General features: G+C 44.7%; 1 protein-coding gene across 1 annotated transcript; it reads right to left on the minus strand.

The window, feature by feature from the left end:
- Positions 1 to 17,731: 17,731 nt before the first annotated feature.
- LOC311120192 (angiomotin-like 2a) lies at positions 17,732 to 42,612 on the minus strand. The gene is made up of 10 exons (XM_084194808.1): positions 42,436 to 42,612; positions 40,051 to 40,878; positions 39,712 to 39,886; positions 33,207 to 33,351; positions 32,520 to 32,612; positions 25,182 to 25,456; positions 22,716 to 22,993; positions 22,278 to 22,471; positions 19,218 to 19,445; positions 17,732 to 18,090 (listed from the first exon to the last, which is right to left on the minus strand). Exons 2-10 carry the CDS (start codon positions 40,797 to 40,799, stop codon positions 18,008 to 18,010), a joined length of 2,220 nt encoding a protein of 739 aa, XP_084050934.1. The 5' UTR covers positions 40,800 to 40,878; positions 42,436 to 42,612; the 3' UTR covers positions 17,732 to 18,007.
- Between the last annotated feature and the right edge of the window lie 29,477 nt (positions 42,613 to 72,089).

A 72,089-nucleotide genomic window follows, 5' to 3' on the forward strand; every position in this document is an offset into this window, starting at 1 on the left:
TGTGTAGGTCTAGAAGGTAAGAATAAACCCACAGAAAGACATTGGATGTAGCCCCTGAGCATGTGTATAAGCTATAAACCCTTTGAAATACATTGGGTATGATGAGTCTAGGGAGAACCAGCCTGTAGGCCCCAGGCTAAGGTGAGAATAAACCCACAGAAAGACATGGGGTATGAGATCTAAAAGTGCTTGAGAGCGAACAAGCCATATCCATTAGATATTCAGCCTAAAGGCATTAGATAGATAGACAGCCGTTTACTGGTAGCTTACACAAACGACTGGCAAGTGATTCTGATTTTGAATGCCTGTAGTTGCCAGTAGATGACCCAGGGACTATAGTAGTAAACCGTGGAGTGACCCAGACCCAGGTACTATAGTATTTAGCTAATGCAAATTTGAAGCAGGCTACTAGCTAACGTTTGCTAACTACCTAGCTATCCTCAATGACATTGAATGTGGGCTAACCAAGTTAGCTAGCTATAGCAAATCACAAGGCAAACTGACAAGATAGCTTGTAAATCAACTAGCTAGTTATTTATAGCCAGGCTGACTTGAAGTCGCATTTAGTTAGAGATCGTAGCGATCTCTAGAATCCACGTGCTGGCTACAGCTATAGCTTGTTCTTTGAATTTCATGGCACCTGCTATGATGTCCCACAATAAATAATGTTATCATACTAACAGTTATAGTTTCAGACATTTGTGTTTATAGGTGTAATCACACTTACAACATGCTTGGTATGAAGAAATTCAAACTACTAGCTAGCGTTGTAAGTGTGTTAGCTTCCAATACAACACAAATTCTCGATCGATCTGCGTCATAACAAAATCATACAAATCTTACACAAAATCATAACTACAAATCGATCACCAACTTATTTGAACTGTTGAATTATGGGCTGTTTCGAGTCCGAACAATTGATGCAGCAACACATGCCGGCATCTTCAGGTTCTTGCTGCTTTTTCTTCTTGCTTCATCAAACGATAGCAGGGGCAACTAGCTAGCCAGCTAACCAACCAGCTAGCCAGCTAACGAACCAGCTAGCCATCTCTGGTGAATCCTGAGACCACTCGTCTTGCTCACAAAAAATAGCTAAACAAAACTAGCAAAAAGTAGGTTATGTTGTGATCTACTTACAGTGCCTTGCAAAAGTATTCATCCCCCTTGGTGTTTTTCCTATTTTGTTGCATTACAACCTGTAATTGAAATGGATTTTTATTTGGATTTCATGTAATGGACATACACAAAATAGTCCAAATTGGTGAAGTGAAATGAAAAAAATAACTTGTTTCAAAAAATTCAAAAAATAATAATATCGGAAAAGTGGTGCGTGCATATGTATTCACCCCCTTTGCTATGAAGCCCCTAAATAAGATCTGGTGCAACCAATTACCTTTAGAAGTCACATAATTAGTTAAATAAAGTCCACCTGTGTGCAATCTATGTGTCACATGATCTGTCACATGATCTCAGTATATATACATCTGTTCTGAAAGGCCCCAGATCTGCAACACCACTAAGCAAGGGGCACCACCAAGCAAGCAGCACCATGAAGACCAAGGAGCTCTCCAAACAGGTCAGGGACAAAGTTGTGGAGAAGTACAGATCAGGGTTGGGTTATAAAAAAATATCCTAAACTTTGAACATCCCATGGAGCACCATTAAATCCATTATTAAAAAATGTAAAGAATATGGCACCACAACAAACCTGCCAAGAGAGGGCCGCCCACCAAAACTCACTGACCAGGCAAGGAGGGCATTAATCAGAGAGCCAACAAAGAGACCAAAGATAACCCTGAAGGAGCTGCAAAGCTCCACAGCGGAGATTGGAGTATCTGTCCATAGGACCACTTTAAGCCGTACACTCCACAGAGCTGGGCTTTACGGAAGAGTGGCCAGAAAAAAGCCATTACTTAAAGAAATAAATAAGCAAACACATTTGGTGTTCGCCAAAAGCCATGTGGGAAACTCCCCAAACATATGGAAGAAGGTACTCTGGTCAGATGAGACTAAAATTGAGCTTTTTGGCCATCAAGCAAAACGCTATGTCTGGCGCCAACCCAACACCTCTCATCACCCCGAGAACAGGGAAACCTGTTTCAGTCTTCCAGAGATTTGAGACTGGGACGGAGGTTCACCTTCCAACAGGACAATGACCCTAAGCATACTGCTAAAGCAACACTTGAGTGGTTTAAGGGGAAACATTTAAATGTATTGGAATCGCCTAGTTAAAGCCCAGACCTCAATCCAATTGAGAATCTGTGGTATGACTTAAAGATTGCTGTACACCAGCGGAACCCATCCAACTTGAAGGAGCTGGAGCAGTTTAGCCTTAAAGAATGGGCAAAAATCCCAGTGGCTAGATATGCCAAGCTTATAGAGACATACCCCAAGAGACTTGCAGCTCTAATTGCTGCAAAAGGTGGCTCTACAAAGTATTGACTTTGGGGGGGGGTGAATAGTTATTCAAGTTCAAGTTTTCTGTTTTTTTGTCTTATTTCTTGTTTGTTTCACAATAAAAAATATTTTGCATCTTCCAAGTGGTAGGTATGTTGTGTAAATCAAATGATACAAAACCCCCCAAAATCCATTTTAATTCCAGGTTGTAAGGCAACAAAATGGGAAAAATGCCAAGGGGGGTGAATACTTACGCAAGCCACTGTATATGATGTTGTCCCCACAGTGACCGTACGTACATACCCCAACCAGAAGCCATGGATTACAGGCAACATCCGCACTGAGCTAAAGGGTAGAGCTGCCGTTTTCAAAGAGCGGGACTCATGCCCTCCGACGAACCATGAATCAGGCAAAGCGTCAATACAGGACTAAGATTAAATCGTACTACACCGGCTCCAACGCTCGTTGGATGTGGCAGGGCTTGCAAACTATTACAGACTACAAAGGGAAGCACAGCCGCGAGCTGCCCAGTGACACGAGCCTACCAGACGAGCTAAATTACCTCTATGCTCGCTTCGAGGCAGGCAACTCTGAAGCACGCATGAGAGCATCAGCTGTTCCGGACAACTGTGTGATCACGCTCTCCATAGCCGATGTGAGTAAGACCTTTAAAAAGGTCAACATTCACAAGGTCACAGGGCCAGATGGATTACCAGGACGTGTACTCCGAGCATGCGCTAACCAACTGGCAAGTGTCTTCACTGACATTTTCAACCTGTCCCTGACTGAGTCTGTAATACCAACATGTTTCAAGCAGACCACCATAGTCCCTGTGCCCAAGAACACTAAGGTAACCTGACTAAATGATGACTGACCCGTAGCACTCACATCTGTAGCCATGAAGTGCTATGAAAGGCTAAGGACCCTGGGACTAAACACCTCCCTCTGCAACTGGATGCTGGACTTCCTGACGGGCCGCCCCCAGGTGGTAAGGGTAGGTAACAACACATCTGCCACGCTGGTCCTCAACACAGGGGCTCCTCAGGGGTGCGTGCTCAGTCCCCTCTTGTACTCCCTGTTCACCCATGACTGCATGGCCAGGCACGACTCCAACACCATCATTAAGTTTGCCGACAACACAACAGTGGTAGGCCTGATCACCGACAATGATGAGACAGCCAATAGAGAGGAGGTCAGAGACCTGGCCGTGTGGTGCCAGGATAACAACCTCTCCCTCAACGTGATCAAGATAAAGGAGATGATTGTGGACTACAGGAAAAAGAAGAGGACCGAGCACACCCCCTTTCTCATTGACGGGGCTGTAGTGGAGCAGGTTGAGAGCTTGAAGATCCTTGGTATCCACATCACCAACAAACTATCATGGTCCAAACACACCAAGACAGTCGTGAAGAGGGCACGACAAAGCCTATTCCCCCTCAGGGGACTGAAAAGATCTGGCATGGGTCCTCAGATCCTCAAAACGTTTTACAGCTGCACCATCAAGAGCATCCTGACTGGTTGCATCACCGCCTGGTATGGCAACTGCTCGGCCTCCGACCGCAAGGCACTACAGAGGGTAGTGCGTACGGCCCAGTGCCTCACTGGGGCCAAGCTTCCTACCATCCAGGACCTGTATACCAGGCGGTGTCAGAGGAAGGCCCTAAAAATTATCAAAGACTCCAGCCACACTATTCATAGACTGTTCTCTCTGCTATCGCACGGCAAGTGGTACCAACGCCAAGTCTAGGTCCAAAAGGCTTCTCAACAGCTTCTACCCCCAAGCCATAAGACTGCTGAACAGCTAATCAAATGGCTACCCGGACTATTTGCAGAAGTGGGATAGTTATACACCCAACCTTGATGAGACGGATGAAGCAGCTGGCTAGGAAGAACAGGCAAGGAGCTGAGCATTCTGCTCCAGGAGCTGAGCCATGGTAACCCTACCTACCCTAGTTTCAGCTAGCTGCGTGGCTAAATAGAGGTGAGAGACCCTGGAAGAAGTGGAAAACATATTCGGCCCAGAGAGTAGGCGGGTAGAAAACGGAGGTGGAGACCAAGAGTGGCTCAGATGAGGTGGTGGCCACATTGCTTGCCACTGTGATGCCACCACCTCAGTCCTTGCCCATCCCTGAGTCAACGGGAAACGCCAGGGGGATGATTAAGTCCCCATCATCAAGTTGGTCGTTTGGGCCCCTCCCCACTGTGACATGGGGCACTCGCGGACATGAAGGGCCGGAGGTCCTTATCGGTGAGAGTCAGCAATGTCTCGTTGGAGCATGAGTTCTGGTTGGCCGATATTCAAGATCCTAGGGTTGGATTTCCTTAGTCAAGTGGGAGCATGTCTAGATGTTGGAATGCGGAAACTCCAGATGAAAGACTCCGTGATGGAACGGCAGCTGCAGGTGACTCGGCAGGAATTGGTGACAGACAGCCCCACAGAGACCCTTCCCCCAGATGAGAAGGAGCAGCTGAAGCCCCCCCGAAGAGGTGAGTGTACCCCAGTAGGTGATCGGTGGCACAGTGGACGTACCTTCGGAAGCTACCCTGCAAGCTGTGCGGGAACTAGGGCAGAGGTGTTCGGAAGGGCTCGAGCCTGAGTAGCGGGAATAAGTTGGAAGCACTGCTTGCAGAGTTTGTGGATGTCTTTGCAGCACGAGACGAAGACTGCCAGAGAACCAGTCTGGTCCAGCACTCTATTGATACTGGCGATGCAGCACGTATCCGTTGGCCACTGGCGAAGGGAGAGATAGCGGACCAGAAGATCTGGGAGATGGTGGAGACAGGGTTCATCAAGCCATCTAACAGTCTTTGGGTACCCCAGTAGTCCTTGTCAAGAAGAAGGACGGTTCATGGCGCTTCTGTGCAGACTACAGGCAGCTGAACTATGTGACCAGGACAGACTCCTACCCCCTCCCGGGCATAGACGATGCACCAGACTACATCACAGGGCCACGGTGGTTATTGGCAAGTTGAGCTTGCCCCTGAAGTCGGGCTGACGACCGCGTTCTCGATTGGACAAGGACTGTGGCAGTTCACCGTGATGCCCTTCTTTGGTATCACATGTCCTGACATAAGTGCATGTGATACCAAAGAGCCTACTAGAGTTCAATTGTTAAGACAGTTAGAATATAAAACATTTCATATACAATAATTATATATTAGCTGGTTAGCGCTAAATAGGCTAATAACTCTAATGCCTTTTACAGCTAGCTAAGAAGCTAACTAAAATCTGTAGTGGTGGGGCGTGAGGCAGAGTTGAGTGAAGCAGCTTCAACTGTAAACTTGTTCCCGTACTTATAAATCAGAATCAGATATTACAGGTATCACGTTATTCACTTAGCCGACCACAGATGAGCTTTGTTTTTTCCCGCTTTTTATGGAAACCCAAAGGAGTCATACCTAACCGCCCAGTGACTTTCCAAACCCCCCCCCCCCCCCCCCCCCCCCCCCCTACATACAAACATACACACACTCCGCCGTGCGCTCTGTCTATGGTGCTGATATCAGCGCAGCGGAGATTCAGATTTCGCGCCAACCTGTCACTCAATCGTTTGAACTTTTTTGCTATTTTTATATAGGGACATAAAACTGAGGTAGCACAAGTTTCAACTGAGGGGCTAAGCCTCCTATTGCCCTTCATGGATCCGGGCCCACAAGCAGAGCTGTTTTATCAAGACACAAATATCCTGTGCTTTTTCATTTGACTCAGCATCATTTTTATAGATATAAAGAAATGTCAATAGAACAACCGGTAAAACCAAACAAAATGCAGCTAGTTTGCTGTCTTTCTAGCTTCAGTATAAAGTGATTATGTTAGCTATGTAGTTGGCAAGCTAGCAAGGGGGGAAGAGCCTCCATGGTCCCTACCCTAAACCCTAACCCTAACCATACCCTAACCTTAACCATAACCCTTACCTAACCTTAACGCTTACCTTAACCATTTTACATTTGAACTTGAATGGGGTAGGGACGTCCCAGGGATTCCGGATAGCACGGACCGAGCCTCCATAGCCAGGGTTGCTAGGTCCAGCAAAGAATTCACAGTACAATGACCACTCAAAACCCGGCCAACTGGAATTTATATATACAGTGCATTCGGAAAGTATTCAGACCCCTTTACTTTTTTTCACATTTTGTTACGTTACAGCCTTACTCTAAAATTGATTAACTTGTTTTTCCCCTCATCAAGCTACACACAATACCCCATAATGACAAAGCAAAAAACTGGTTTTTAGACATTTTAACAAATGTATAAAAAAAATACAAAACTGAAATAACACATTTACATAAGTATTCAGAGCCTTTACTCAGTACTTTGTTGAAGCACCTTTGGCAGCGATTACAGCCTCGAGTCTTCTTGGGTATGACGCTACAAGCTTGGCACACCTGTATTTGGGGAGTTTCTCCCATTCTTCTCTGCAGATCCTCTCAAGCTCTGTCAGGTTGGATGGGGAGCGTCACTGCACAGCTTTTTCAGGTCTCTCCAGAGTTGTTCGATCGGGTTCAAGTCCGGGCTCTGGCTGGGCCAATCAAGGACTTTCAGAGACTTGTCCCGAAGCCACTCCTGCGTTGTCTTGGCTGTGTGCTTAGGGTTGTTGTCCTGTTGGAAGGTGAACCTTCACCCCAGTCTGAGGTCCTGAGCGCTCTGGAGCAGGTTTTAATCAAGGATCTCTCTGTACTTTGCTCCGTTCATCTTTCCCTCGATCCTAAATAGTCTCCAATTCCCTGATGCTGAAAAACATCCCCACAGCATGATGCTGCCACCACCATGCTTAACCGTAGGGATGGTGCCAGATTTCCTCCAGGTGTGACGCTTGGCATTCAGGCCAAAGAGTTCAATCTTAGTTTCATCAGACCAGAGAATCTTGTTTCTAATGGTCTGAGTCCTTTAGGTGCCTTTTGGCAAACTCCAAGTGGGCTGTCATGTGCCTTTTACTGAGGAGTGGCTTCCGTCTGGCCACTCTACCATAAAGGCCTGATTGGTGGAGTGCTGCAGATATGGTTGTCCTTCTGGAAGGTTCTCCCATCTCCACAGAGGAACTCTGGATCTCTGTCAGAGTGACCATCAGGTTCTTGTTCACCTCCCTGACCAAGGCCCTTCTCCCCCGATTGCTCAGTTTGGCCGGGCGGCCAGCTCTAAGAAGAGTCTTGGTGGTTCCAAACTTATTCCATTTCAGAATGATGGAGGCCACTGTGTTCTTGGGGACCTTCAATGCTGCAGACATTTTTGGTACCCTTCACCAGATCTGTGCATCGACACAATCCTGTCTCTAAACTCAACGGACAATTCCTTCGATCTCATGGCTTGATTTTTTTCTCTAACATGCGCTGTCAACTGTGGGACCTTATATAGACAGGTGTGTGCCTTTCCAAATCATGTCCAATCAATTGAATTTACCACCGGTGGATTCCAATCAGGTTGTAGAAACATCTCAAGGATGATCAATGGAAACAGGATGCACCTGAGCTCAATTTCGAGTCTCATAGCAAAGGGTCTGAATACTTATGTAAATAAGATATTTCTGTTTTGTATTCTTTATAAATGTGCAAACATTTCTAAAAATCTGTTTTCGCTTTGTCATTATGGTGTTTTGTGTGTAGATTGATGAGGGAAAAAAAATAATTTAATCAATTTTAGAATAAGGCTGTAACGTAAAACAAAATGTGGAAAAAGTCAAGGGGTCTGAATACTTTCCGAGTGCACTGTACGTGCCATTTGCTATATATAGGAGCTAAATATTTGTATAATTTAATTATAGGTAGCGCTTTTTATTTTATTCCAGGCTTTATCTAAAAATTCCGGAAACGGAAATACACAATGGACAAAAAAACATTTCAGTTTCTCCTCATGGCTCAGCCACATAATATATGTATATGTATTTATATTTAAGTCATTTAGCAGACGCTCTTATCCAGAGTGACTTACAAATTGGTGCATTCAATACTTAATACACCTAAATTTGCTTTAATCTCTCATCTAACATTGTGGAACCTAAGATACGTTTTCACCAGCTTCAGTGCAGAAAAACTCTGTTCACAATAAGCGGTGCTAACTGGGATTGAAGCAGCTTATTTTGCACAGTTTAAAGAGAACAAAGAAAACTTCTTCATCTATTTCTGAATCTGACCTCTGACCTACTCTACTGAGTACACAGTCTCCATTAAATTGAGAGCTTAGCTTTTTTTGGTGGTTTTGCAGGGGGCTGTATTGCAGTATCACATTGCTCAGCTGTGTTTAACACTTTCATTCCATAGGTCATCAAAAAATGACTCATCCCTTGTAGTCATTCAAAGTTTGAACTGAGGCTTCAACTAAATCAACAGCCTTTGACAGGTCAAGTGATGAAGACTGTAGCATATCTGACAGAAATGTTGCTTCTCCAAAAAACGTTATGCCGTGGAACAAGGAACACAATGAATTGTAAATCTATCTGTGCAAGCAGACCTCGCGCCTCAACAGATCTGTCACCGTTGTGTTCTTGGACTATGTCTTGCAGGACTCGCTTAACGGCAGGCAATCTATCCATAATAGTATGTAGAGCCATATATCGACATGCCCAGCGAGTGTCACTTAGTCTCTGAAGCTCTCTAGGTGCACCTGGGTACATCTCTCTTTGTACGCTAAGCCATTTTTGATGCACATATGACCCAGATGTGAAGACATAGTCTTTCTAGTAACGAGAAGAACTGTCCTACCTCAGGGACAGCTTTGACTGTATCCACTAAAACTAAGTGTAGACAGTGTGCACTGCAGTGGAGGTAAAAGGCTTTGCTTGTTCTTTAATGCGTTGCCTGGACGCCTGAATGCTGCCACTCATAACTGAAGCACCGTCATATGCGTGGCCTACTAGGTTGTTTTTGTATTCAAGACCATGACTTTCTAGTATGTGTATGATTTAGTCATTAAGCCCTGCTGCATCTAGTCGATCAGCCGATTCAAAGTGGAGAAAGCTCTTATGGACAGCTCCACTGAAATAGTACCTGAGTACCAGAGATATCTGATCCTTTTTTTTTTTACTTTTTTTTTAAACTTTTTTTTTTCGTCTGCCATTATGCTAAAGACCTCACTGTCTTTCACTTCTTCTATCATCTCTGTTGGAACCATGTCTGCCAAACAACTCAGAACCTCATTCTGAATCCCTTTGCTTGTGTATTTTGCATTATGAATGGAAGTCAACCTTTTTTCCACAGTTGTGTCATGCTTAGCTATTGTTTCTAGGATTGCCAGGAAGTTCCCTTTATTATCAGACTCTGCAGACTCATCGTGTCCTCTTTGTGCAATGTTTTGTGTGGCTGTAAGTAGTAGTACTTCTCCTATTGTTTTAATATAGTCCCCATTTTCTTGAACCTGTTTGTTGTGTTCCTTGTTTAGGGCATTTACCAGTGTTGCATTACTTTTTACAGCTTTCTGATAGTCTCTCCATGTAATCATTGCTTGTTCGTGCCGCTCAGACCTTGCATGAATTGCAAATCCCCCCGTCTTTGTAAGTTGCCTTCTTCCAGTTGTTAAAACCCAATTTTGAATCAAATACAGGGTATATCTGGTGGTCTGTCTCCTCATGGCTCAGCTACATAATGCCAGGGTATATCTGGTGGTCTGTCTCCTCATGGCTCAGCCACATAATGCCAGGGTATATCTGGTGGTCTGTCTCCTCATGGCTCAGCTACATAATGCCAGGGTATATCTGGTGGTCTGTGTCCTCAGCTACATAATGCCAGGGTATATCTGGTGGTCTGTCTCCTCAGCCACATAATGCCAGGGTATATCTGGTGGTCTGTCTCCTCAGCCACATAATGCCAGGGTATATCTGGTGGTCTGTCTCCTCAGCCACATAATGCCAGGGTATATCTGGTGGTCTGTCTCCTCAGCCACATAATGCCAGGGTATATCTGGTGGTCTGTCTCCTCATGGCTCAGCTACATAATGCCAGGGTATACAGTGGGGAGAACAAGTATTTGATACACTGCCGATTTTGCAGGTTTTCCTATTTACAAAGCATGTAGAGGTCTGTAATTTTTATCATAGGTACACTTCAACTGTGAGAGACGGAATCTAAAACAAAAATCCAGAAAATCACATTGTATGATTTTTAAGTAATTAATTTGCATTTTATTGCATGACATAAGTATTTGATACATCAGAAAAGCAGAACTTAATATTTGGTACAGAAACCTTTGTTTGCAATTACAGGGATCATACGTTTCCTGTAGGTCTTGACCAGGTTTGCACACACTGCAGCAGGGATTTTGGCCCACTCCTCCATACAGAACTTCTCCAGATCCTTCAGGTTTCGGGGCTGTCGCTGGGCAATACGGACTTTCAGCTCCCTCCAACAATTTTTTATTGGGTTCAGGTCTGGAGACTGGCTAGGCCACTCCAGGACCTTGAGATGCTTCTTACGGAGCCACTCCTTAGTTGCCCTGGCTGTGATTGACCGTCATCTTGAACTTCGTCCATTTTCTAATAATTGCGCCAACAGTTATTGCCTTCTCACCAAGCTGCTTGCCTATTGTCCTGTAGCCCATCCCAGCCTTGTGCAGGTCTACAATTTTATCCCTGATGTCCTTACACAGCTCTCTGGTCTTGGCCATTGTGGAGAGGTTGGAGTCTGTTTGATTGAGTGTGTGGACAGGTGTCTTTTATACAGGTAACCTGTTCAAACAGGTGCAGTTAATACAGGTAATGAGTGGAGAACAGGAGGGCTTCTTAAAGAAAAACTAACAGGTCTGTGAGAGCCAGAATTCTTACTGGTTGGTAGGTGATCAAATACTTATGTCATGCAATAAAATGCAAATTAATTACTTAAAAATCATACAATGTGATTTTCTATGTAACCATAGTTACATAGTCTTTCCTCTTCCGTTTCACTACAATACCGACCTGTTTCAATACGCAGAGACAATGTCCCTGATCATACCATAGCCATCTCTTGCTTTTAGGTAGGTTATACATAATTGATCTCTCACACACAAATTCACCCTTAATCAAACAAAAGGTTCTCAATTTGGGTTTATGAAGAATCTCCTCCACCCATTTTCATATTGATTTGGTTTTCATACAACTGTTGGAAAACGTCTGACATTTCAGTTGCCCAGGCTCCCCCTTATGGATAGATACCATTGAAAAACTTTGCTGGCTATTCTGGCAGTTGGCATATACAACAGTCAATTCCAAAGTCTCACCATACACGCCTTCCATCTCACCTCACAGGGTTCCCAGCCCGTGTCCCCAGTTATTGCAAGTATAGGTGCAAACTTGTGGATACCTAGAAAAATAACGTACTGCTCTGTTATGGACATGTTTATTTTTTTAGATACCTCTTAGCACCCCACACTGCTGAATACTCCAGAACAGGATACACACACGTCTGATACAGTTTGTAAGACGTGGCATAACCAGTATCTTGAAGTGTTTGTGTTTTTCCTCTAACTCCCCCAAGAGCTCTACTCGTTGAGTCGGCCAAAATGACGTCAAATCACGTTATATCTACCGTAGCTTTGATTGGACTGATCATGTCAACTTTCAAAATCCTAGCTAGCAAGCTAGCAGTCATCATCATGAATCACGTCGACAATCTACTGGCAAATCCTTTTTAATCCTTGTCATATGAAGAGAGATTATAGATAAAATGTATCGGCCATTGGACATAAACATTATTGGTGAACACCAGCCTTGTCTATTGATAAAGACCAGCCTTGTCTATTGATAAAGACCAGCCTTTTCTATTGGTGAAGAAGTGACAAGAGAGACAGCAGCACAACTGAGAGCAAGACAGACTCTTTGTTTCATCATGTGCACCAGAGAAAATATATCGTCCTGACTGGGCGAGGGGTTATACTCAGTCAATGTGCGTGCGTGTGTGTGGAATGCGCCAATGGTGATTTGTGATGCAGGTTGCTTGCCAACAGTCAAGCAGGTGGCAGAGTTGTTTTTCTACTCTGAATAAAGCGGCCTTTTTCAATGCTGTATGGAAGATACTGTTCATGCCTGTCTAGAGGCTCTGATAAGAAGGGTTTGTACTAACTTGTAATACATGTCATGTCCCCCTCCCTTACCCCTGACAGAGGAGGTGTTATTCCAGGGTTTTTCTTTATTTTTTACTATTTTCTACATTGTAGAATAATAGTGAAGACATCAAAACGATGAAATAACACAAATGGAATCATGTAGTAACCACACATTTTTTAAACAAATGAAACTATATTTTATATTTGAGATTCTTCAAAGTAGCCACCCTTTGCCTTGATGACAGCTTTGCACACTCTTGGCATTTTCTCAACCAGCTTCATGAGGTAGTCACCTGGAATGCATTTCAATTAACAGGTGTGCCTTCTTAAAAGTTAATTTGTGGAATGTATTTCCTTCTTAATGCGTTTGAGCCAATCAATTGTGTTGTGACAAGGTAGGGGTGGTATACAAAAGATAGCCCTATTTGGTAAAAGACCAAGTCCATATTATGGCAAGAACAGCTCAAATAAACAAAGAGAAACGACAGTCCATCATTACTTTAAGACATGAAGGTCAGTCAATCCGGAAAATTTCAAGAACTTTGAAAGTTTCTTCAAGTGCAGTCGCAAAAACCATCAAGAGCTATGATGAAACTGGCTCTCATGAGGACCGCCACAGGAAAGGAAGACCCAGAGTTACCTCTGCTGCAGAGGATAAGTTCATTAGAGTTAACGGCACAGAGTTCAAGTAACAGACACATCTCAACATCAACTGTTGAGAGGAGACTGCATGAATCAGGCCTTCGTGGTCGAATTGCTGCAAAGAAACCACTACTAAAGAACACCAATAAGAAGAAGAGACTTGCTTTGGCCAAGAAACACGAGCAATGGACATTAGACCGGTGGAAATCTGTCCTTTGGTCTGGAGTCCAAATTGGAGATTTTTGGTTCCAACCGCCGTGTCTTTGTGAGACGCAGAGTAGGTGAACGGATGATCTCCGCATGTGTGGTTCCCACCGTGAAGCATGGAGGAGGGGGTGTGATGGTGTGGGGGTGCTTTGCTGGTGACACTGTCAGTGATTTATTTAGAATTCAAGGCACACTTAACCAGCATGGCTACCACAGCATTCTGCAGCGATACGCCATCCCATCTGGTTTGCGCTTAGTGGGACTATTATTTGTTTTTCAACAGGACAATGACCCAACACACCTCCAGGCTGTGTAAGGGCTATTTGACCAAGATGGAGAGTGATGGAGTGCTGCATCAGATGACCTGGCCTCCACAATCCCCCGACCTCAACCCAATTGAGATGGTTTGGGATGAGTTGGACCGCAGAGTGAAGGTAAAGCAGCCAACAAGTGCTCAGCATATGTGGGAACACCTTCAAGACTGTTGGAAAAGCATTCCAGGTGAAGCTGGTTGAGAGAATGCCAAGAGTGTGCAAAGCTGTCATCAAAGAAAAAGGGTGGCTATTTGTAGAATCTCAAATGTAAAAATAATTTTGATTTTTTTTAAACACTTTTTTGGTTACTACATGATTCTATATGTGTTATGTCATAGTTTTGATGTCTTCAATATTATTCTACAATGTAAAAAATAGCAAAAATAAAGAAAAACTCTTGAATGAGTAGGTGTGTTCAAACTTTTGACTGGTACTGTAGATGTACAAGTTGTTTGTATACAACCTGGGAAGACTCCATCTTGAGCTACATAATAATAATAATAATAATAACGTGATTTAATTGTTGCACTTTCATGACGTGCATTTGCAAGTACACAGTGTGTGGAAGTCCATTTCAACATTCTTCCATAGAAGAGAGAAACAACAACGTTTTAAAGATGATATATTAAAGATTTTTATTTCTATTAAATGAAACGTTAATGGCGTAGAAAAACGCCCCATTTCAGAAGGTCACAGTGACATCATCAACATAAAGGTTCAACCAGCGAGATCTTTGGCATTATGTTTCACATTACTAAATACTAAAAGGAAATAATATACAAAATATATTAACTTCTTCTCTCAGTTCAAAATAACAACCCTTTTATGGGAAAAAAAAGTCAAATTAATAGTGAAAAGGGTATTCATCAAAAAGCAAATGGATCTGACACAGAGGCATTGACCAGCAAATGCACTGTGAGAGAAAAAAACAGTAAGAAGAAAATAAAAGTAGCTTTTGAAGAAAGTGAAAGACTAGAGTTTGGATACAATACTGACTCCCTCCCACCGTCCAGTCAACAACAAATCATACAGACTCCTGCTCTGTCTGACACACAGAGAGAACTAACTGGTATCAACATGTTTCACCATCCCAACAGATGCAGACTGTAGTTTAAATTAGAGACACTTACAAACACCTAAAACACATTCAGACCTCAGAAATGTGAGATACTCGAGCAATGAGGTGAAAATAGCATACATCAATATAACCCCTCCTCTCTGTCTCTCTCTCTCTCTCTCTCTCTCTCTCTCTCTCTCTCTCTCTCTCTCTCTCTCTCTCTCTCTCTCTCTCTCTCTCTCTCTCTCTCTCTCTCTCTCTCTCTCTCTCTCTCTCTCTCTCTCTCTCTCTCTCTCTCTCTCTCTCTCTCTCTCTCTCTCTCTCTCTCTCTCTCTCTCTCTCTCTCTCTCTCTCTCTCTCTCTCTCTCTCTCTCTCTCTCTCTCTCTCTCTCTCTCTCTCTCTCTCTCTCTCTCACTGTTTCCAAGACATGTTGCTGTATATAACTAGTCATCGATTTAGAAGATGCTAGATCAGATGCTCCTGGTAGAAACCAGCTGCCATGGAGCCTTGGCAGAAATATAGACTGAAAAAGAGAATAGATCCTCAGAATGCAGGCCATGTTAACAGGGTGAGGGTCAGACTAGATAGGACTCCTCAGAATGCAGGCCATGTTAACAGGGTGAGGGGTCAGACTAGATAGACTCCTCAGAATGCAGGCCATGTTAACAGGGTGAGGGGTCAGACTAGATAGACTCCTCAGAATGCAGAATGCAGGCCATGTTAACAGAGTGAGGGGTCAGACTAGATAGACTCCTCAGAATGCAGGCCATGTTAACAGGGTGAGGGGTCAGACTAGATAGACTCCTCAGAATGCAGGCCATGTTAACAGGGTGAGGGGTCAGACTAGATAGACTCCTCAGAATGCAGAATGCAGGCCATGTTAACAGGGTGAGGGGTCAGACTAGATAGACTCCTCAGAATGCAGGCCATGTTAACAGGGTGAGGGGTCAGACTAGATAGACTCCTCAGAATGCAGGCCATGTTAACAGGGTGAGGGGTCAGACTGTTCCTCGGAGCAAGTAGGAGAGAGGGAGAGAGGTAGCATTCCATGAGGAAGGAATGCCAGACAATTATACACGGTTAGTCAGCAGGGGGTGGTGGGGAGAGAGGCATTATGGGTAGTAGCTGTCTGGGGGCCCAAAATTATAACCCGGTCTCTGTCTCAAATGGCACCCTATTCCCTATGTAGTGCACTACTTTTGGTCAAAAGTATTATATAGGGAATATGGTTCTATTTGGGACGCAGCCTGGCATCTCAAACATCAGGCCTCCGTGCTGTGAACGGCAGCCTCTCCTCTTCCCATCCTCTGCTAAGCAGACAGACAGACATGCCATCCTCCAGTCTAAAGAAGGCCCATTCCTGTGTTAAAGCTGTGGGGATGCGAGAGCACCAACTGCATAGTTTAATTTAGGCTTGGATATGCAATGGTTGGGTTTGTAAGCATTTATGGTACTCAGGCACAATGTGGAATGGACCACTAATCCAAGGGCATAGGGGTGTAAACGGGGAGGAGGAGGAGAGCTTACTACTACAGCTGACTTCACTAAGCACACGTATTAGTGTTACAACGTAACAGGAAGGACATGTGTAATCATAGAACAAGCTCAGGTAGCCGTGGGAGAGTTATGTCGTTTATCCAGGAATGTTGGATTATTTGACATGGCATGCTGAGCTCAAAGTAGCTAACATACTGTCTGTCCATGAGGGAAACAGATATGCAGTATGAATAGAAGTATATAGACCAGTAGAGGTGGAGACAGACAGACAAACTGCCAGACTGACAGACCGACTAACTGACAGACTGATAGACCGACAGACTGACAGCTTTCTTAAAGGCCAAACAACACAACTCTTCACACAAACACATCACACTATGAGCAGCACTTTAATAAGAATATAAATACATGAAATAAAACATAACACCAATGACATACAGGCTGTGCAGCGATGCAGAATCCTGTCCGTGTACCTTGGAGGCTTTAGATGGAGACTGCCCTCGTTTCACCTGGCAGGTCCACTAGAGAACACGGACAACTAAGTTCTTTACTTTTCTAGGTGGAAAGAAACGGTCTCCACTCTGCTCTGTCTGCAAACACTTCGCTTCACTTCTGGATTATTTTCTCCGTTAGGTAGGTAGGTAGGTAGGTAGGTAGGTAGGGAGGGAGGGAGGGAGGGAGGTAGGTAGGTAGGTAGGTAGGTAGGTAGGTAGGTAGGTAGGTAGGTAGGTAGGTAGGTAGGTAGGTAGGTAGGTAGGTAGGTAGGTAGGTAGGTAGGTAGGTAGGTAGGTAGGTAGGTAGGTAGGTAGGTAGGTAGGTAGGTAGGTAGGTAGGTAGGTAGGTAGGTAGGTAGGTAGGTAGGTAGGTAGGTAGGTAGGTAGGTAGGTAGGTAGGTAGGTAGGTAGGTAGGTAGGTAGGTAGGTAGGTAGGTAGGTAGGTAGGTAGGTAGGTAGGTAGGTAGGTAGGTAGGTAGGTAGGTAGGTAGGTAGGTAGGTAGGTAGGTAGGTAGGTAGGTAGGTAGGTAGGTAGGTAGGTAGGTAGGTAGGTAGGTAGGTAGGTAGGTAGGTAGGTAGGTAGGTAGGTAGGTAGGTAGGTAGGTGGGTGGGTGGGTGGGTGGGTGGGTGGGTGGGTGGGTGGGTGGGTGGGTGGGTGGGTGGGTGGGTGGGTGGGTGGGTGGGTGGGTAGGTAGGTAGGTAGGTAGGTAGGTAGGTAGGTAGGTAGGTAGGTAGGTAGGTAGGTAGGTAGGTAGGTAGGTAGGTAGGTAGGTAGGTAGGTAGGTAGGTAGGTAGGTAGGTAGGTAGGTAGGTAGGTAGGTAGGTAGGTAGGTAGGTAGGTAGGTAGGTAGGTAGGTAGGTGGGTGGGTGGGTGGGTGGGTGGGTGGGTGGGTGGGTGGGTGGGTGGGTGGGTAGGTAGGTAGGTAGGTAGGTAGGTAGGTAGGTAGGTAGGTAGGTAGGTAGGTAGGTAGGTAGGTAGGTAGGTAGGTAGGTAGGTAGGTAGGTAGGTAGGTAGGTAGGTAGGTAGGTAGGTACTTAGGTAGGTAGGTAGGTAGGTAGGTAGGTAGGTAGGTAGGTAGCTAGGTAGGTAGCTAGGTACTTAGGTAGGTAGGTAGGTAGGTAGGTACTTAGGTAGGTAGGTAGGTAGGTAGGTAGGTAGGTAGGGAGCACATGTCCATGTCTCCAAACCTTCTCCACACTGTCTCCAAACTGTCTGTCTTTCTCCAAAGGAAGTGTCCATCTGGAGGTCAGTCTGACCAGAGCCAGACAGACAGGCAGGTTGTCTTCTCCTCGTTGGGAGGGACATACAGGACATGAGGGACTCTCGGTCATTTCCCGTGTTGTCACCATCCATCCACAGCGGATCCCACAGTTCAGCGTTCAATGTTTCTTAAATTAGGATTTCCACCACTTCTGCTACTGCGTCTGAACTGCTGGTGCTCTTGTGTGTGTTGAGTGGTGCCTGGAAGTGCTCTGAGGTGTAATGGAAAAAATAAACCATGTTTTAGAGACTGGATAAAAAACGGCAGGATTTTAGCTCCACAATGAGTTATGTAGTACAACATAGACAGAGATTCAGTGGGCCAGAAGACAGACAAGACAATCAAGCTCTCATGTTTGACAAGACAATCAAGCTCTCATGTTTGACAAGACAATCAAGCTCTCATGTTTGACAAGACCATCAAGCTCTCATGTTTGACAAGACATTCAAGCTGTAATGCTACTTGGGAGGCTACCAGCCTTGACTAAACCTTGACTCTACCCAACACACACAGACACACAGCCAAGGTTTCACAGACACATAGCTGTAGTTGGTATGAATGAATGAGTCCACTACTTCCCCTCTCTGAGCCTGGAAGGGTGACATTTGGGACTCAGAATGTCTGCTGTGACCCTGGGTTCTGGTTCCACTTTAACCAGCATGACCCCGGGTTCTGGTTCCACTTTAACCAGCATGACCCTGGGTTCTGGTTCCACTTTAACCAGCATGACCCTGGGTTCTGGTTCCACTTTAACCAGCATGACCCTGGGTTCTGGTTCCACTTTAACCAGCATGACCCTGGGTTCTGGTTCCACTTTAACCAGCATGACCCTGGATTCTGGTTCCACTTTAACCAGCATGACCCCGGGTTCTGGTTCCACTTTAACCAGCATGACCCTGGGTTCTGGTTCCATTTTAACCAGCACGACCCTGTGTTCTGGTTCCACTTTAACCAGCATGACCCTGGGTTCTGGTTCCACATTAACCAGCATGACCCTGGGTTCTGGTTCCACTTTAACCAGCATGACCCTGGGTTCTGGTTCCACTTTAACCGGCATGACCCTGGGTTCTGGTTCCACTTTAACCGGCACAGATCAAAAGGACTTGTATTATTACATCATCATACGAAGCCCTGTGTTCCACTTTAACTCCACTATACATGTCATTTTCTCTGTATTGTATGAGACTGAAATAGGTACCAGTACTCATTTTGGGTCCCGGTACTGTTTCTCTTTAGGTGCCAGTGCTCATTTTGGGTGCCAGTGCTCATTTTGGGTCCCGGTACTGTTTCTATTTGTTAATACACACACAACATCCATTCCAGAATAGGCTTACACACCAGAGGCAAGCGTTGAGGTCGAGGAAGCCTCAGGGGGTGCTAGCGTGCCGGTAGGATCAGTCTCCTTGGCCGGAACATCACGGTCACACTGGGTGCTGCAGTCCCTGCTCCGGGGCTTGGACAGGAACAGCAGGGCGGGCAGGGCCAGGGGGGCACAGGGGTGTTGGTGGGGGGACAGGGAGAGAGGACACACTGCAGTAGCCGTCTGGTCATCAGAGAGGCTCTTCCCTACAAGCACAGACAACAAGAGGAAAATGGTTAATTACTGGATCACAGACAACAAGAGGAAAATGGTTAATTACTGGATCACAGACAACAACAGGAAGCTGGTTAATTACCAGATCACAGACAACAAGAGGAAGATGGTTAATTACCGGATCACAGACAACAACAGGAAAATGGTTAATTACTGGATCACAGACAACAACAGGAAAATGGTTAATTACTGGATCACAGACAACAACAGGAAAATGGTTAATTACGAGATCACAGACAACAAGAGGAAGCTGGTTAATTACCAGATCACAGACAACAAGAGGAAGCTGGTTAATTACCAGATCACAGACAACAACAGGAAGCTGGTTAATTACCAGATCACAGACAACAACAGGAAGCTGGTTAATTACCAGATCACAGACAACAAGAGGAAGCTGGTTAATTACCAGATCACAGACAACAAGAGGAAGCTGGTTAATTACCAGATCACAGACATCAAGAGGAAGCTGGTTAATTACCAGATCACAGACAACAACAGGAAGCTGGTTAATTACCAGATCACAGACAACAACAGGAAGCTGGTTAATTACCAGATCACAGACAACAACAGGAAGCTGGTTAATTACCAGATCACAGACAACAAGAGGGAGCTGGTTAATCACGTAAGCACACACGCTCAAACATCTGCTCTGTGAGCTTCCCTGCCACGTCTATTCTAGAGCGGCTATCCCGGAGCGGGGAGACGACATACAGTACATTCATTCTGTTACTAAAAGACGTCGTCATCTATTTGAGGAAAGTCCCTCACCGTGTCCTCTCCCCAACAGTAGTTATTTTAGGAAGTGCAACATTCTGACTGGCGACACTATGCACTAGACGCTTAACAGCCGCCAGTTGTCTCTTGAGTTAATAGCATGGGTTGTTCTAGATCTGACATTCCTCCAGGCGTTATGACCTGTGACCCCAGAAGACTAAAAAGAAGGAGAAGACAGTGATGTCATAATTCTCCAGATTCTTCAGGAAGTAGATACACTGAGTGTACAAAACATTAAGAACACCTGCTCTTTCCATGACATAGACTGACCAGGTGAAATCTTTGACCCCTTATTGATGTCACCTGTTAAATCCACTTCAATCAGTGTAGATGAAGGATGTCAAACTCATTCCACGGAGGGCCGAGTGTCTGCTGGTTTTTGGTTTTTCTATTTAATTAAGACCTAGACAACCAGATGAGGGGAGTTCCTTACTAATTAGTGACCTTAATTCATAAATTAAGCACAAGGATGGAGTGAAAACCTGCAGACACTCGGCCCTCTGTGGAATGAGTTTGACACGAGGTGTAGATGAAGGGGAGGAGACGGGTTAAAGAAGGATTTTTAAAGCCTTGAGACAATTGAGACATGAATTGTGTGTGTGTGCCATTCAGAGGGTGAATGGGCAAGACAAAAGTTTTAAGGGCCTTTGAACAGGGTATGGTAGTAGGTGCCAGGCGCAGCGGTTTGAGTCAAGAACTGCAACACTACTGGGTTTTTCACGCTTAAATGATCCACCACCCAAAAGATATCCAGCCATCTTGACACAACTGTGGGAAGTATATGAATGAAAGTTTACAACGCAGGTGCACAGGTCGAGAGAATTTTGAGTAATCAAAGATGACAGACAGTGACACATTCAACACCGCCTTGCACACTCTTGCCTGCATCTAGCTTATCTAAGGTGTAACCATTAGTCCAACAGTTGCAAATGAGAGTTTCTATTGGACGAATTCAGGTATGTTTATCCCCATTTCGTTCCGTTTGCTTGCGTTTTAAAAAACATTTTTCAACAGAATCGTCGGAATGAATACACCCCTGATCACGCGTAAACACAGTTCACTTTCATAGCAGACACATACAAACAGTTCGTTATACACTGCTCAAAAAAATAAAGGGAACACTTAAACAACACAATGTAACTCCAAGTCAATCACACTTCTGTGAAATCAAACTGTCCACTTAGGAAGCAACACTGATTGACAATACATTTCACATGCTGTTGTGCAAATGGATTTAGACAACAGGTGGAAATTATAGGCAATTAGCAAGACACCCCCAATAAAGGACTGGTTTTGCATGTGGTGACCACAGACCACTTCTCAGTTCCTATGCTTCTTGGCTGATGTTTTGGTCACTTTTGAATGCTGGCAGTGCTTTCACTCTAGTGGTAGCATGAGACGGAGTCTACAACCCACACAAGTGGCTCAGCTAGCTAACATAGCAGCCCTCTCTGTTTGAGCCGGGTGTTTGAGTCAACTGAACTAGCTAGCTGCATTTGACATCAGCTGAGAAAGTGAAAGTGCTAGATCCGTTCTCTGATCCTTTAATTGGGTGGACAACATGTCAGTTCATGCTACAAGAGCTCTGATAGGTTGGAGGACGTCCTCCGGAAGTTGTCATAATTACTGTGTAAGTCTATGGAAGGGTGTGAGAACCATGAGTCTCCTAGGTTTTGTATTGAAGTCAATGTACCCAGGGGAGGACGGAAGCTAGCTGTCCTCCGGCTACACCATGGTGCTACCCTAGAGAGTACTGCTGAGGCTACCGTAGTGTGTTTTAATAAATTATTGGGTGACGTGAATATATTTAGTATAGTTTTATCTAAAAAGGATAACTTTTTTAATGTTTCACTATTTTTATTTTTATGAAATTCACTGAGGAGGATGGTCCTCTCCTTCCTACTCTGAGGAGCCTCCACTGTCATATTCCCTACATAGTGGACTACTTTTGACCTTTTTGACCCTATGGGCCCTTATCAAAAGTAGTCCACTATAAGGTACCATTTGGGACCCAGGGCCCTAGAGCTCACCTTTCCCCCGGATGGGTTGCTCCACTGGGCCACTGGTGGAGGTTGAGCCGTTGGCCTCGGTGCTGACGGAGGGGACGGACCTGGCAGGGCGGAGGGCCTGCTGCTCTAGCCTGATCTGCTCCCGTTCAGACCGCTGCTGTAACACCCTGATCACTGCATCCTTCTCCAGGAGCTGGGAGTGCAGCACTCGGACCCTACACACACAAAGATTGCATATTAAGTTACTCAGATAACTATGTTGATCTATCTACCAATGTGTGAGTTTTTTTATTTATTTTTTGTCATTTAGCAGACGCTCTTATCCAGAGCGACTTACAGGAGCAATTAGGGTTAAGTGCCTTGCTCAAGGGCACATCGACAGATTTTTCACCTAGGTCAGACCAACTGGTGTTACTGTACAACGTCCAGTGAGCAGAAAGTTAACAGCAAGATATGTACCTATTCTCCATCTCCTGATGTCTGCGGCTGGATGGCAGGTGGTCGTTGAAGCTGCTGTTGGGTGAGTGGCGAGGGGAGCGTTTGATGACGCTGGTGTCTCTCTGAGCCGCAGCAGTAGCGGCTGCGTCCATGGCGAACTGCCTCATGGTGCTCTCCTCCAGGTACTTCTGTTCCCAGCGTGTGATGTCGGCCTCCAGAGCCAGGATCCTCTCCTCTCCTTCAGCCAGCTGCAGCTGTACGGACACCGTGGAGCCGGGGCCGCTGGCCGCGCTGTGGGACTGATACCACGGAATGAAATGTAATGAAGGATTTTTCAAACAAACATGGAGCTGTTTTGTTTTGTAAGACTGTTGTTTTTTGTTGTTGTTTTTTATATATATATATTTTATTTTTTTAAGGGGTAGATCAGCTTGAATATTTCAGATAGATTGTAACTTCCATCAATGTAATTGTCTGCATACTTCCAATCCCCCATATGTTGTTTTTTTCTCGCAAATATATACAGTGGGGAGAACAAGTATTTGATACACTGCCGATTTTGCAGGTTTTCCTACTTACAAAGCATGTAGAGGTCTGTAATTTTTATCATAGGTACACTTCAACTAAAACAAAAATCCAGAAAATCACATTGTATGATTTTTAAGTAATTAATATGCATTTTATTGCATGACATAAGTATTTGATCACCTACCAACCAGTAAGAATTCCGGCTCTCACAGACCTGTTAGTTTTTCTTTAAGAAGCCCTCCTGTTCTCCACTCATTACCTGTATTAACTGCACCTGTTTGAACTCGTTACCTGTATAAAAGACACCTGTCCACACACTCAATCAAACAGACTCCAACCTCTCCACAATGGCCAAGACCAGAGAGCTGTGTAAGGACATCAGGGATTAAATTGTAGACCTGCACAAGGCTGGGATGGGCTACAGGACAATAGGCAAGCAGCTTGGTGAGAAGGCAACAACTGTTGGCGCAATTATTAGAAAATGGAAGAAGTTCAAGATGACGGTCAATCACCCTCGGTCTGGGGCTCCATGCAAGATCTCACCTCGTGGGGCATCAATGATCATGAGGAAGGTGAGGGATCAGTCCAGAACTACACGGTAGGATCTTGTCAATGATCTCAAGGCAGCTGGGACCATAGTCACCAAGAAAACCATTAGTAACACACTACGCCGTCATGGATTAAAATCCTGCAGCGCACGCAAGGTCCCCCTGCTCAAGCCAGCACATATACAGGGCCGTCTGAAGATTGCCAATGAACATCTGAATGATTCAGAGGAGAACTGGGTGAAAGTGTTGTGGTCAGATGAGACCAAAATCGAGCTCTTTGGCATCAACTCAACTCGCCGTGTTTGGAGGAGGAGGAATGCTGCCTATGACCCCAAGAACACCATCCCAACCGTCAAACATGGAGGTGGAAACATTATGCTTTGGGGGTGTTTTTCTGCTAAGGGGACAGGACAACTTCCCTGCATCAAAGGGACGATGGACGGGGCCATGTACCGTCAAATCTTGGGTGAGAACCTCCTTCCCTCAGCCAGGGCATTGAAAATGGGTCGTGGATGGGTATTCCAGCATGACAATGACCCAAAACACACGGCCAAGGCAACAAAGGAGTGGCTCAAGAAGAAGCACATTAAGGTCCTGGAGTGGCCTAGCCAGTCTCCAGACCTTAATCCCATAGAAAATCTGTGGAGGGAGCTGAAGGTTTGAGTTGCCAAACGTCAGCCTCGAAACCTTAATGACTTGGAGAAGATCTGCAAAGAGGAGTGGGACAACATCCCTCCTGAGATGTGTGCAAACCTGGTGGCCAACTACAAGAAATGTCTGACCTCTGTGATTGCCAACAAGGGTTTTGCCACCAATTACTAAGTCATGTTTTGCAGAGGGGTCAAATACTTATTTCCCTCATTAAAATGCAAATCAATTCATAACATTTTTTACATGCGTTTCTCTGGATTTTTTTGTTGCTATTCTGTCTCTCACTGTTCAAATAAACCTACCAATCAAATTATAGACTGATCATGTCTTTGTCAGTGGGCAAACGTACAAAATCAGCAGGGGATCAAATACTTTTTTCCCTCACTGTACATCCATACACACACACATATGTAAGACTGTGTTTACTGTACAGACAGACTTGGGGGTTGTCAAATATTACGTGTTAAGGTGGATCATAAGGTTTTCATTTTATATATTCTGGTCCTGGAGGGCCGAAACACTTCAGGACCGGAGTTGAACAGCCCTGATATAGGATTAATCATAGTTTGTGTATGTCTCCTCTCCTCTCCTCTCCTCTCCTCTCCTCTCCTCTCCTCTCCTCTCCTCTCCTCTCCTCTCCTCTCCTCTCCTCTCCTCTCCTCTCCTCTCCTCTCCTCTCCTCTGCTCTCCTGCTCCTCTCCTCTCCTCTCCTCTCCTCTCCTCTCCTCTCCTCTCCTCTCCTCTCCTCTCCTCTGCTCACCTGTGCTGCTCGGAGGCTCTTCAGCTCCTGCTCCAGCCTGGTCCTCAGCCTCAGTTCCAGGGCCTCTCTCTTCTCACAGACGGCCTGTAGCTGTCCCAGGGCACTCTGCAGCCGCTCTACCTTCTCTACGTACGCCCTCTTCCTCCCCAGCTCCTCCTCCAGGGCCAGGTTACGGGCCTGTGCCGACCTCAGGGCCAGCTCCAGAACCTCCCGGCACCGGAGCCACTCCTCCCCGGAACCACGGAGACGCTGCACCTCCCACTGCTGCTGTTCATCTAGGAGAGAGACAGAAAAGAGGAGAGGAAATGTTCAGGTGAAATGTTCAGGTGAAATATTCAGGTGAGATGTTCAGGTGAAATGTTCAGGTGAAATATTCAGGTGAAATGTTCAGGTGAGATGTTCAGGTGAAATGTTCAGGTGAGATGTTCAGGTGAAACGTTCAGGTGAAATGTGCAGGTGAGATGTTCAGGTGAGATGTTCAGGTGAAATGTTCAGGTGAAATATTCAGGTGAAATGTTCAGGTGAGATGTTCAGGTGAAATGTTCAGGGGAAATATTCAGGTGAAATGTTCAGGTGAGATGTTCAGGTGAAATGTTCAGGTGAAATGTTCAGGTGAAATGTTCGGGTGAGATGTTCGGGTGAAATGTTCAGGTGAAATGTTCAGGTGAAACGTTCAGGTGAAATGTTCAGGTGAAACGTTCAGGTGAGATGTTCAGGTGAAATGTTCAGGTGAGATGTTCAGGTGAAATGTTCAGGTGAAATGTTCAGGTGAAATGTTCAGGTGAAATGTTCAGGTGAGATGTTCAGGTGAAATGTTCAGGTGAGATGTTCAGGTGAGAGGGGCTGCTACAGACATTATGAAGCTATGTAGTTGAACCAGTCACGTGTTTGTTTGTAAATACCACAACAGGAGAAAGCGGGAGCAGGTGAGTCCAGCTGAGTTTTGACAGGGGTCGCGTTTTATATTGAAAGTCAACAGTGTTTTTTTGCTTCAACAGAGTGATCAGGGATGTGCAACTATAGTTTTCCTTCACAGAAAATACATTAGTGCAACACATTCGGCATAAAACAGCTTCATTTTCATCAGATGACAACCAAAGTGGCTGGCAGCCACACAAGTAAATGAGGTTACAATGAAGAACCAAGGCCTTTTTTGCTAAAACGATGCATGGCCAACATATTTCTAATGTTTAGGCCTAACATAGAAAGAATGTAGCCAGCTAAATTTCGTAATGTTTTTCTTAAAGTTAATCTAGCATTTTACCAGAGAAAGTAGACTGTATACACTGAGAAAAGTACCGGAGAAAAGTAGCTAGACATCAGTCAGAGCTGATGTCAGCTGATAGAACGACCGTTGGTGAATTCTCATCCGGATTTAGTGCAACTGAAGCACAAAATGAGTCTGATGCTGAGCAGAAATGTCAATAAGAAGCATTTTAGATCTGTGTTTACAAAAACGCAGCAAGATATTTCTTATGCGTTTTGTCTTTTTTTCCTCAGTGAAAAACGCAGAATTCTGCCTTTAACACGATCCCTAAGTTTAACTTGCTATCTAAGTAAGTGGCTGAATTAATGAGATGAGGCATCATATTGTGTTGGCTTTCTGCCGTGTTTGAGAAGTCAAAGCCCTTTGGATCAGTTATCTGTCCAGCTGCTATCTCTTGATTTCCTTGCTATTTTCTCCTCTCTGTTCTCGGTCCGTCTGCTCCTTCGCCCTCTTCTCCGAGCAGAGCAGGCAGGCCCGTTGCCCTAGCGACTCCAAGCAGAGCAGGCAGGCCCGTTGCCCTAGCGACTCCGAGCAGAGCAGGCAGGCCCGTTGCCCTAGCGACTCCAAGCAGAGCAGGCAGGTCCGTTGCCCTAGCGACTCCAAGCAGAGCAGGCAGGCCCGTTGCCCTAGTGACTCCAAGCAGAGCAGGCAGACCCGTTACCCTAGCGACTCCAAGCAGAGCAGGCAGGCCCGTTGCCCTAGCGACTCCAAGCAGAGCAGGCAGGCCCGTTGCCCTAGCGACTCCAAGCAGAGCAGGCAGGCCCGTTGCCCTAGCGACTCCAGACAGACACAGCGTGTAACCATGCTGCTTCAGAGACAGTACTGTTAAAACTTTGCTTCAAACTTTGTTCATTTGTACAATGTCTCTCGATCACATGCATTTGTAAATGTCAAAACTCACCAAAAATGCCATTCGGTAGCTCCTACCAGCTCCTACCAGCTCCTACCAGCTCCTACCAGCTCCTACCTGTATATGTATAACTTTATGAGCTGGATTGCCAGTTTTTGCAATTTTTGTTTATACTTGTTTGCGCTCTTTTTTATTACTTTTTTTAGGGGGTAGATCAGCTTTAATATTGCAGATATATACACATACATACATATAAATACATATACATACATATATACATATATATATATATATATATATATATATATATATATATATATATATATATATATATATATCCTTTAAAAAAATATATTTCCCTTTATTAATTTCCAACCCCACCACCCCTTCCCTAATTGGAGTAAACTAGTGAACAACAACGCTTAGGCCTCTACTTCCAGCTTATACATACTATATACATTTTATGGACACAGTCAATTTTACAATAATTATATTTTGTTTGTTTTTGCTCCTGAACTTCCTCTACCCTCAACCTCTCCGATCATTTTCATGATGTCCATCCGGTTTGCTTCTATATGACATATCTTTCTAACTGTGCTCTTTCACAAAAGCTCTCAACCTATAACCTATATACTTATTATGGACACAGTATGCTTTACATTAGTTATCTTGTTGTTATTAGTTGGTGTTAGTTGTTATTAGTCCCATCCTTCAACTCCATTCAACACCTCCCATCTATCTCTTAACATCATCCATATTGGATTTCTATTTGCCATATATTTTTCAACTGTACTGTGATGTTTCACAAAAGTTCTGAACCCTTCTATTCTCATTGTTTCTACAGATTGTAAATTGAAAATAAACATTTTTGCTAAAAGTATTATTATATTATTGATCGATTGACTATGACTTTTCAGATCACCCAGTAGTGCTATCTGCAGGGTTAGCTCCAGGTAAATATTGCAGTCCTTTAGCCATTCCTGGACCTGTGTCCAAAAACAAGCTACAAATGGACAGTACCAAAACAAATTATCTAATGATTCTGTCTCTTCCCCCATATAAATAACATTCTATTGGTAGCAAGAATTTTATATAATAATTTAAATTGAAAATATTCTAAGTTTTGAATCCGGCGTCGTTTTGCGAATCAGTTCATAAACATGCCATGGAATCGGTACGTCAAAAATCTCTCTCCAACTATTTTGCAATCTATATGGGACGGCTGTCAATCCTTTGGTCCTTAAATGAAACTGGTCGACTTTTTTATTTATCACAGTTTTCTTTAACCAATTATATTCTTTAATGCGGCCGACAGACATGTTCCTTACCTTTCCCCCCTTCCACTTTCCTCTTCCATTTTTGCGGTAATGCTGCAATTATTTGGTTGTAATTTTGGGTAGAGCAGACATTTCCATATGTTTTTGTTAGCTGCATGTGCGACATAACTCCACCAGTCCTACCGATGACATCATTTACGAAGATTAAACTTTTATTTTTATTTTTATTTTTTATTAATCTTTTTTTTTATCAATTAGTATATTTGAGTTTAACCACAATATTTGTTGCATTATTTGTTCTGTAGTTTCTGGAGGATTAAATTGAAATTGCAACCAACTTTCTATGGCTTATTTTAGAAATAGTAATATTTGGGAGATTATTTCCTTTTCAAATAACTGAGTTGTAATCTGAATAAAGGGAAAAAGGCCATTCTTGAACATTGGGTGAGACAATTTTACTAATTTGCTAGAGAACCAGTTCGGATTTAAGTATAACTTTTGTATGACTGAAGCTTTTAGCGATAGGTCTAATGCTTTAATATTTAATAATTTCTGTCCTCCGATTTTCATATTCATTATATAAATAGGCCCGTTTAATTCTGTCTGGCTTGCCGTTCCATTTAAAATGGAAAATTATTTTCTCATATAATTTAAAAAACTGTTCGCTAGGCGTAGGCAAGACCATAAGCAAATAGGTAAACTGGGATAATACTAAAGAGTTAATCAGGGTGATTTTCCCACTTGTTAGCATATTTAGCTAGCAGCCTCCATGGAAATTCGCTATTACTTGTGCTAATTTTGTTAGTATTCTGGTAATAGAGCCCAATGGGCTTGTTTGCGTTTTCGGCGCCCCCATGTGGACTAAGCCGGTAATACCCTAAATCCCGGGGTGAGAGAAGGACGGTATGACATTTTGAAAATCTGGATACCGCCCAACCCTAATCCCATCTGCCCCCTAACCTCCTTTAAAACAGTTATCCAAGAGCAACATGTTCACGTTGTTTCCTTTGGACTAAAAGGGAAAGCAGACTTCCTCTTAACCACTTACTACAGACAGTGTTCACTGAAGCGCAAATGGTACCCTATTCCCTATATGGTGCACTACTTTTGACCAGGGTTTAGGTTCCATGTTACTGTACAGTGTAAAGGTTTAGGTTCCATGTTACTGTACAGTGCAGTGTAAAGGTTTAGGTTCCATGTTACTGTACAGTGCAGTGTAAAGGTTCCATGTTACTGTCCAGTGCAGTGTAAAGGTTCCATGTTACTGTACAGTGCAGTGTAAAGGTTTAGGTTCCATGTTACTGTCCAGTGCAGTGTAAAGGTTCCATGTTACTGTACAGTGCAGTGTAAAGGTTTAGGTTCCATGTTACTGTCCAGTGCAGTGTAAAGGTTCCATGTTACTGTACAGTGCAGTGTAAAGGTTTAGGTTCCATGTTACTGTACAGTGCAGTGTAAAGGTTTAGGTTCCATGTTACTGTACAGTGCAGTGTAAAGGTTCCATGTTACTGTACAGTGCAGTGTAAAGGTTTAGGTTCCATGTTACTGTATAGTGCAGTGTAAAGGTTCCATGTTACTGTACAGTGCAGTGTAAAGGTTTAGGTTCCATGTTACTGTACAGTGCAGTGTAAAGGTTCCATGTTACTGTACAGTGCGGTGTAAAGGTTTAGGTTCCATGTTACTGTACAGTGCGGTGTAAAGGTTTAGGTTCCATGTTACTGTACAGTGCGGTGTAAAGGTTCCATGTTACTGTACAGTGCAGTGTAAAGGTTTAGGTTCCATGTTACTGTACAGTGCAGTGTAAAGGTTCCATGTTACTGTACAGTGCGGTGTAAAGGTTTAGGTTCCATGTTACTGTACAGTGCGGTGTAAAGGTTTAGGTTCCATGTTACTGTACAGTGCAGTGTAAAGGTTTAGGTTCCATGTTACTGTACAGTGCAGTGTAAAGGTTCCATGTTACTGTACAGTGCAGTGTAAAGGTTCCATGTTACTGTACAGTGCGGTGTAAAGGTTTAGGTTCCATGTTACTGTACAGTGCAGTGTAAAGGTTTAGGTTCCATGTTACTGTACAGTGCGGTGTAAAGGTTCCATGTTACTGTACAGTGCAGTGTAAAGGTTCCATGTTACTGTACAGTGCAGTGTAAAGGTTTAGGTTCCATGTTACTGTACAGTGCAGTGTAAAGGTTCCATGTTACTGTACAGTGCAGTGTAAAGGTTTAGGTTCCATGTTACTGTACAGTGCGGTGTAAAGGTTTTGGTTCCATGTTACTGTACAGTGCGGTGTAAAGGTTCCATGTTACTGTACAGTGCAGTGTAAAGGTTTAGGTTCCATGTTACTGTACAGTGCGGTGTAAAGGTTTAGGTTCCATGTTACTGTACAGTGCAGTTTAAAGGTTTAGGTTCCATGTTACTGTACAGTGCGGTGTAAAGGTTTAGGTTCCATGTTACTGTACAGTGCAGTGTAAAGGTTTAGGTTCCATGTTACTGTACAGTGCAGTGTAAAGGTTTAGGTTCCATGTTACTGTACAGTGCAGTGTAAAGGTTCCATGTTACTGTACAGTGCAGTGTAAAGGTTTAGGCTAGACTACATGATCATGCCCCACTATAGTGTTTCATATGCAGCTCTGTCTTTCAGTACTGTTTGGAATCTTCTATGAGCCAAAAGCATGTAAACCCCCTTTTCGACCCACCAACTGACATTTTCACCGTCAAAATAGGTACATTTAATGTTCATACGAACATTCCTCAGAGTGTAATCATTGCTCCTGGAGGCCAACAGACATGGTAGTGTGACTGTTAAACCGGAACGTTGTTATTTTGTGACATAACCGCATGACGAAGGACTACTTTAAGCTGATTTAAACTTCATTTCCCAATACAATACCAAGTTCACAAAATAATAGTTGTGAAGCTTTACCACAACAATGAGTGCCAGGGCAGTGGCAGTTCCCGTTGCCAAAGGCCAGCCAATAACAATGTGATAGTAAACCTGACGTCACATACTGAGGTGAAGAAATGCCCAAAGATGGAGACATATCTATCAAGGGGTCAGTGCGCTGTGAGTGGGGAATGGAAGCCCTGCATTAGTTCCCCTTGAGGAAGGGAGGGAGCTCGGCAGCTCAACAGCTATGGAGCCCTGCGCAGCAGAGCAGGGGGAGGGAGGCATTCCCAGTGAACGGAACAGTCTGAAATACCTCAATAAATTCCAGGAATCCAGGCCACATTTACTTGTGGAGGGCTGTGAATAATGACAGGCGTTCAAGCGCCAAGGAGAGGGAGACAGGAGCAGAGAGCAGGGAATGTCCCCCTAGCCGGCCTCCCCTCTGACCACTGACCTCTGACCACGGACCACAGACTACATTAATATGGCAGCGATATCAGTCAGAGTCTAGGAGAACTATGTACCTGCCACAGAATCCCAGGGTGAAGTGTTTCACAATGCTGTGTGATTTGTAAAAAAAAAAAACAGCCCTTGCAAACAGATCTGAAAACGCTCTCTCTTGCCCAGCGCCCTGCCCTCTCTCCACAGAACGTCTTACTCAAGCGATTATGAAGAGTAAGCAACAACAAGAAAGCCAGTGTTTCGTCTTTCGTCTCTCTCTCTCAACATGTTGGGGAGGTATCTGATCTCTACTCCCGAGTGGCGCAGTGGTCTAAGGCGCTGCATCGCAGTGCTAGCTGTGCCACTAGAGATCCTGGTTCGAATCCAGGCTCTGTCGTAGCCGGCCGCGACCGGGAGACCCATGGGGCGGCGCACAATTGGCCCAAGGTAGGGGAGGGAATGGCCGGCAGGGATGTAGCTCAGTTGGTAGAGCATGGCGTTTGCAACGCCAGGGTTGTGGGTTTGATTCCCAAGGGGGGCCAGTATGAAAAATAAACTAACTGTAAGTCGCTCTGGATAAGAGCGTCTGCTAAATGACTAAAATGTAAATGTAAAATGTACTTACTTTGTTTGAGGAGTTTGTTGAAGACTTGCTGTTTCTGGTCTGCCGATTCAACCTCTTTGGCTACCAACTGTTTGGTAGCTGTGTCCAGACGATCTACAGGTCAAAGAGAGAGGGAGGGAAATCAATGATGATCTATTATTACCTCTTTAGGGGAGAGCCACACTTAAACCCCAAAGACTCCTGCTCCAGGTTGGTAGCTTTCCTGCAGTCAAGTGACCAAAGCGCCCTCTAGTGGTCTCATGGATGGAACGTTATTAATATTTTTCATTCTTTTATAATTAATAAACATTCTTTTAAAAAAACGGCAGAAAATCCGTTGTTTCGATGTCAAACGGTTTTGTTATATTTCAGTCTTCTGTGATGTATATAAAGTGTAATATTGGGATGCAAACTCATAATGTAATACTCTATATCTGACATGGTACAGGTGTCTCCTTTCTTTAAGCCCATAAGTGTGAGGTGTATCCTTCTGTTTCAAAGTAGATTTGTTTAAGACTGTCAAGAAACACTCTGCGTGACCCTGATTTAACCCACTGCAGTACAATTAATCAAAACAGGTAGCTAGTGAAGTCTTTAGCTTTGCTTTATTTAACCTTTATTCATGCAGGTAAGGTCCATCAAAAACAGATTCTTATTTGCAATGACTAGCTGTGTTAGCATTAGCATCTAGCTGCTGGTAGCTTTTACCTCTGAGGTCTCTGTTGAAGTCGTGTAGTCTCTTGATCTCTGACTCCAGTTTGTTCCTCATGGTTTTCTCCAGGGTCTCTCTCTTGGCTGAGCCGTTCATCAGGGTCTCGTAGGCCTCAGATATCCTCTGGATTTCCACTTCCAGCTGGGAGGAAACACACAAGAGGATACTGTCAGTCTGAGGGTCTCTACCTTAAAACACAGCTCATCCCACACCAATCGTCACATTTTGAGGGGCTTTTTTTGGGCCAGGCCTCAGAGGTGGAAACACAAAAGCCTGAAAACACTGGTGAAAAGTCCGACAGTGGAAAAGTGACAATAAACTAAACTATCTGAGGGCGGATTTAAGACCCCCAAGGCTTAATCAAGGAATCCATGGTCTCACAAGACTGTGATGCTGAATGAATGAGACATGTGGAGGAGGAGCAGGAAGAGGAGGAGCAGGAAGAGGAGTAGGAGGTGGAGGTGGAGAAGGAGGTGGAGGAGGAGCAGGAAGAGGAGGAGCAGGAAGAGGAGTAGGAGGTGGAGGAGGAGAAGTGGAGGAGCAGGGGAAGGAGGAATAGTGGGAGGAGGAGGGGGATGGGAGGGGGAGGAGCAGGAGCAGGTGGAGGAGGGGGAGGAGCAGGGGTAGGTGAAGTGGAGGGGGAGGAGGATGAGGAGGAGCAGGAGGAGAAGGTGGGAGGAGGAGGAGGGGGAGGAGGAGCAGGGGAAGGAGGAATAGTGGGAGGAAGAGGGGGAGGATGGGAGGGGGAGGAGTAGGCAGTGGAGGACCAGGAGGAGGAGGAGGAGGAGGAGGAAGAGCAGGGGGAGGAGGAGGAGGAGGAGGAGGAGGAGGAGGATGAGGAGGAGGATGAGGAGGAGGAGGAGGCTCATAGGCTAACACGTAGCACATGCATGAAAATTCCCACAAGCAGAAAATAAAGTTCCAAGGAATGTATAATGTTCCATGTAAGGAGCTTTGTGTTTGGTAGCTAGAGGTGTGTGAATGAATAGATCACCTGTCTACATGTCTCTGTCTGTCACTAACATCACCTGTCTACATGTCTCTGTCTGTCACTAACATCACCTGTCTACATGTCTCTGTCTGTCACTAACATCACCTGTTGACATGTCTCTGTCTGTCACTAACATCACCTGTCTACATGTCTCTGTCTGTCACTAACATCACCTGTCTACATGTCTCTGTCTGTCACTAACATCACCTGTCTACATGTCTCTGTCTGTCACTAACATCACCTGTCTACATGTCTCTGTCTGTCACTAACATCACCTGTCTACATGTCTCTGTCTGTCACTAACATCACCTGTCTACATGTCTCTGTCTGTCACTAACATCACCTGTCTACATGTCTCTGTCTGTCACTAACATCACCTGTCTACATGTCTCTGTCTGTCACTAACATCACCTGTCTACATGTCTCTGTCTGTCACTAACATCACCTGTCTACATGTCTCTGTCTGTCACTAACATCACCTGTTGACATGTCTCTATCTGTCACTAACATCACCTGTCTACATTTCTCTGTCTGTCACTAACATCACCTGTCTACATGTCTCTGTCTGTCACTAACATCACCTGTCTACATGTCTCTGTCTGTCACTAACATCACCTGTTGACATGTCTCTGTCTGTCACTAACATCACCTGTCTACATGTCTCTGTCTGTCACTAACATCACCTGTCTACATGTCTCTGTCTGTCACTAACATCACCTGTTGACATGTCTCTGTCTGTCACTAACATCACCTGTTGACATGTCTCTGTCTGTCACTAACATCACCTGTCTACATGTCTCTGTCTGTCACTAACATCACCTGTCTACATGTCTCTGTCTGTCACTAACATCACCTGTTGACATGTCTCTGTCTGTCACTAACATCACCTGTCTACATGTCTCTGTCTGTCACTAACATCACCTGTTGACATGTCTCTGTCTGTCACTAACATCACCTGTTGACATGTCTCTGTCTGTCACTAACATCACCTGTCTACATGTCTCTGTCTGTCACTAACATCACCTGTCTACATGTCTCTGTCTGTCACTAACATCACCTGTTGACATGTCTCTGTCTGTCACTAACATCACCTGTCTACATGTCTCTGTCTGTCACTAACATCACCTGTTGACATGTCTCTGTCTGTCACTAACATCACCTGTCTACATGTCTCTGTCTGTCACTAACATCACCTGTTGACATGTCTCTGTCTGTCACTAACATCACCTGTTGACATGTCTCTGTCTGTCACTAACATCACCTGTCTACATGTCTCTGTCTGTCACTAACATCACCTGTTGACATGTCTCTGTCTGTCACTAACATCACCTGTCTACATGTATCTGTCTGTCACTAACATCACCTGTCTACATGTCTCTGTCTGTCACTAACATCACCTGTCTACATGTCTCTGTCTGTCACTAACATCACCTGTTGACATGTCTCTGTCTGTCACTAACATCACCTGTCTACATGTCTCTGTCTGTCACTAACATCACCTGTTGACATGTCTCTGTCTGTCACTAACATCACCTGTCTACATGTCTCTGTCTGTCACTAACATCACCTGTTGACATGTCTCTGTCTGTCACTAACATCACCTGTCTACATGTCTCTGTCTGTCACTAACATCACCTGTTGACATGTCTCTGTCTGTCACTAACATCACCTGTTGACATGTCTCTGTCTGTCACTAACATCACCTGTCTACATGTCTCTGTCTGTCACTAACATCACCTGTTGACATGTCTCTGTCTGTCACTAACATCACCTGTCTACATGTCTCTGTCTGTCACTAACATCACCTGTCTACATGTCTCTGTCTGTCACTAACATCACCTGTTGACATGTCTCTGTCTGTCACTAACATCACCTGTCTACATGTCTCTGTCTGTCACTAACATCACCTGTCTACATGTCTCTGTCTGTCACTAACATCACCTGTTGACATGTCTCTGTCTGTCACTAACATCACCTGTCTACATGTCTCTGTCTGTCACTAACATCACCTGTCTACATGTCTCTGTCTGTCACTAACATCACCTGTCTACATGTCTCTGTCTGTCACTAACATCACCTGTCTACATGTCTCTGTCTGTCACTAACATCACCTGTTGACATGTCTCTGTCTGTCACTAACATCACCTGTCTACATGTCTCTGTCTGTCACTAACATCACCTGTCTACATGTCTCTGTCTGTCACTAGAAATCAATGATTCCAAAATGAACAGAAAAGTCCCTGTGATCCGTCCACGGTGCACATTCCTGCTGCAGCACAGCTAGAGGACTAATCTCACTGATATGCAGCATTGGCACACACACACACACACACACACACACACACTTTATAGTTCGCTACCTACCTCCACAACCTTTGTGAGCCAACAGGGCTTAGAAATAAAACCTATTCATGCTATTATAATCAAATTATAGTTTACTCAAAATATATTACTGTCACTAAACTACATTACAAGCAGACACACTGCTATGAACAGGATGCATTGACGGAATCATTCAAGGGCAGTATTAGCTTGACCGTCCCGTCTCTGACCCACTCTCTCGCTATCTCTCTCAGAACCGTCTTCATGACCCTGACCAGTTAGGCTTCAAGACGGGTCACTCAACCGAGACTGCTCTTCTCTGTGTCACGGAGGCTCTCCGCACTGCCAAAGCTGACTCTCTCTCTCCTCTGTTCTCATCCTCCTAGATCTGCCTTCTACGCTGTGATCCTCCTCTCCACCCTCTCAGGGCTGGGTGTCTCACGGCTCTGCTCACTCCTGGATTGCATCCTACCTGGCAGGCCGCTCCTACCAGGTGACGTGGAGAGGATCTGTGTCTGCACCACGTACTCTCACTACTGGTGTCCCCCAGGGCTCGGTTCTAGGCCCTCTCCTCTTCTCTCTATACCCCAAGTCACTCAGCTCCGTTATTTCCTCACATGGTCTCTCCTATCATCACTATGCGGATGGACACCCAACTACGTTTCTCCTTCCCCCCTTCTGACACCCAGGTGGTGACACGCATCTTTACGTCACTGGCAGGTAACTATAAGCTTGTATGTCGGCCCACCCCCTCAAGCTCAATCTTGACAAGAAGGAGCTGCTCTTTCTCCTGGGGAAGGCCTGCCCGCTCAGACCTCTCCTTCATGGTTGACAACTCAATGGTCTCCCCCTCCCAGAGTGCAAAGAACCTTGGCTTGACCCTGGACAACATCCTGTCGTTCTCTGCAAACATCAAAGCAGTGACTCGCTCCTGCAGGGTCATGCTCTATAACCTCCGTAGAGTATAACCCTACCTCACACAGGAAGCAGTGCAGGTCCTAATCCAGGCACTTGTCGTCTCCCGTCTGGACTACTGCAACTCGCTGTTGGCTGGGCTCCACGCTTGTGCCATCAAACCCCTGCAACTTATCCAGAACGCTGCAGCCCAGTTTTCAACCTTCCCAAGTTCTCCCATGTCAAGCCATTCCTCCGCACACTTCACTGGCTTCCAGTTGAAGCTCACATCCATTACAAGACCATGGTGCTTACCTATGGAGCAGCAAAAGGAAATGCCCCTCCTTACCTTCAGGCTATGTTCAAAACCCTACACCCCAACTCGAGCACTCCGTTCTGCCACCTCTGGCCTCTTGGCCCTCCCATCCCTACGGGAGGGCAGCTCCCGCTCAGCCCAGTCCAAGCCCTTCTCTGTCCTGGCACCCCAATGGTCGAACCAGCTTACAGTGCCTTGCAAAAGTATTCATCACCCTTGGCGTTTTTCCTATTCTGTTGCATTACAACCTGTAATTTAAATGGATTTTTATTTGGATTTCATGTAATGGACGAACACAAAATAGTCCAAATTGGTGAAGTAATAACTTGTTTCAAAGAATTCAAAAAAATAAAAAACAGAAAAGTGGTGCGTGCATATGTATTCACCCTCTTTGCTATGAAGCCCCTAAATAAGATCTGGTGCAACCAATTACCTTCAGAAGTCACATAATTTGTTAAATAAAGTCCACCTGTGTGCAATCTAAGTGTCACATGATCCGGTCACATGAGTCTGCAACACCACTAAGCAAGGGGCACCACCAAGCAAGCGGCACCATGAAGACCAAGGAGCTCTCCAAACAGGTCAGGGACAAAGTTGTGGAGAAGTACAGATCAGGGTTGGGTTATAAAAAAATATCAGAAACTTTGAACATCCCACGGAGCACCATTAAATCCATTATTAAAAAATTGAAAGAATATGGCACCACAACAAACCTGCAAAGAGAGGGCCGCCCACCAAAACTCACGGACCAGGCAAGGAGGGTATTAATCAGAGAGGCAACAAAGAGACCAAAGATAACCCTGAAGGATCTGCAAAGCTCCACAGCAGAGATTGGAGTATCTGTCCATAGGACCACTTTAAGCCGTACACTCCACAGAGCTGGGCTTTACAGAAGAGTGGCCAGAAAAAAGCCATTGCTTAAAGAAAAAATAAGCAAACACATTTGGTGTTCGCCAAAAGCCATGTGGGAGACTCCCCAAACATATGGAAGAAGGTACTCTGCTCAGATGAGACTAAAATTGAGTTTTTTGGCCATCAAGGAAAACGCTATGTCTGGGGCAAACCCAACACCTCTCATCACCCTGAGAACACCATCCAGCATCATGCTGTGGGGATGTTTTTTTCATCGGCAGGGACTGGGAAACTGGTCAGAATTGAAGGAATGATGGATGGCGCTAAATACAGGGAAATTCTTGAGGGAAACCTGTTTCAGTCTTCCAGAGATTTGAGACTGGGACGGAGGTTCACCTTCCAACAGGACAATGACCCTAAGCATACTGCTAAAGCAACACTCGAGTGGTTTAAGGGGAAACATTTAAATGTCTTGGAATGGCCTAGTCAAAGCCCAGACCTCAATCCAAATGAGAATCTGTGGTATGACTTAAAGATTGCTGTACACCAGCGGAAACCATCCAACTTGAAGGAGCTGGAGCAGTTTTGCCTTGAAGAATGGGCAAAAATCCCACTGGCTAGATGTGCCAAGCTTATAGAGACATACCCCAAGAGACTTGCAGCTGTAATTGCTGCAAAAGGTGTCTCTACAAAGTAGCACCCACCCCTCACCTTTCTAGCTCTGACATTGCTGATAGCTACTTCATTGAGGAAAAGTGTACTTACTATGACATGTGATTGTCTTACATTTACATTTTAGTCATTTAGCAGACGCTCTTATCCAGAGCGACTCACAGTTAGTGAGTGCATAAATTTTTCATACTGGCACCCCCGTGGGAAAACGAACCCACAACCCTGGTGTTGCAAGCGCCATGCTCTACCAACTGAGCTACACAGGGACTTGTCACATAGCTATCTTAAGATGAATGCACTGACTGTAAGTCACTGTGGATAACAGCGTCTGCTAAATGACTAAAATGTCAATGTAGAATGTGAATTAGAATTAGAATGATTGTAGAAGACCCTCAACGTTCCAAACGGCACCGTATTCCGTTTACTGTAACCAAGGAAGTCTCCTCTCTCTCACCTTCTGAAGTCTGGCGGCCTTCTCGCTGTACCCCTCCACCTCTTTCCTCAGTCTCTCATTCTCCCTGAACAGGTCCATCTGGGCGTTACTGGGGCTGCTGTGGCTCATGTAGACCTCCGGACCGGAGCGGACACTGTGTCGAACCATCTCTGCCTGGGGCTGGGCAGGTACGTACCTGGGGAGAGGAGAGGGATTCATTAGTATCAAACGGTATCATTCAAGAATGGTGGTTGTAAACACATAGGGTCACTGGGATATAGGCTACATTCATCCCATATAGCAAACAGGGTGTCACTACTGGTCTGGCACCCATAATTGGTATATGTGTGTCATATTTACCTGTGCTGTGAGTGGAATGGGGGAGGAGGATCCTGGTAGCGGTGTCCGTGTGTCTCCTGTGAGTGGCTGAGCATGTATCCAGGAGCCCTGACCAGGAAGGGGTAGTCCGGGGGAGGTCCCCTCTGATCAGGGTACTGGAGAAACTCTGTCCCCTGGTGTTCAACAGGCCCTGAGTGGCCATTGGACAGCTGAGGGTAACTGTGAGAGGAGGTGAGGGGCTGAATGTCTCCACTTGATCTCTCCAGGGAGAGCCGCATGAGACGCTCACTGAGGCTCCGGGCGTGCTTCCGTTTCAGGTCCTCCTGGCCCTCTCCCCCTCCCTGGTGATCCATCACCTCCAGACCCAGACCAAGCTGAGGCTGACCCCACTGGGCCCCTACCGAGGCCATGTACTGAGAGTGGGCCTTGGCCTCCTCATAGGTGGGCAGCTCCTCTCCGTGTCTGTGGAGCTGGTAGAGGCGACACACGGAGTCACTCTCACAGTGGTTGTGGTCCCCCTTGTGCTCCTGGCCCTGGGGATCCTGTCTGGTGGACATGTGGAGGAACTGGGACTCCTCCTGGGTCAGGCTCTCCAGGGAGGAGCGGGGGGATCCGGTACCCCCTCCTCCTCCGCTGCTGTTGCTGCCTCCACGCAGGGCCTGCTGCTGGATGGACAGGAGGGTGCTGGTGTCTGTGAGGTTCCCGTAACGGAGCTGCTCCTGGATGAGACGGTGCAGGACCGTGCCAGAAGACTCCTCGGCAGTTCTCATCTCAGTCAATCAGAGAATAGATAAGTGAAGGGGTGTGTTGAAGAGTTTGTTTGCTTTGGATTCTTAGTAAACCATAGATCTAGAGACAGGAGCAATAAGATAATTAGTTAAATCAAGTAGCTAGCTAATACATTTGGTAGCACATAACTTAAAGCCTTATAATGCATTATGATGCCGTTATAATAAAGACTTGTTATAAGCATGTATTACCCCCTTTCCTATCTTATAATCATCTCATAATAACAATCATCAGACACTGCATCACATTTGGAATGTATCCCGAAGCCAACATAGCAGCAGTGTAATGTTGTAAATAGAGAGACATATTTCCCCCTCTGCTGTGGTACTTGCAGGCAGCACATACCAGCAGTGCCTTCCTTTCCAGTCTGTCCAGCATGTGTCATGCCTCACAGCCTATTCCCATAGTAACACCAGGTTAGTGCACAAATACCACCGCTGCAACATTCCCCTCTGGGCTTTTGCTGTTCCAGTAAAAAGTATGAGCCAGGACTTTACTACATGATACTCAGTATAGATTCTATCTAAATTCTATTATAATTAAGTAGAATTTACTTCAGCGTGTAAATGCAAACATACCACACACTGTGAACTATAGCATATGCCATATTACTAGCAGGTTAAGCCATATTACTAGCAGGTTAAGCCATATTACTAGCAGGTTAAGCCATATTACTAGGCATTATGTTGTAAAGGCCAAAACACGGAAGTATTGAAGAAAAAAGGAAATGTTTATTTTAGTTATTGGATATCATTATATTGAGTCAGTCATTTCCTGCTGCCAGCTATACAGATTCCATTCAGATTCCGTTCAAATTCAGTTCAGATTCCAATCAGATTCCGTTTAGATTCCAATCAGATTCCGTTCAGATTCCAATCAGATTCCGTTTAGATTCCAATCAGATTCCAATCAGATTCCGTTTAGATTCCAATCAGATTCCGTTCAGATTTCAATCAGATTCCATTGCCTGATTTTGCCCTTTTTTTTTTGTTCATTTGGCCTTTCCAGCACGTGCACATACTATGACAGATATCAGATGTAGGCCACACATTCATTGAGGCTTTGTTGAAAGAAAAATGTATGTTTACTCTACAATCTAAACAGTGTGAATAATGTAGTCCTACTGTATACATTGGCCTAAATACTACACATTTCCATTATAGTCATTTAGCAGACGCTCTTATCCAGAGCGATTCACAGGAGCAATTAGGGTTAAGTGTCTTGCTCAACACACATAGCCAGGATAGAACATGGGCTATATCTTCACATATCTGATAACATTCCAGTCTAAACTAGGAAAATAAAACATATAGCCCAATAAAACAATTTATACTCAGTGTCAATAAAGTGCAAATAAAGTATCTATTGTCTACAGCGGCTAGACAGACTTGATCACAGACCAAAGCCGACATCCCAACATAAAAAAATATATATATATATAAAATATATATAATGAGAAATTAAAAGACAATTATTATAACATTATTATAAAAAACAAAAAAACGTGATAGACTGTAAAAAACAAAAGAGAAGGGTAGTTGAAGTTAATATTTTGAAAGACCTATCCACCATGTGTAAAGCAACTCATTCCAAAAAGCAGCTGAACTAAATTCTTACCAATTTACATTCTCATCACGGAAGCAAGTTGTTCACGGCGTATATCGTTTAATATTTCTTGTTGACGAAAAAATGATCCTAATAAAACTGAGTGGAAATGGAAAGTATGTAGTCGTATCCTGAGTATGTGTTCCTCTGAGAGAGAGAGAGAGAGAGAGAGCGCTGCTACCGTGTGCGTCTGAGCAGATCTCACAACAGACTGAGCCGGGAGAGAGAGAGAGCGCTGCTAATAAATAACTGAGGGCCGATTGTTCGCTGAGACTGGAATGATCGGAATGGCAGAACTCAAAGTCCCCCAGGGATGAAAAGCGGAACCGCAGAGCGAACGCAAAGCGCACAGAGGGAGAAGGGGGGGCAGGGCAAGTAGGTAGAATCGGAACAGCAGAGCGGGGCGGAGCGGAGCGGGGCGGTCAGAGCGGAGCAGCACTGTGCACATTGCAGAGAGACAGATGGTAGTCGCCTGCCTGTGTAATGTAAAGCGTGTTGTTGTTGTTAGCAGTTGGGGAGATGGAGTAATTAGCTGTAGCATGTTGTGACTAGAAAGAGATTGGGGCACTATTGTGAAGCAGAGACTTAATGTTTTCCATAAAATGCTTTTGTTTAGCCTACATAACATTCTAAACTCCCCATAGAGTATAACACACACAAACATTATATAAATTCTATCAAGAAATAGTCTATAAAAAATATTGTATCATGATTTGACCCATTGTTTTCCTTTAGGATTTCACCATCAATAGCTGTGCCTTGTGGCAAATATATATATAGTTAAGTCTGAGCAATCCCTATAGCACTTTGTGACAACTGCTGAGGTAAGAAGGGCTTTATAAAATGCAACACCATGTATGGTAATTGGATGCTTGATCAAATACAGTCCTTACTACCCAACCTGCAATTCAGACAAAAGTTGCTGCAATAAGTCCAAACATAGCATTAATTAGTAGCATATACTAGACAGGGTATCTGGAGACAAGCAGCATCCGTCATTAAAGTGAAGCGTCGTTGATCATTATTTTCTTTAAAGGTCTTTTGTTTGCATGTGCCTGGTAAATATTTAAGCCGAGGCCCGTGCCGGGTAATTGCAGAGTGTGCGTCTGTGTGGACATGGAGAGGTGGCGGGTGATGTGACTGTGTGTGTGTGTGTGTGTGACTGTGTGTGTGTGTATGTGTGTGACTGTGTGTGTGTGTGAGGGGGGGGGTGCTGGTCGGGTGTATGAGCCCTGCTACCTGCCATCTGTCTGGGGGTCCCCTGTCCCCTGCCTAATCAGGGTTAGCTCTGAGAGAAGAGATGCATTGTTCTCCTCACAGCAGACATGACCAGGAGGAGAGGAGAGGAGGGGAGGAGAAGAGGAGGTGACAGCCCTGCCATCTGCCCCTCCACCACCATCATCATAAATGGCACCCTATTCCCTATTTAGTGCACTACGTTTGACAATGGCTCATAGGGAATAGGGTGCCATTTGGGCACGCAGGCCAGGACTAACCAACAACAACCCCCTGGTCCTGGCTGGCCTGCATTCTTCACACACATGCTGCATAGGGGGATGCTGCCTAGGTCCTAGGATCAGCTGGCCTGGCTGAGAGAGGGGGATGCAGCCTAGGCTCTAGGATCAGCTGGCCTGGCTGAGAGAGGGGGATGCAGCCTAGGCCCTAGGATCAGCTGGCCTGGCTGAGAGAGGGGGATGCAGCCTAGGCCCTAGGATCAGCTGGCCTGGCTGAGAGAGGGGGATGCAGCCTAGGCCCTAGGATCAGCTGGCCTGGCTGAGAGAGGGGGATGCTGCCTAGGCCCTAGGATCAGCTGGCCTGGCTGAGAGAGGGGGATGCAGCCTAGGTCCTAGGATCAGCTGGCCTGGCTGAGAGAGGGGGATGCTAATGGCTGATAAAGGGAGGGACTTGTGCCTCAAGAATGTATAGAGACACCTGGACACATCTGATTTTCAGTTATAGACTACGTGCTTTTAGCCAGGATTTCTCTTTAGAGTGATTGTGTTTATAACAAGCCTCAACTTGCTGACTCTGTAAAGATGACATAGATCCTTATCTTGTCTGAAACACCCACACATCACAATCTCCTAGTGAAATGACATCCTGGTTCATTTGCATGGCAGTTGAGGGCCAGCTGTTGCGACGTACATTCTCTCAGCCTGTTTAAAATAAAATCAAATGTTATTGGTCATGCACACATATTTTAGAGATGTTATCGCAGGTGCAGCGAAATGCTTGTGTTTCTAGCTCCAACAGTGTAGCAATACCTAGCTAACAATACAAAACAATACACACTAATCTGTAACTGTTAACATAATATCCTGCCACAAACTCAGTAACCTAAACCTACACCCTTTTTCCATGGAGCTTGAATACTGCGAATTTAGATGACATTAATAAATGTTAAACATTTAATTTAATTTAATAAATAAAATGAAAAACTATACACTGTAACAGAAAACTGTAATTTATATGGTAATTTGAGGTATTATCAAGAGTAAAACAAACTCTGAAATGTGTTACTGTAAATGATGGTGCATTGTGGGAGAATTGCTGTATTTCAATTGGTACTGCAATTCCACCCCACAGAATACAGTACCATACCCTATCTTTGGAGCGCCAAAAATATTTGGACCACTAGTGGGTGCATGGTATTGTTGTTTCTGGCTCAGTATGAAAAAAGTATGAAAAAAATAATAAATTAAAATAAAAAATAAAAAATGTATGCACTCACTAACTGTAAGTCACTCTGGATAAGAGCGTCTGCTAAATGATGTAGATGTAGATGTAAATGTACATATTTTGAGGCGTGCCTTGTAAGTGGCTATATTTGTTGCACCCGTGAGTCAGAATGCTGTCCAATTTAACTCCCAATGTGTTTATGGTGCCACATCAATTTAAGTCTTAAACCTTAAATGGATGAGCATTTTGCCATGTCTTTCTGGTCTGTTTTGCCCTGTAGTCACTGCCAGTTTGGAAGCCTTTGTTAAGGCCTCTAGAAGTGGACATTATGTAAAACACCACATATTCATTAATATGCTGTAATGTGGAAACAGTTTACCTAGCAGCCAACCTGCTTGCACCAATCCCTTGTGATTACAGTAAAATACTGTCAAATACAAACCCCTCCCCTCAATGAATTTCATTCATTCCAATTACGGTAGCATTAACTTTTTTACAGTATAATACAGTCATTTTTACAGTATTGTACTGTGTTATTACAAGTACTTGCTTTGATTCTGTACTTATATTAAAGTAGGTGTACTGTAATACTAAATACAGTACTTTAATGCAGGGACTTTAATGCAGGGACATACCCCAACCAGAAGCCATGGATTACAGGCAACATCCGCACAGAGCTAAAGGGTAGAGCTGCCGCTTTCAAGGAGCGGGACTCTAACCCGGACACTTATAAGAAATCCCGCTATGCCCTCCGACGAACCATCAAACAGGCAAAGCGTAAATACTGGACTAAGACTGAATCCTACAACACCGGCTCCGACGCTCGTCGGATGTGGCAGGGCTTGCAAACTATTATGGACTACAAAGGGAAGCCCAGCGCCAAGCTGTCCAGTGAAACAAGCCTGCCAGACGAGCTAAATGACTTCTATGCGCGCTTCGAGGCAAGCAACACTGAAGCATGCATGAGAGCACCAGCTGTTCCGGACGACTGTGTGATCACGCTCACCGTAGCCAACTTGAGGAAGACCTTAAAACAGGTCAACATTCACAAGGCCGCAGGGCCAGATGGATTACCAGGACGTGTACTCCAAGCATACACTGACCAACTGGCAAGTGTCTTCACCGACATTTTCAACCTGTCCCTGGCCGAGTGTAATACCTACATGTTTCAAGCAGACCACCATAGTCCCTGTGCCCAAGAACACCAAGGTAACCTGCCTAAATGACTACCGTCTGTAGCCATGAAGTGCTTTGAAAGGCTGGTCATGGCGCACATCAACCCCATCATCCCAGAAACCCTGGACCCACTCCAATTTGCGTACCGCCCCAACAGATCCACAGATTATGCAATCTCTATTGCACTCAACACTGCCCTTTCCCACCTGGACAAAAGGAACACCTACGTGAGAATGCTGTACATTGACTACAGCTCAGCGTTCAACACTATAGTGCCCTCAAAGCTCATCACTAAGCTAAGGACCCTGGGACTAAACACCTCTCTCCACAACTGGATCCTGGACTTCCTGACGGGCCGCCCCCCAGGTGGTAAGGGTAGGTAACAACACATCTGCCACACTGATCCTCAACACAGGGGCCCCTCAGGGGTGCGTGCTTAGTCCCCTCCTGTACTTCTTGTTCACCCATGACTGTGTGGTCAAACATGACTCCAACACCATCATTAAGTTTGCTGACGACACAACGGTGGTAGGCCTGATCACCGACAATGATGAGACAGTCTATAGGGAGGAGGTCAGAGACCTGGCAGTGTAGTGCCAGGATAACAACCTCTCCCTCAACGTGATCAAGACAAAGGAGATGATCGCGAACTACAGGAAAAGGAAGGCAGAGCACAGCCCCATTCTCATCGACGGGGTTGTAGTGGAGCAGGTTGAGAGCTTCAAAATCCATGGTGTCCACATCACCAACAAACTATCATGGTCCAAACAAACCAAGACAGTCGTAAAGAGGGCACGACAACACCTATTCCCCCTCAGGAGACTATAGGCATGGGTCCTCAAATCCTCAAAAGGTTCTACAGCTGCACCATCGAGAGCATCCTGACTGGTTGCATCACCGCCTGGTATGGCAACTGATCGGCCTCCGACCACAAGGCACTACAGAGGGTAGTGCTTACAGCCCAGTACATCATTGGGGCCAAGCTTCCTGCCATCCAGGACTTCTATACCAGGCGGTGTCAGAGGAAGGCCCTAAATATTGCCAAAGACTCCAGCCACTCTAGTCATAGACTGTTCTCTCTGCTACCGCACGGCAAGCGGTACCGGAGCGCCAAGTCTAGGTCCAGAAGGCTTCTTAACAGCTTCTACCCCCAAGCCATAAGACTGCTGAACAGCTAATCAAATGGCTACCTGGACTATTTGCATTGACCCCCCCACCCCTTTCTTTAAGCTGCTGCTACTCTCTGTTTACTATCTACAGTGGGGAAAAAAAGTATTTAGTCAGCCACCAATTGTGCAAGTTCTCCCACTTAAAAAGATGAGAGAGGCCTGTAATTTTCATCATAGGTACACATTAACTATGACAGACAAAATTAGAAAAAAAAATCCAGAAAATCACATTGTAGGATTTTTTGCTAATTATGGTGGAAAATAAGTATTTGGTCAATAACAAAAGTTTCTCAATACTTTGTTGTATACCCTTTGTTGGCAATGACACAGGTCAAACTTTTTCTGTAAGTCTTCACAACGTTTTCACACACTGTTGCTGGTACTTTGGCCCATTCCTCCATGCAGATATCCTCTAGAGCAGTAATGTTTTGGGGCTGTCGCTGGGCAACACAGACTTTCAACTCCCTCCAAAGATTTTCTATGGGGTTGAGATCTGGAGACTGGCTAGGCCACTCCAGGACCTTGAAATGCTTCTTACGAAGCCACTCCTTCATTGCCCGGGCGGTGTGTTTGGGATCATTGTCATGCTGAAAGACCCAGCCACGTTTCATCTTCAATGCCCTTGCTGATGGAAGGAGGTTTTCACTCAAAATCTCACGATACATGGCCCCATTCATTCTTTCCTTTACACGGATCAGTCGTCCTGGTCCCTTTGCAGAAAAACAGCCCTAAAGCATGATGTTTCCACCCCCATGCTTCACAGTAGGTATGGGGTTCTTTGGATGCAACTCAGCATTCTTTGTCCTCCAAACACGACGAGTTGAGTTTTTACCAAAAAGTTCTATTTTGGTTTCATCTGACCATATGACATTCTCCCAATCCTCTTCTGGATCATCCAAATGCACTCTAGCAAACTTCAGACGGGCCTGGACATGTACTAACTTAAGCAGGGGGACACGTTTGGCACTGCAGGATTTGAGTCCCTGGCGGCGTAGTGTGTTACTGCAGGTCATTCACTAGGTCCCCCCGTGTGGTTCTGGGATTTTTGCTCACCGTTCTTGTGATCATTTTGACCCCACGGGGTGAGATCTTGCGTGGAGCCCCAGATCGAGGGAGATTATCAGTGGTCTTGTATGTCTTCCATTTCCTAATAATTGCTCCCACAGTTGATTTCTTCAAACCAAGCTGATTACCTATTGCAGATTCAGTCTTCCCAGCCTGGTGCAGGTCTACAATTTTGTTTCTGGTGTCCTTTGACAGCTCTTTGCTCTTGGCCATAGTGGAGTTCGGAGTGTGACTGTTTGAGGTTGTGGACAGGTGTCTTTTATACTGATAACAAGTTCAAACAGGTGCCATTAATACAGGTAACGAGTGGAGGACAGAGGAGCCTCTTAAAGAAGAAGTTACAGGTCTGTGAGAGCCAGAAATCTTGCTTGTTTGTAGGTGACCAAATACTTATTTTCCACCATAATTTGCAAATAAATTCATTAAAAATCCTACAATGTGATTTTCTGGATTTTTTTCTCAATTTGTCTGTCATAGTTGACGTGTACCTATGATGAAAATTACAGGCCTCTCTCATCTTTTTAAGTGGGAGAACTTGCACAATTGGTGGCTGACTAAATACTTTTTTTCCCCACTGTACATATTACCTCAATTACCTCCACTAACCTGTACCCCCGCACATTGACTCAGTACCGGTACCCCCTGTATATAGCCTCGTTATTATTATTTTATTGTTGCTCTTTTATTTTTTACTTTAGTATATTTAGTAAATATTTTTCTTAACTCTTATTTTTCTTAAAACTGCATTGTTGGTTAAGGGCTTGTCAGTGAGCGTTTCACTGTAAGGTCTACCTACACCTGTTGTATTCGGCGCATGTGACAAATACCATTTGATTTGATTTACCTGATTCACCCCTTGCACATAGAGCTCGTATAAATACACCCCCTGCATGACATCTGTCCCGTTATAAATACACCCCCTGCATGACGTCTGTCCAGTTATAAATACACCCTCTGCATGACGTCTGTCCCGTTATAAATACACCCCCTGCATGACGTATGTCCCGTTATAAATACACCCCCTGCATGACGTCTGTCCCGTTATAAATACACCCTCTGCATGACGTCTGTGCCGTTATAAATACACCCCCTGCATGACGTCTGTCCCGTTATAAATACACCCTCTGCATGACGTCTGTCCCGTTATAAATACACCCCCTGCATGACGTCTGTCCCGTTATAAATACACCCCCTGCATGACGTCTGTCCCGTTATAAATACACCCCCTGCATGACGTCTGTCCCGTTATAAATACACCCCCTGCATGACGTCTGTCCCGTTATAAATACACCCCCTGCATGACGTCTGTCCCGTTATAAATACACCCCTTGCATGACGGCTGTCCCGTTATAAATACACCCCCTGCATGACGTCTGTCCCGTTATAAATACACCCCCTGCATGACATCTGTCCCGTTATAAATACACCCCCTGCATGACGTCTGTCCCGTTATAAATACACCCCCTGCATGACGTCTGTCCCGTTATAAATACACCCCCTGCATGACGTCTGTCCCGTTATAAATACACCCCCTGCATGACGTCTGTCCCGTTATAAATACACCCCCTGCATGACGTCTGTCCCGTTATAAATACACCCCCTGCATGACGTCTGTCCCGTTATAAATACACCCTCTGCATGACGTCTGCCCCGTTATAAATACACCCCCTGCATGACGTCTGTCCCGTTATAAATACACCCCCTGCATGACGTCTGTCCCGTTATAAATACACCCCCTGCATGACGTCTGTCCCGTTATAAATACACCCCCTGCATGACGTCTGTCCCGTTATAAATACACCCCCTGCATGACGTCTGTCCCGTTATAAATACACCCCCTGCATGACGTCTGTCCCGTTATAAATACACCCCCTGCATGACGTCTGTCCCATTATAAATACACCCTCTGCATGACGTCTGTCCCGCTATAAATACACCCCCTGCATGACGTCTGTCCCGTTATAAATACACCCTCTGCATGACGTCTGTCCCGTTATAAATACACCCCCTGCATGACGTCTGTCCCGTTATAAATACACCCCCTGCATGACGTCTGTCCCGTTATAAATACACCCCCTGCATGACGTCTGTCCCGTTATAAATATACCCCCTGCATGACGTCTGTCCCGTTATAAATACACCCCCTGCATGACGTCTGTCCCGTTATAAATACACCCCCTGCATGACGTCTGTCCCGTTATAAATACACCCCCTGCATGACGTCTGTCCCGTTATAAATACACCCCCTGCATGACATCTGTCCCGTTATCAATACACCCTCTGCATGACCTCTGTCCCGTTATAAATACACCCTCTGCATGACCTCTGTCCCGTTATAAATACACCCCCTGCATGACGTCTGTCCCGTTATAAATACACCCTCTGCATGACGTCTGTCCCGTTATAAATACACCCTCTGCATGACGTCTGTCCCGTTATAAATACACCCCCTGCATGACGTCTGTCCCGTTATAAATACACCCCCTGCATGACGTCTGTCCCGTTATAAATACACCCCCTGCATGACGTCTGTCCCGTGAACCCCAGACTCCGTTGTGTTATCAGATTATATTTATTGTGAAAATAAATGAGGAGCAGTAAAGATATAAAAGCATGTTAATTATACGCCTAGATTGGAAAACTTTCCCTACATTTTACATTTTACAGTTTAGTCATTTAGCAGACGTTCTTATCCTGAGAAAGACTTATAGTTAGTGAGTGCATACATTTTTATAGTTAGTGAGTGCATACATATTTATTTACAGTTAGTGAGTTCATACATATTTATTTACAGTTAGTGAGTTCATACATTTTTATTTTATATATTTTTTCATACAAAGAAATGGATAGGGAACAAACAAAACATTTGTCACATAATTAAATATCTGTAACATTTGTGTGAAACACACATTCAACACAATTCAACCCCTCCTTCCACCTCATGGTGTGAACTGTGAAGCACACAGATGTACATCAGATGTGTATCAGAACCTGTGAACTACCTGGACAGGCCATTAGAACCATCGGAACCTGTGAACTACCTGGACAGGCCATTAGAACCATCAGAACCTATGAACTACCTGGACAGGCCATTAGAACCATCGGAACCTGTGAACTACCTGGACAGGCCATTAGAACCATCGGAACCTGTGAACTACCTGGACAGGCCATTAGAACCATCGGAACCTGTGAACTACCTGGACAGGCCATTAGAACCATCAGAACCTGTGAACTACCTGGACAGGCCATTAGAACCATCAGAACCTGTGAACTACCTGGACAGGCCATTAGAACCATCGGAACCTGTGAACTACCTGGACAGGCCATTAGAACCATCGGAACCTGTGAACTACCTGGACAGGCCATTAGAACCATCGGAACCTGTGAACTACCTGGACAGGCCATTAGAACCATCAGAACCTGTGAACTACCTGGACAGGCCATTAGAACCATCGGAACCTGTGAACTACCTGGACAGGCCATTAGAACCATCGGAACCTGTGAACTACCTGGACAGGCCATTAGAACCATCGGAACCTGTGAACTACCTGGACAGGCCATTAGAACCATCGGAACCTGTGAACTACCTGGACAGGCCATTAGAACCATCAGAACCTATGAACTACCTGGACAGGCCATTAGAACCATCAGAACCTATGAACTACCTGGACAGGCCATTAGAACCATCAGAACCTATGAACTACCTGGACAGGCCATTAGAACCATCAGAACCCGTGAACTACCTGGACAGGCCATTAGAACCATCAGAACCTGTGAACTACCTGGACAGGCCATTAGAACCATCGGAACCTGTGAACTACCTGGACAGGCCATTAGAACCATCAGAACCTGTGAACTACCTGGACAGGCCATTAGAACCATCGGAACCTGTGAACTACCTGGACAGGCCATTAGAACCATCAGAACCTGTGAAGTACCTGGACAGGCCATTAGAACCATCGGAACCTATGAACTACCTGGACAGGCCATTAGAACCATCGGAACCTGTGAACTACCTGGACAGGCCATTAGAACCATCAGAACCTGTGAACTACCTGGACAGGCCATTAGAACCATCGGAACCTGTGAACTACCTGGACAGGCCATTAGAACCATCAGAACCTGTGAAGTACCTGGACAGGCCATTAGAACCATCGGAACCTATGAACTACCTGGACAGGCCATTAGAACCATCAGAACCTGTGAACTACCTGGACAGGCCATTAGAACCATCGGAACCTGTGAACTACCTGGACAGGCCATTAGAAACATCGGAACCTATGAACTACCTGGACAGGCCATTAGAACCATCAGAACCTGTGAACTACCTGGACAGGCCATTAGAACCATCAGAACCTGTGAACTACCTGGACAGGCCATTAGAACCATCGGAACCTATGAACTACCTGGACAGGCCATTAGAACCATCGGAACCTGTGAACTACCTGGACAGGCCATTAGAACCATCAGAACCTGTGAACTACCTGGACAGGCTATTAGAACCATCGGAACCTGTGAACTACCTGGACAGGCCATTAGAACCATCGGAACCTGTGAACTACCTGGACAGGCCATTAGAACCATCGGAACCTGTGAACTACCTGGACAGGCCATTAGAACCATCGGAACCTGTGAACTACCTGGACAGGCTATTAGAACCATCAGAACCTGTTAATTAATGGTCCATTGGGCCTGATCAGCGGCGTGATTAACTTCCGTGTTCGTTATCTCACGCATCCTGTTACATTCTGGCAGATTCTCTCGGCCTACACACAGAATCTGCCACGGGAGATTAGGCCTGGCTGACTGAAGCAGGAGCAGCACAATGCAGTCTAGGCCTGGCTGACTGAAGCAGGAGCAGCACAATGCAGTCTAGGCCTGGCTGACTGAAGCAGGAGCAGCACAATGCAGTCTAGGCCTGGCTGACTGAAGCAGGAGCAGCACAATGCAGTCTAGGCCTGGCTGACTGAAGCAGGAGCAGCACAATGCAGTCTAGGCCTGGCTGACTGAAGCAGGAGCAGCACAATGCAGTCTAGGCCTGGCTGACTGAAGCAGGAGCAGCACAATGCAGTCTAGGCCTGGCTGACTGAAGCAGGAGCAGCACAATGCAGTCTAGGCCTGGCTGACTGAAGCAGGAGCAGCACAATGCAGTCTATGAGCATGGTGGGTGCGACCAACCTTGTGTTGGGAGGTGGGACACACCAGGCCAGGCACTCCACTCCCTTTGTTTCCCTGCCAAAGGAGGAAATGGACACATTCCTGACATTACCATGTCCATGGGGGCTACCCTTCACACATCCCCCCCAGCCTCTGTTTTCTGCTGCTGCTACTGGCCAAGAGAGGGGGGAGAGAGAGAGGGGAGAGGGGAGAGGGGGAAGAGGGGGAGAGAGAGAGGAAGGGGAGAGAGGGAAGAGGGGGGAAGACGGGGAGAGAGATTAAGGGGTGATGGGGAAGAGGGGGAGAGAGAGAGGAAGGGGAGAGAGGGAAGAGGGGGGAAGAGGGGGAGAGAGAGAGGGAGGGGAGAGGGGGAAGACGGGGAGAGAGAGGAAGGGGAGAGGGGAGAGGGGGAAGAGGGGGGAAGAGGGGGAGAGAGAGAGGGGAGAGGGGAGAGGGGGAAGAGGGGGAGAGAGAGAGGAAGGGGAGAGAGGGAAGAGGGGGGAAGAGGGGGAGAGAGAGAGGGGAGAGGGGAGAGGGGGAATAGGGGGGAAGAGGGGGAGAGAGAGAGAGGGGAGAGGGGAGAGGGGGAAGAGGGGGAGAGAGAGAGAGGGGAGAGGGGAGAGGGGAGAGGGGGAAGAGGGGGAGAGAGAGAGGAAGGGGAGAGAGGGAAGAGGGGGGAAGAGGGGGAGAGAGAGAGGGAGGGGAGAGGGGGAAGACGGGGAGAGAGAGGAAGGGGAGAGGGGAGAGGGGGAAGAGGGGGGAAGAGGGGGAGAGAGAGAGGGGAGAGGGGAGAGGGGGAAGAGGGGGAGAGAGAGAGAGGGGAGAGGGGAGAGGGGGAAGAGGGGGAGAGAGAGAGGGAGGGGAGAGGGGAGAGGGGGAAGAGGGGGAGAGAGAGAGGGATGGGAGAGGGGGAAGACGGGGAGAGAGAGGAAGGGGAGAGGGGGAAGAGGGGGAGAGAGAGAGGAAGGGGAGAGAGGGAAGAGGGGGGAAGAGAGAGGAAGGGGAGAGGGGGAGAGGGGGAGAGAGAGAGGAAGGGGAGAGGGGGGAGAGAGAGAGAGGAAGGGGAGAGGGGGGAGAGGGGGAGAGAGAGAGGAAGGGGAGAGGGGGAGAGAGAGAGGAAGGGGAGAGGGGGAGAGAGACAGAGGAAGGCCGCTGGTCGGCAGTCACTGAAATGTTTTACTTAATGGGTCTTTTCCTTGATGATCAATACTGCTGTATTCCTGTTGTAATCCATAAACACCACTGCTTTCAATAGGGGCAATAGTCAGTAATGTACGTGTGTTTATTTAATAGATCCAGAACCGGATGGAAGGAGTTATGGAGTCCTACTGTTCTAGAACAGTGCATCAGGAAGGTAAAAGAAAACAAGGTTATATTTAGGAACATCCACACTAAGACATTAGGTGTTGATATAATGTTCTGTGGTGGAATAAAACCAGAGCTGCGTTCTCCACAACAGTTTGCCGAAGACCATGGGTTTAACAGCAGAAAAGTTATCACCGAAAAAAGGCAAATCATAATCCATAAAACCTAGAATGTATTCCTTTTTGTCTCATTAAAACCCCCCAGATTCTTGTCGTTTCTGCCACATTAAAGATTTTGAATAAAGGGATGTGATGAAAGATAAATACTTCATTGTAACTGGTTGGAGGGGCACTCTAGGAAACAGCTCTAAACAAATACCAGCTTGCTACGAGGACTATGTTAAACAGTTAAGAGCTGAGCAACATTTACTCACGTCTGTCTGTCTGTCTGTGTTGTAACAGCACAGGTGAACTGATTTACACAGTTCCACAGTTCTACAGCACCTGCCGTCTGTAGTGCCGACTCAGGGCATTCCACACTCAACCATAAAGTTCAAACAAGAACCTTCAAAGAAAAGCCCAAAGCACAAAAGAGAAACTCCTCCTGTCTGGTATATCATTAACCAATGGGTCAGGGATACACAAAGATACACATTTACATTGAGGGGTCACTCTCTCTTTTATTGACTACACTGGGCTTGTAGCATCAGGTCTGTCCTCAACTGACTTAACCAAAACCAGGATACTAGATTGGAAAAGGACTGACTTAACCAAAACCAGGATACTAGATTGGAAAATAACTGACTTAACCAAAACCAGGATACTAGATTTGAAAATAACTGACTTAATCAAAACCAGGATACTAGATTTGAAAAGAACTGACTTAACCTATTTCTCTAACTTTTCTCTGGCTGTCCAGTGCTGTCAGTCACAGTGTGCATCCAAATTTGCACCCTGTTCCCTATAGGCCCTGGTCAAAAGTAGTGCACTACATAGGGAATAGGGTGCCATTTGGGATGTAGCCACAGTGTGGCCAGATTCTGTCGGACTGAGAACAGTGGGCTGGCCTTGCCTGAGTTCAGAACAGTGGGCTGGCCTTGCCTGAGTTCAGAACAGTGGGCTGGCCTTGCCTGAGTTCAGAACAGTGGGTTGGCCTTGCCTGAGTTCAGAACAGTGGGCTGGCCTTGCCTGGGGTCAGAGTGCATTGCAGCAGCTGTACTGATCTGATTGGATCTCATTTCTTCTTTCTGACTGCATGGGGCCATTTATTATGGGCCCGCAGTACTGTTTGGTCTCTAATTTGCCTAACCAAATCACTCCAGAGTGGCTTGCCAGCGGGCCAAGATGCATTGTGTTTGTCCCAAATGGCACCCTATTCCCTATATAGGGCACTACTTTTTACCAGGGTCCTATTTCACATTAGAGCCCAGGTCAACAGTAGTGCATTATATAGGGAATAGGGTGCCATTTTGGGACTCAGACTTTGTTAATGGCCAGAACGGGTTTTCCCGCTCCGTCGACTGCTGTGGGTTCTTAGGTTACCGTTCAGAATGTGGCCGTCCCTACAGCCAGATGGCAGCTCTACCGTTCAGAATGTGGCCGTCCCTACAGCCAGATGGCAGCTCTACCGTTCAGAATGTGGCCGTCCCTACAGCCAGATGGCAGCTCTACCGTTCAGAATGTGGCCGTCCCTACAGCCAGATGGCAGCTCTACCGTTCAGAATGTGGCCGTCCCTACAGCCAGATGGCAGCTCTACCGTTCAGAATGTGGCCGTCCCTACAGCCAGATGGCAGCTCTACCGTTCAGAATGTGGCCGTCCCTACAGCCAGATGGCAGCTCTACCGTTCAGAATGTGGCCGTCCCTACAGCCATATGGCGGCTCTACCGTTCAGAATGTGGCCGTCCCTACAGCCAGATAGCAGCTCTTCCTCTTCTTACTAGCAGTATCAGGCCACCTGGACTTCCTTACCAGGAAACACAGCTAACTAACTAATATTTTTATCGCTTTGGTACTATTTCCACAAGTATGTGGTCAAATTTCACAACTCTTAGTGCAAAACTCAAAATAGATCATCAAAAAGGCTGTTAAAAAAACAAAAAACTTTAAGCACATTTTCAGTTCGCTAAGTACAACACACAAAATCACACAGTAACTCTTTCACCAAACCTAATCAGTGTTTCATCTAGAAATACCTTTCATGTATAGTCATTGCCTTTCACAATGCAATGCTCACAATACTTTTCATATGTTTCTCTTCTCATTTGTTTAAATACATTTCACCATCACTTAATCCAACTGTGCTTAATGGTTAATCACTTAACCGTTCGGTAAAACTACAGATGTTTAACTGGTTCATCCAGAACTAGAACTACAAAAATAAAGTGTTGTGTTCGTAAAGTATAAACAACTAAATTACATGTATGATACATGATAACCATACATAATGACTACTTGTTATTGCTAATTGATTTCACATATTTTAAAGGGGGTGTGTCTGAACACTTGCAATTTCTTTCAACATGGAGCAGGATAGACAGCAAGGGAGAGGAAGAAATCAAAGAGCTCGCGGACGAGGGACCAATCAGAGAGGAGGACAAGGGACCCGTCAGAGAGGAGGGCAAGGGGCCCGTCAGAGAGCAGGACAAGGGGCCCGTCAGAGAGGTGGGCAAGGGGCCCGTTAGAGAGGTGGACAAGGGGCCCGTCAGAGAGGAGGACAAGGGGCCCGTCAGAGAGGAGGGCAAGGGGCCCGTCAGAGAGGTGGACAAGGGGCCCGTCAGAGAGGAGGACAAGGGGCCCGTCAGAGAGGAGGACAAGGGGCCCGTCAGAGAGGAGGGCAAGGGGCCCGTCAGAGAGGTGGACAAGGGGCCCGTCAGAGAGGAGGACAAGGGGCCCGTCAGAGAGGAGGACAAGGGGCCCGTCAGAGAGGAGGGCAAGGGGCCCGTCAGAGAGGTGGACAAGGGGCCCGTCAGAGAGGTGGGCATCAGAGAGAGGGAGGCAGACAGCAGGGAACTGTTGGGCCATCGTCGTTGACCGTGTGGTAAACTAAGGCCCATGACAGAGGCTGTCAGATAAATTCACCCCTCATCTGAAAATATCAACTGTCAATTCGATTTTGCCAAGAAAACCTGTAAGTCTGCAGGAAATGCACTATGCTTTGCCATTACATTTACAGTAAATGACATATTGTAATGCATGTAAATTCAGAAAACATGTTTCAGTATGATCTACTGACAGTATACTCTGTTCTACCCTCAGAATTAACAGAAGACCCCGTGGTGGTGGCCGTGTGCTGACCGACCAGCAGGAGAGGGCAGTGGTGGAAATGGTGAGGGTCCAGGAATGACATACGGCTGTCTGAAATAAAGCAGGCCATTGAGGAGAACGATGACACCTTTGCCATCATGAAGAGGCACCAGGTATCTATGAAACATATTTACCCGGTGCCTTTTCAGAGAAACAACGACTGGGTGAAACAACCGCGGGTCGAGTATGTTCAGGTACAGCCCTATATAATGTATTGCTGTTACTATTTGATGCACATGCTACTTCACAATATCATAATGGAACTGCAGTATACTGTAAAAATAACTAACCCAAAAATATATTTTTAGAGGGTGATGGTGCTTGATGCTGCCGTGAACCATCACTAGTACAGTGGGGAAAAAAAGTATTTAGTCAGCCACCAATTGTGCAAGTTCTTCCACTTAAAAAGATGAGAGAGGCCTGTAATTTTCATCATAGGTACACGTCAACTATGACAGACAAATTGAGAAAAAAATATCCAGAAAATCACATTGTAGGATTTTTAATGAATTTATTTGCAAATTATGGTGGAAAATAAGTATTTGGTCACCTACAAACAAGCAAGATTTCTGGCTCTCACAGACCTGTAACTTCTTCTTTAAGAGGCTCCTCTGTCCTCCACTCGTTACCTGTATTAATGGCACCTGTTTGAACTTGTTATCAGTATAAAAGACACCTGTCCACAACCTCAAACAGTCACACTCCGAACTCCACTATGGCCAAGAGCAAAGAGCTGTCAAAGGACACCAGAAACAAAATTGTAGACCTGCACCAGGCTGGGAAGACTGAATCTGCAATAGGTAATCAGCTTGGTTTGAAGAAATCAACTGTGGGAGCAATTATTAGGAAATGGAAGACATACAAGACCACTGATAATCTCCCTCGATCTGGGGCTCCACGCAAGATCTCACCCCGTGGGGTCAAAATGATCACAAGAACGGTGAGCAAAAATCCCAGAACCACACGGGGGGACCTAGTGAATGACCTGCAGAGAGCTGGGACCAAAGTAACAAAGCCTACCATCAGTAACACACTACGCCGCCAGGGACTCAAATCCTGCAGTGCAAGACATGTCCCCCTGCTTAAGCCAGTACATGTCCAGGCCCGTCTGAAGTTTGCTAGAGTGCATTTGGATGATCCAGAAGAGGATTGGGAGAATGTCATATGGTCAGATGAAACCAAAATATAACTTTTTGGTAAAAACTCAACTCGTCGTGTTTGGAGGACAAAGAATGCTGAGTTGCATCCAAAGAACACCATACCTACTGTGAAGCATGGGGGTGGAAACATCATGCTTTGGGGCTGTTTTTCTGCAAAGGGACCAGGACGACTGATCCGTGTAAAGGAAAGAATGAATGGGGCCATGTATCGTGAGATTTTGAGTGAAAACCTCCTTCCATCAGCAAGGGCATTGAAGATGAAACGTGGCTGGGTCTTTCAGCATGACAATGATCCCAAACACACCGCCCGGGCAACGAAGGAGTGGCTTCGTAAGAAGCATTTCAAGGTCCTGGAGTGGCCTAGCCAGTCTCCAGATCTCAACCCCATAGAAAATCTTTGGAGGGAGTTGAAAGTCTGTGTTGCCCAGCGACAGCCCCAAAACATCACTGCTCTAGAGGAGATCTGCATGGAGGAATGGGCCAAAATACCAGCAACAGTGTGTGAAAACCTTGTGAAGACTTACAGAAAATGTTTGACCTGTGTCATTGCCAACAAAGGGTATATAACAAAGTATTGAGAAACTTTTGTTATTGACCAAATACTTATTTTCCACCATAATTTGCAAATAAATTCATAAAAAATCCTACAATGTGATTTTCTGGATTTTTTTCCCTCATTTTGTCTGTCATAGTTGACGTGTACCTATGATGAAAATTACAGGCCTCTCTCATCTTTTTAAGTGGGAGAACTTGCACAATTGGTGGCTGACTAAATACTTTTTTCCCCCACTGTATATCTTTGTTGATGATGCGGGCTTCAACCTGGCCAAAACTGGGCGCCGTGGGCGGAACCTCATCGGCCAACGGGCGACCGTCCAAGTGCCTGGACAACGTGGGGGAAACACCTCCATGTGCAGCAGCTATCTCTGTAGATGATGTGGTAGGACGCAGGCCATTACTTGGATCCTACAACGCTGCACACCTCGTTGTGTTTCTCAGTGAAATTGAGCAGGCCTGTCAAGGTGAAGGGGTCACCTATGTCATTGTGTGGGACAATGTCAGGTTCCACCATTCAGAGGTGGTTCAGGCGTGGTTTCGGGCCCATCCCCGATTCGTGACCCCTTTTCTACCCCCGTGCTCTCCTTTCCTCAACCGTATTGAGGAATTTATTTTCAGCGTGGAGGTTGAAGGTGTACGATCGCCATCCCCATGAGCGTGCCACCCTCCTTCTGACCATGGATGAGGCATGCCAAAAGGTTTTCCCCGCGTTGCACTAACAATGAGGACATTCAACTGTGATGTGGATGAGAATTTATGGCCAAATGCTCAAGACAGGCTTGATGAGTGCTAAATGTTATTTTTTTTCTCATTTATTTCAGTTGTTTAATTTAATTTCTTACATTTGATTACACAGTACACCTACAGTTGAAGTCGGAAGTTTACATACACCTTAGCCAAATACAGTTAAACTCAGTTTTTCACAATTCCTGACATTTGATCCTAGTAAAAATTCCCTGTCTTAGGTCAGTTAGGATCACCACTTTAATTTAAGAATGTGAAATGTCAGAATAATAGTAGAGAGAATTATTTATTTCAGCTTTTATTTATTTCATCACATTCCCAGTGGGTCAGAAGTTTACATACACTCAATTAGCATTTGGTGACATTGCCTTTAAATTGTTTAACTTGGGTCAAATGTTTTGGGTAGCCTTCCACAAGCTTCCCACAATAAGTTGGGTGAATTTTGGCCCATTCCTCCTGACAGAGCTGGTGTAACTGAGTCAGGTTTGTAGGCCTCCTTGCTCGTACACGCTATTTCAGTTCTGCCCACAAATGTTCTATAGGATTGAGGTCAGGGCTTTGTGATGGCCACTCCAATACCTTGAATTTGTTGCCCTTAAGCCATTTTGCCACAACTTTGGAAGTATGCTTGGGGTCATTGTCCATTTGGAAGACCCATTTGCGACCAAGCTTTAACTTCCTGACTGATGTCTTGAGATGTTGCTTCAATTTATCCACATAATTTTCCTTCCTCATGATGCCATCTATTTTGTGAAGTGCACCAGTCCCTCCTGCAGCAAAGCACCCCCACAGCATGATGCTGCCACCCCCGTTCTTCACGGTTGGGATGGTGTTCTATGGCTTGCAAGCCACCCTCTTTTTCCTCCAAACATAACGATGGTCATTATGGCCAAACAGTTATATTTTTGTTTCATCAGACCAGAGGACATTTCTCCAAAAAGTATGATCTTTGTCCCCATGTGCAGTTGCAAACCGTAGTCTGGCTTTTTTATGGCGGTTTTGGAGCAGTGGCTTCTTCCTTGCTCAGCAGCCTTTCAGGGTATGTCGATATGGGACTCGTTTTACTGTGGATATAGATACTTTTGTACCTGTTTCCTCCAGGATCTTCACAAGGTCCTCCTTTGCTGTTGTTCTGGGATTGATTTGCACTTTTCGCACCAAAGTACGTTCATCTCTAGGAGACAGAATGCATCTCCTTCCTGAGCGGTATGACGGCTGCGTGGTCCCATGGTGTTTATACTTGCGTACTATTGTTTGTACAGATTAACGTGGTACCTTCAGGCGTTTGGAAATTGCTCCCAAGGATGAACCAGACTTGTGGAGGTCTCCGATTTTTTTTCTGAGGTCTTGGCTGATTCCTTTTGATTTTCCCATGATGTCAAGCAAAGAGGCACTGAGTGTGAAGGTAGGCCTTGAAATACATCCACAGGTGCACCTCCAATTGACTCAAATGATGTCAATTAGCTTATCAGAAGCTTCTAAAGCCATGACATAATTTCCTGGAATTTTCCAAGCTGTTTAAAGACACAGTCAATTTAGTGCATGTAAACTTCAGACCCACTGGAATTGTGATACAGTGAATTATAAGTGAAATAATCTGTCTGTAAACAATTGTTGGAAAAATTACTTGTGTCATTGCCAAAACTATAGTTTGTTAACAATAAATTTGTGGAGTGGTTGAAAAACCGAGTTTTAATGACTCCAACCTAAGTGTATGTAAACTTCCGACTTCAACTATATGTTGCAATTATATCTGAAACATTTAATGTTTTTTTTGCATGAATGATTGTAGAGGATATCTTCATTGATATACATTATGGAAATGATAGATTTTCTTTCAATTTTGTTTGGTAAGGCAAGTGTATTGTCTAATGTGAAAACTTTGTAATTACTGTAATTTACAGTACAGTATTTTCAGCACTTCTAAGGGCGATTTGAAACACATATCTTGCATTGTTTGCTGTTGGATTAACTGGTAGTTAAAACGACTAAATTGATCAAATATGGTGAAACAGAGAGAGAGCGAAAGATCGACGGAAAGGCCAGGGGATGATTATGAATAAAGAAAGACTAGAATAGTGATGTGATACTTTGAGGGGATTTTATTTGGGAGGCAAAAGTTTCTACCGCTGAATGAGGTGGGATAATTTTGGCTTGTGGTCTTAAATCAACAAAGCATAAAGCAGCTAAAAATAGTTCAGCCAGCCAGCCAGGTGTCCAGGTGTACTGCCTGTCAATCCAGATGTCCAGGTGTCCAGGTGTACTGCCTGTCTATCCAGCCAGATGTCCAGGTGTCCAGGTGTACTGCCTGTCTATCCAGCCAGGTGTCCAGGTGTCCAGGTGTACTGCCTGTCCATTCAGCCAGCCATCCAGGTGTTCAGGTGTACTGCCTGTCCATCCAGATGTCCAGGTGTACTGCCTGTCTGTCCAGCCAGATGTCCAGGTGTCCAGGTGTACTGCCTGTCTATCCAGCCAGGTGTCCAGGTGTACTGCCTGTCCATTCAGCCAGCCAGCCAGGTGTTCAGGTGTACTGCCTGTCCATTCAGCCAGCCAGCCAGGTGTTCAGGTGTTCTGCCTGTGTATCATTAGCAATGTTAAGGCACACCATTCCATGACTATATCCATTGACGTACACAGGCTCCTTGAACCCAGAAAATGTCGTTCTGACAGCAGCCTTCACAGGCAGGTTACATAAACAATAGAAGCCTTGGAGCCAGACAGCCAGTCAGTGCATCAGAGGCCCTGCCCCAAATTGTACCCCATCCCCTTTATAGTACACTACTTTTGACCAGAGCCCATAGACCTGTGCACTAAAAAGGGAATGGGGGGGTGCCATTTGGGACGCATCAGAGAGTCCAGACAGTGTTTCTGATAGAGTTGCGTACAGATGACACTGAAGCCTGTTCGGCATTTCACTGGAGAAATACGAAAGCACACTCACAGATGAAACTATGATTCAATTGATTTCTGATAGGCAGTTTCTGATAACTAGGGTTATGCGATGGAAAGTTGACAGACGCAGAAGATGCTGTCCGAGTAGTAGAAATACCTAAAACATTTACAGTTAAATAAAAATAAAAATAAATTGGTCATTTAGCAGACGCTCTTATCCAGAGCGACTTACAGGAGCAATTAGGGTTAAGTGCCTTGCTCAAGGGCACATCGACAGATTTTTCACCTAGTCGGCTTGGGGATTTGAACCAGCGACCTTTCGGTTACTGGCACAACGCTCTTAACCACTAAGCTACCTGACGCCCAGTTAGTGGGTAAGAGCGTTGTGCCAGTAACCGAAAGGTCGCTGGTTCAAATCCCAGAGCCGACTAGATAAAAAATCTGTCGATGTGCCCTTGAGCAAGGCACTTAACCCTAATTGCTCCTGTAAGTCGCTCTGGATAAGAGCGTATGCTAAATGACTAAAATGTAAATGTAAAAATGTGGAAAATATGTACTGCCTTTCTGTTCTGTTATCAGAGCAACAATCTGAAAGCATAACTATTCTAGGCTACCTTGATCAAATCACATTTTATTTGTCACATACACGTATTCAGCAGATGTTATTGCGCGTGTAGCGAAATGCGACGTGAACAATCTGAAAGCATAACTATTCTTGATTTCTGATAACTAGGCTATTTGATGGAAAGTTGATATAGAATATGTAGCCTGGTAGAGGAGCTAACACAGAATATGATGTTGATAGTAGAAATACATGAAACATTTACAGTTACACTTTCAAGTGGAACATTTAATCTAGGCTACCTCTGACCTTGACATCAGAGCAACAATGGAACAATCTGGGAGCCTGGATGGAAAAGTAAGGTGTCAGTGTTTGTGTCAGTGCTTGTGTCAGTGCTTGTGTCAGTGTTTGTGTCAGTACTTGTGTCAGGGATTGTGTCAGTGTCAGTGCTTGTGTCAGTGCTTGTGTCAGTACTCGTGTCAGTGTTTGTGTCAGTGCTTGTGTCAGTGCTTGTGTCAGTACTTGTGTCCGTGCTTGTGTTAGTACTTGTGTCAGTGTTTGTGTCAGTGCTTGTGTCAGTGCTTGTGTCAGTACTCGTGTCAGTGTTTGTGTCAGTGCTTGTGTCAGTGCTTGTGTCAGTACTTGTGTCCGTGCTTGTGTTAGTACTTGTGTCAGTGTTTGTGTCAGTGCTTGTGTCAGTACTTGTGTCAGTGCTTGTGTCAGTGCTTGTGTCAGTGCTTGTGTCAGTGCTTGTGTCAGTACTTGTGTCCGTGCTTGTGTTAGTACTTGTGTCAGTGTTTGTGTCAGTGCTTGTGTCAGTACTTGTGTCAGTGCTTGTGTCAGTGCTTGTGTCAGTACTTGTGTCAGTGCTTGCTTGCCTTTGACTGGCTGCTACATGGGAGTCAAAGATTCCATGATGCCAGTGTTGCAGAAAAGTATTTAAAGGTAGCAAGTCTAATTTCACCATCTCAGGAAAATAAACAACTTTTGTTTAGCCCACAACATCATTCCTTTGTGATTATTTAATGAGATTCTCTGTTGTTGTTTGGCAGTTTCTGTTCAGACGTTGTTGAACCCTCATCCAGCATCATGTTGTGGAAACAACAAACAGTATGCAATAAAACATCTTGTATCAACACTTAAATGAGAAATATGCTCTTATTTACCATTCCATTATCAGCCAAGATCTTTAAGTTTAGTCTAAGCTTGTCAGTTTGATCAATTTGTGAACATTCACATCCACAACAAATTATGGAAACGAAATTAGGGAAATGAAAATCAAATTGATCAGTTTTTACTTGCTCGAGGCGGAGGAGGCTGGTTTGTGTGTGTGTTTTGCTCAGGGGTCCTACAGGGCTTTATAGTGGCACCTGTCCTGCACACATACAATAGAAAAACACACACACATACACACGGCACCCACAGATATATACACACGGCACCCACAGACATATACACACGGCACCCACAGACATATACACACGGCACCCACAGACATATACACACGGCACCCACAGACACATACACACGGCACCCACAGACACATACACACGGCACCCACAGACACATACACACGGCACCCACAGACACATACACACGGCACCCACAGACACATACACACGGCACCCACAGACATATACACACGGCACCCACAGACACATACACACGGCACCCACAGACACATACACACGGCACCCACAGACATATACACACGGCACCCACAGACACATACACACGGCACCCACAGACATATACACACGGCACCCACAGACACATACACACGGCACCCACAGACACATACACACGGCACCCACAGACATATACACACGGCACCCACAGACACATACACACGGCACCCACAGACATATACACACGGCACCCACAGACATATACACACACCCACAAATTAAAATCAGATCAACGTTTATTTGGTCGCCTACACAGATTTGCAGATGTTATTGCAGCTAAATGCTTGTGTTTCTAGCTTCAACAGTGCAGTAATAACTAGCAATATATATACAGTCCCAGTCAAAAGTTTGGACACACCTACTCATTACAGGGTTTTCCTTTATTTTTACTATTTTCTACATTGTAGAATAATAGTGAAGACATCAAAACTATGAAATAACACATATGGAATCATGTAGTAACCAAGAAAGTGTTAAACAAACCAATATATTTTAGATTTTAGATTCTTCGAAGTAGCCACCCTTTGCCTTGATGACAGCTTTGCACACTCTTGGCAATCTCTCAACCAGCTTCACCAGGAATGCTTTTCCAACAGTCTTGAAGGTGTTCCCACATATGCTGAGCACTTGTTGGCTGCTTTTCCTTCACTCTGCGGTCCAACTCATCCCAAACCATCTCAATTGGGTTGAGGTCGGGTGATTGTGGAGGCCAGGTCATCTGATGCAGCACTCCATCACTCTCCTTCTTTGTCAAATAGCCCTTACACAGCCTGGAGGTGTGTTTTGGGTCAATATCCTGTTGAAAAACAAATGATAGTCCCACTAAGCCCAAACCAGATGGGATGGCGTATCGCTGCAGAATGCTGTGGTAGCCATCTTGGTTAAGTGTGCCTTGAATTCTAAATAAATCACTGACGGTGTTACCAGCAAAGCACCCCCACACCATTACACCTCCTCCTCCATGCTTCACGGTGGGAAATACACATGCAGAGATCATCCTTTCACCTACTCTGCGTCTCACAAAGACACGGCGGTTGGAACCAAAAATCTCAAATTTGGACTCATCAGACCAAAGGACAGATGTCCACCGGCCTAATGTCCATTGCTCGTGTTTCTTGGTCAAAGCAAGTCTCTTCTTATTATTGGTGTTTAGTAGTGGTTTCTTTGCAGCAATTCGACCATGAAGGCCTGATTCACGTAGTCTCCTTTGAACAGTTGATGTTGCGATGTGTCTGTGACTTGAACTCTGTGAAGCATTTATTTGGGCTGCAATTTCTGAGGCTGGTAACACTAATGAACTTATCCTCTGCATCAGAGGTAACTCTGGGTCTTCCATTCGTGTGGCAGTCCTCATGAGAGCCAGTTTCATCATAGAGCTTGATGGTTTTTGCGACTGCACTTGAAGAAACTTTAAACGTTTCTTCAAGTGTTTCTATCTTTGCTTATTTGAGCTGTTCTTGACATATTATGGACTTGGTCTTTTACCAAATAGGGCTATCTTCTGTATACCACCCCTACCTTGTCACAACACAACTGATTGTCTCAAACACATTAAGAAGGAAATAAATTCCACAAATTACCTTTTAAGAAGGCACACCTGTTAATTGAAATGCATTCCAGGTGACTACCTTATGAAGATGGTTGAGAGAATGCCAAGAGTGTGCAAAGCTGTCATCAAGGCAAAGGGTGGCTACTTTGAAGAAACTCAAATCTAAAATATATTTTGATTTGTTTAACACGTTTTTGGTTACTACATGATTCCATATGTTTTATTTCATCTGTCTTCACTATTATTCTACAATGTAGAAAATAGTAAAAAAAGAAAGAAAGACCCTGGTGTATCCAAACGTTTGACTGGTACTGTATATAAACACGTCATCCACAGGGCAGGGTGTCATGTAAAAATCTTCCCAGCGTGAAATAGTTCCCTATCGTTCTGATCGTGTTGTGATTGTGATGTCATGTTGTAAAAAAAAAATCACAGCGTGAAAATGTTCCCAGTCAATAATTGTATGCGCATCTGTGTGGATGGCTAAGCTCATCTCTTTATGTGGATGGCTGAGCTCATCTCTTTATGTGGATGGCTAAGCTCATCTCTTAATGTGGATGGCTGAGCTCATCTCTTTATGTGGTTGGCTGAGCTCATCTCTTTATGTGGATGGCTGAGCTCATCTCTTTATGTGGATGGCTAAGCTCATCTCTTTATGTGGATGGCTGAGCTCATCTCTTTATGTGGATGGCTGAGCTCATCTCTTTATGTGGATGGCTAAGCTCATCTCTTTATGTGGATGGCTGAGCTCATCTCTTTATGTGGATGGCTGAGCTCATCTCTTTATGTGGATGGCTGAGCTCATCTCTTTATGTGGATGGCTAAGCTCATCTCTTTATGTGGATGGCTGAGCTCATCTCTTTATGTGGATGGCTAAGCTCATCTCTTTATGTGGATGGCTGAGCTCATCTCTTTATGTGGTTGGCTGAGCTCATCTCTTTATGTGGATGGCTGAGCTCATCTCTTTATGTGGATGGCTGAGCTCATCTCTTTATGTGGATGGCTGAGCTCATCTCTTTATGTGGATGGCTGAGCTCATGCAGATGTTTCTCTCACCCGGGTATTGGTATGCTGACCTCACGCCTAAACCAACTTCTGGTGGTCAGAGTCAATACTCCTGGCCACCACTGATTGGCAGATGTGTGAAGCAAATGCGCGTGCCCACAGAACAGTTTTTCAAGGTGGAGGGAGGGTGTGAGAGAAACATATGCATGAGCTCAGCCATCCACATAAAGAGATGAGCTCAGCCATCCACATAAAGAGATGAGCTCAGCCATCCACATAAAGAGATGAGCTCAGCCATCCACATAAAGAGATGAGCTCAGCCATCCACATAAAGAGATGAGCTCAGCCATCCACATAAAGAGATGAGCTCAGCCATCCACATAAAGAGATGAGCTCAGCCATCCACATAAAGAGATGAGCTCAGCCATCCACATAAAGAGATGAGCGGGCAATTATTGAACTGGGAACATTTTCACACTGGGTGAAATTTTAGCATGACGTCACAATCAGAAGACAATCAGAACGATCAGAACGATTGGGAACTATTTCACGATGGGGACTAAATCACTCTAATAGACACTAGAAACTAAATCACTCTTCTAGACACTAGAAACTAAATCACTCTAATAGACACTAGAAACTAAATCACTCTTCTAGACACTAGAAACTAAATCAATCTTCTAGACACTAAAAACTAAATCACTCTTCTAGACACTAGAAACTAAATCACTCTAATAGACACTAGAAACTAAATCACTCTTCTAGACACTAGAAACTAAATCACTCTTCTAGACACTAGAAACTAAATCACTCTTCTAGACACTAGAAACTAAATCACTCTTCTAGACACTAGAAACTAAATCACTCTTCTAGACACTAGAAACTAAATCACTCTTCTAGACACTAGAAACTAAATCACTCTAATAGACACTAGAAACTAAATCACTCTAATAGACACTAGAAACTAAATCACTCTTCTAGACTCTAGAAACTAAATCACTCTTATAGACACTAGAAACTAAATCACTCTAATAGACAATAGAAACTAAATCACTCTTCTAGACACTAGAAACTAAATAACTCTAATAGACACTAGAAACTAAATCACTCTTCTAGACTCTAGAAACTAAATCACTCTTCTACACTAGAAACTAAATCACTCTAATAGACACTAGAAACTAAATCACTCTTCTAGACACTAGAAACTAAATCACTCTTCTATACACTAGAAACCAAATCACTCTTCTAGACACTAGAAACTAAATCACTCTTCTAGACACTAGAAACTAAATCACTCTTCTAGACACTAGAAACTAAATCACTCTTCTAGACACTAGAAACTAAATAACTCTTCTAGACACTAGAAACTAAATCACCCTTCTAGACACTAGAAACTGAATCACTCTTCTAGACACTAGAAACTAAATCACTCTTCTAGACACGAGAAACTAAATCACTCTTCTAGACACTAGAAACTAAATCACTCTTCTAGACACTAGAAACTAAATCACTCTAATAGACACTAGAAACTAAATCACTCTTCTAGACACTAGAAACTAAATCACTCTTCTAGACACTAGAAACTAAATAACTCTTCTAGACACTAGAAACTAAATCACTCTTCTAGACACTAGAAACTAAATCACTCTTCTAGACACTAGAAACTAAATCACTATTCTAGACTCTAGAAACTAAATCACTCTTCTAGACACTATAAACTAAATCACTCTTCTAGACACTAGAAACTAAATCACTCTTCTAGACACTAGAAACTAAATCACTCTTCTAGACACTAGAAACTAAATCACTCTTCTAGACACTAGAAACTAAATCACTCTTCTAGACACTAGAAACTAAATCACTATTCTAGACTCTAGAAACTAAATCACTCTTCTAGACACTAGAAACTAAATCACTCTTCGAGACACTAGAAACTAAATCACTCTTCTAGACACTAGAAACTAAATCACTCTTCTAGACACTAGAAACTAAATCACTCTTCTAGACACTAGAAACTAAATCACTCTTCTAGACACTAGAAACTAAATCACTCTTCTAGACACTAGAAACTAAATCACTCTTCTAGACACTAGAAACTAAATCACTCTTCTAGACACTAGAAACTAAATCACTCTTCTAGACACTAGAAACTAAATCACTCTTTAGACACTAGAAACTAAATCACTCTAATAGACACTAGAAACTAAATCACTCTAATAGACACTAGAAACTAAATCACTCTTCTAGACTCTAGAAACTAAATCACTCTTCTAGACACTAGAAACGAAATCACTCTTCTAGACACTAGAAACTAAATCACTCTTCTAGACACTAGAAACTAAATCACTCTTCTAGACACTAGAAACTAAATCACTCTTATAGACACTAGAAACTAAATCACTCTTCTAGACACTAGAAACGAAATCACTCTTCTAGACACTAGAAACTAAATCACTCTTCTAGACACTAGAAACGAAATCACTCTAATAGACACTAGAAACTAAATCACTCTAATAGACACTAGAAACTAAATCACTCTTCTAGACACTAGAAACTAAATCACTCTTCTAGACACTAGAAACTAAATCACTCTTCTAGACACTAGAAACTAAATCACTCTTCTAGACTCTAGAAACTAAATCACTCTTCTAGACACTAGAAACTAAATCACTCTAATAGACACTAGAAACTAAATCACTCTTCTAGACACTAGAAACTAAATCACTCTTCTAGACACTAGAAACTAAATCACTCTTCTAGACACTAGAAACTAAATCACTCTTCTAGACACTAGAAACTAAATCACTATTCTAGACTCTAGAAACTAAATCACTCTTCTAGACACTAGAAACTAAATCACTCTTCGAGACACTAGAAACTAAATCACTCTTCTAGACACTAGAAACTAAATCACTCTTCTAGACACTAGAAACTAAATCACTCTTCTAGACACTAGAAACTAAATCACTCTTCTAGACACTAGAAACTAAATCACTCTTCTAGACACTAGAAACTAAATCACTCTTCTAGACACTAGAAACTAAATCACTCTTCTAGACACTAGAAACTAAATCACTCTTCTAGACACTAGAAACTAAATCACTCTTTAGACACTAGAAACTAAATCACTCTAATAGACACTAGAAACTAAATCACTCTAATAGACACTAGAAACTAAATCACTCTTCTAGACTCTAGAAACTAAATCACTCTTCTAGACACTAGAAACGAAATCACTCTTCTAGACACTAGAAACTAAATCACTCTTCTAGACACTAGAAACTAAATCACTCTTCTAGACACTAGAAACTAAATCACTCTTATAGACACTAGAAACTAAATCACTCTTCTAGACACTAGAAACGAAATCACTCTTCTAGACACTAGAAACTAAATCACTCTTCTAGACACTAGAAACGAAATCACTCTAATAGACACTAGAAACTAAATCACTCTTCTAGACACTAGAAACTAAATCACTCTTCTAGACACTAGAAACTAAATCACTCTTCTAGACACTAGAAACTAAATCACTCTTCTAGACTCTAGAAACTAAATCACTCTTCTAGACACTAGAAACTAAATCACTCTAATAGACACTAGAAACTAAATCACTCTTCTAGACACTAGAAACTAAATCACTCTTCTAGACA

This window comes from Coregonus lavaretus, assembly GCF_964263955.1.
Source record: "Coregonus lavaretus genome assembly, contig: HAP1_SCAFFOLD_1247, whole genome shotgun sequence".
Lineage (NCBI taxonomy): Eukaryota > Metazoa > Chordata > Actinopteri > Salmoniformes > Salmonidae > Coregonus > Coregonus lavaretus.

Coding starts and splice junctions, on each gene's coding strand:
- LOC311120192 (XM_084194808.1), bottom strand. CDS start 40,799: ATGAGAACTGCCGAGGAGTCTTCTGGCACGGTCCTGCACCGTCTCATC. Junction 22,994..25,181: donor AGAGCCTCCGAGCAGCACAG/GTGAGCAGAGGA, acceptor CCGTGGTATCAG/TCCCACAGCGCGGCCAGCGG. Junction 19,446..22,277: donor GCAACCCATCCGGGGGAAAG/GTGAGCTCTAGG, acceptor CTGTGCTTGTAG/GGAAGAGCCTCTCTGATGAC.